The following is a 68,738-nucleotide window of genomic DNA, read 5'->3' on the forward strand; positions in this document are numbered from 1 at the left end:
TTGAGAACTTGCAAGCCAGACTCTTGTTAACACCCCTCCTCCCTCTTTCATAAAGGGATGGGTCTCCCGGGTCAGGACCCAAATGAGCCTTTGGCTTCAGCCTCTGGGGTGCCTGGGACTGTAAGCCCATATGACTCCATGTCTTCCCCTCTTAGAAGTCTGCTTTATTTGAAAAGAATAAAGTGTTGAAGTGTCCTATTTCTTTCAGTTAGACAATTCCCTACTTCCCAGGCTGCTTCTGCATGATTAGAGAAAAAAAAAAAACAGAATGTCAGATCGCTAATGCAAACTCAGAACAACAATAGTTTCTCTTGAGCCTGAAGGTTCAGATTAGAGAAACTGGAGGCTGGGTCAGAGTCCCTGGAGAGAGCAGTTGGTGAGCCATGTATGAGGCCAGATTCCAGAATCAGTTCAAATCCCAAGCAGCAGGGGTTGAGACAGCTGAGCCCAAGATGCTTTCAGCTGAGGCCACATCTAGGCTAGGGTAACCCCAGAACCCTGCTTTCCATTCCTCCAGCCTGAGCCCACCCAAGGGCCAGACAGATGCCATCTCCCAACAAGAGGAAGGCTGGCACTCCGTTGCTCTGTGTGCATGACATTTATATCCTAGGAAAACACCAATCAGAGAGCCCAGAACCTACAGCAGAAAACCATGGCAAGTCCTGCCCATGAAGGAACAGAGATGAGGCAAGAGAGATACAGGAGGATATTTAATTTACATAGCAGCCACGTGGGGCCCTGTCACGCTGGGCATTCGGGTACTTATAACCCCAGATGGCACCCCTACCCTTTTCCATCAGAGCTGGTCTCCACCAGCCCTTCGATAGGCCTCCCCACATTGTGCAGAGGATGCTCCAGTTGAAAGGAAAAGAAATCTGGAAAATAAGGCTGTCCCCAAATAGGGAAAGTCCCAACTCTGGAGTTGGTTGCCTATACGGTAGCTCAGGGGTCTTGTGAGACCAGTCCATGTCCTAGGCACAGTCCTTACTCGGTCGGGGGGCTCTAGAGGAAGCCCTCCCGGCGGAACTGTTCTTGGAGGAGGGCACGGTACTGGTCAAATCCTCCCTCAACCCGGGTCACACTGCCTTTCTCACACACCCACAGCTCCTGGCACACCAGCCGGATGAAGCGCTCGTCATGTGATACCAGAATCACGCCACCCTGAAAGACAGAACAGGAGACTCAGGGGAATGGCTCAAGCGGTGCTGAGGCCTAGGGAAGAACAGTCAGGCTAGAGCAGGCTCACCCTGAAGTTGTTGAGAGCATGGCCCAAAGCCTCAATTGTCTCCATGTCCAGGTGGTTTGTGGGCTCATCCAGAATGTAGAAGTTGGGGCTGGAAGGGAGAACACAGAAGTTACAAGATGGGAGACAATGAATTCCTATGGCACAAATATCAAAGAATCGTTTTGTAATGGGCAAGAAGCAAGAACCCAAGAAAATAAATCTCACCAAGGCATGGTCATCTGAGCAAAGGCTACCCGGCTCTTCTGGCCCCCAGATAAACTTGCAACAGGGCGCATGGCCAGTTCCCCAGAGATGCCATACCGGCCCAACTGGTGTCGATATTCCTCTTCGGGTCGCCCTGGAAAAGGCCCCCACATCAGACGGGCTCTTGGCCCAAAGCCTTTGCTACTCCCTACGTTCTTCCCAATGTCCATGCTCTTATACCCAGACTTAGGCAAGCTGCTTAGACTGACCGAAGACGGGCCTAGGTGCAAGGACAGCTAAAACGCTGTTGCTGCAAACCCTACCCTAACATACCAGGGAACTTTCGAGCTAGGAGTTCCACAGCGCTGACGTTCAGGTCTAGCTGTTCCACGTGGTGCTGGCTGAAATAGCCTATCTTCAGATTCCTGGAGGCAAAAAGAAAACAGAAGGCATCGCTGTGGAGTAGTACAGGCAGCTGAATGTGTAGAAAATGCGTACAGTTCACAGCAGGGCGGGGTGGGGAGTATGTGTGTGTGGGGGGGGTGTCCTTACCTGTGGGCATGCCTGATACCTCGAACAGGAGTCAGGTCCCCCATGAGCAGCTTCAGCATAGTAGATTTCCCAGCCCCGTTCTCTCCAACCTGAAAGAAGCATGAGCATGTTTAATGAGTGCACATGCGTGGGGCACAGAAGGAAGGAAGGAAGGAAGGAAGGAAGGAAGGAAGGAAGGAAGGAAGGAAGGAAGGAAGGAAGGAAGGAAGGAAGGAAGGAAGGAAGGAAGGAAGGAAGGAAGGAAGGAAGGAAGGAAGAGGGGCTCTGGGTAGTCCCAGCCTTGCAACCAAAACCTCCGAGGAACTACCACCACATGCAAAGCCACAAAGGGAACCGATACTTGAGTACTTGCAAGGGGCAAGAGTTACTTCTTCTGGTAACCAGAAGTGGTGTGTCCCCATGCATGGGTACATCTGGGTACAAATATGTGCATGTGGAGGCCCAAGGCAACGCAGGATGTCTTCCTCAAATTTTTCTGCAGCTCACAGTTGCACTAGCTGGCTAGCCACCCTGCTCTGGTGACTCCTAGTCTCTGACCCTTGCACACAGGGATTGAGCGCTGTCATGAGCACTCAACAGTAACATGAGTTCTGGGGACTTAATCCTGGCCCTCACTTTTGGCAGAAAGCACTTTCTACTTGCTGAGCTATTTCCCCAGCCTTTCTCTCCCTTCTGAGGAGAGAAGATTTCCTAAACCAAGCTATAGAACAGCATACTCTAAATCCTGACTTACGACCTACGGTCTTGCTTTAATGTCTCATGGCTGACATAAGCAGACCAAGAGCAGTAAACTACTGTTCTATATATTTATAGAATGCTGCGAGCCAGATTTCTCATCTCTGAGGTGGCCTGTGTGACTACAGAGGACAGCAGCAGTCTAAGTATAATTTAGAAGGAATTTTCTTCCTTCTAACGTCTCAGGATTGTCCAACCCACACCTGCTAAGACAAACAACTCCCGGGACACAGAACAGAGGAGCAACCGTACCACGCAGATGCGAGACTCAAGGTCAGCAGAGACAGACAGGTGACTGAAGATGACGTGTTTAGGGTCATAGTAGAAATCCACCTCATCTAGCTGCAAAATTGGTGGTGAGAACTTCTCGAAGCCATCAGGGAACCTGCAGGAGGTGCAAGTGTCAAGTGTGGAGACAGCCAGGAGGAGAGACTCCCCATCAGCTCCCCGGCTTAGAACTCACTTCATTACCACCTCTGACTCCTTGTCCACCGGCTTTAGCTCAGGTCTGAGGAGAGATGGAAAAATGATTATTTAACAAGATGTGAAAGTGGAAAAGAGAACACTGGGGGTGGGATTAATGGAAAAACCACAAGGAAACCTGACACACACACTCACACAGACGTGCAATCATCCTAACACACACACACTCACACGCAATTATCCTAACTGTAGGCATCGGTATAAAGGTCATGATGACTCAGGAGTAAAGAACCCCACTATGCAGAAACACGACAAGACTTAGGCTGCTTATAGCACAGAGAAAGCAAGACAACTGGGACGAAGCTTCTGCCCTGCTGGCTGGTCCTCGGCGCTGGGAGGTGGTAAGCAGGCTGCTGAGGGAGGACTGCCATCAACAGTCCTTAGTCATGGTTATGTGCTACATTACTGACTGGCCAAGTAAGGTGTGCCCACTGGCAAGACTACTATGGACTAACCAACTAACTGCTTTTCGATAGGAATTGAGGCCTGCTTCATACGAGCACCTCACATCTGTGCTGTAAACCAGATCAAAACCGGGGGCCAAGCAGGTCACAAGCTCTAGTGTGGCAGCTACAGCTATTTGTTACATCACGACGTGCCCATCAGATTGCCTTCTAAACGATGTCTATCCCCATAGGTTAGTCCGCTTCGGTCTGTAGCTGCAGAGACTCCCATCTGGTCAAGTGCCGAGGACAAGCAACTGGTGAGTGCTGAGCAACTGGTGAATTATGTCCACGGGACATAACATTCTCTCAAGGGCCCAGGGAACATGTCGGCTAACAAAACCCATTCTCTATCATTAACACACACTAATAAAAGCAGTAAAATTCAGCTTGGTGTTGAATGTGGTAACATACCCACAATATTACCATTTAGGGGCCTAGAGCCAACTTACATAAACATTCTGTGCCATGCAGAGAGACCTGACTCAACTAAATGACAAGAATTATCTAAACTTAAAAACAGAACTCAGTTCCTCTTACACAAGGAAATGCTTGGAGAAAACAAGACTTGCGAGTCCTTCAATTAGCTAATGCTACAAAGTATTCTTCTAGCTCACAATCTCTAAGAAAGAGAATCATCTTTTTTTGTAGCTTAAAAAATAAACAAACTTGGGGCTGGAGAGATGGCTCAGTGGCTAAGCTCATTGGCTATTCTTTCAGAGGACCTGGGTTCAGTTCCCAGGACCCAGCTCACAGCTGTCTGTAACTTCAGTTCCATGGGTCTGAAACCCTCACACAGACATCCATGCAGGCAAAATACATGCAGGCACATTAAAAAAAATTAAAATACATATACATATATAAGCTAGGTGCTTTTGATCTTAGTACTTGGAAGGCAGAAGCAGGCAGACCTCTCTGAGTTCAAGCCCCACAGGTTCTACATTGCAAGTTTCAGGCTAGCTAAGACTACATAAAGAGTGTATGCAGCTTCAAACAAAAAGCAAAATAAAAATTAAAAACATATACATTGAAAATATATACATATAAAAATTTGAAAATATTTATTTTCTTATATGTATGGGTATTTTACATGCATGTAAGTTTGTATGCCAAATGTATGCAATGCCCATGAGGTCAGAAGGTGTCAATTCTTTTGGAACTGGAATTACACACAGTTGTGAGCTGTCATGTGGGTGCTGAGAACCAAACCCATGTCCTCTGCAAGAGCAACATATATGTCTTTTACTGCTGAGACATCTCTTCTGCTCTAAAAAAATATTAATGACATGCCCACGGTGACACACACTTTTAATTGTAGCACTTGGGAGGCAGAGTAGATGTACGTCTGTGAGTTTGAGGCCAGCCAGGGCTCTATGGTGAGACCTTGCCTCAAAACAAAAAACAAACCCCAGAAAAAGTCTGGAGCCTATTCCTTCTTCTACTATGAGTCCTGGGGCGAACCATCATGTTTGCCGCGGGTACTGGCTGAATGGTTCCCCAATAAAAAAACAAAAACAACAACAACAACAAAAAACCACCCCAAATCCCATCTTTCAACAGCTTTTAAAAAACTTAAATCTGTGTTCTTCCTTTATGTTGTACATGTGAGGAAAGGTCTCACCAGCTTGCCTGAGCTGGTTTTGAATTTAGAAGTCCTTGGCTTTGGCCTGCCCCAGTTCTGAGATTACAGCTCTATGCCTCCAGCCCCCAGTGTGTCTTGGTAGCTTTTACCCTTAAGGTATAATAATAAATGTTTCCATGTCAGAGTTGTAAGCCTTATGAATTTACTCTCCCAGAATTTCTAGAACGACTCCTTCAAGATTAAACCCTCAATGACTAATTTTATTAGTCATGGAACTGCTTATCAAAACCATAGTGAGATGTTGCTTCCAAACTATTGGGGCGGCCAAGACTGTAAGAGTTAAAAACAAGTGCTGGCAAAGATAGAGGACAATGACAGCTCCCATACTGGAGGAGGCATATAAACGAATACCTCTGTTTTAGTACATAATCTGACGAGCCAAAAGTGGAAGTGATTCCAGCTTGTGGGAAGCAGATGTACCTGAAGTTTGAGGCTAGCCTGGGCTACAAAGTGAGAAACTGTCTCAAAACAAAAACAAAAAGAGTGGTCTGGACCTGCAACCACCCACAGATCCTTTCTGCATTGCATCCAACTATTCTACCCAACCAGACTTTCTAAGTGCTTTTCCACGGTCTAGCCTCACCTCCTCACCAAGAAAACTTCTCTTTGCAACGAAGAGAGACCATTACAGAAAACTACAACCAATCAAAGCCTAATGTTGTAGAACCCAGTCCCAATACATCCACAAAACACGCAAGAGACCCTTTTGGAAGAAGGGAAAGACTAAGAGCCAGAGGAGCAGGGAGTTTGCTCTGAGACTGTTTCCTAGCAATGTTAGAAGCACACCCATAAAGTCTCAACAATTTGACCCCCCAAACATGAGTTGAACAAGAATGACGTCAACAGACATGCCAAAGTGTGTGTGGATGTGTGTGTGTGTGTGGTGGGGTGGGGGTACAAGCCTAAACCCTACACAAAGACCTATAGGCAACCAAGGAACACTGACAGTAGAGGGAACAATCTTCCCCAGGGAAGTGCACACCAACTGGTATCTAGTACCAAATGGTCAGCCCTGAAAACGCAAGTAACATTATACAGATTGAACAAGTTATACTTGGGAATATATTCATGTACATATGCACATGTAACAGCAACTCATGAAAAAAAAAAGAGGCTATGAACTGGAAAAAGAGCAAGGAGGCATATAAGAGAGGGTTTGGAGGGAGGAATGGGAAGGGAGAAATGATTTGATTATAATCTCCACAAAAGAAAAAAAATTCATTAAAAAGATGCAAAAAAAAAAGAATTCTGATATGACTTGTAGTCGGATTTTTAGTAAGACTTGTAGTGTGCCCCATATAAAATAAATGTATACAGTTACTGAATTAAAAAAAAAATTGGTCTGGAAGGGCTCTAGGGATATAAAACAGTTGCTAAAATGCTTGCCTAGTGTGCACAGGTCTTAGTTCCAATTTCCAGCATGCACAAACTGGATAATCTCAGCACTTGGGAGATGGAGGTAGGAGGATGAGGAGTTCAAGGTCATCACTGGCTACAGAAGACTTTAAGGCCACTCGGCAGGCAGATCTTTTTGAGTTACAGGACAGTCAGAGCTACACAGAAACCCTGCCTCAAAAACAAACAAGTAAGTTTAAGACCAGTCTGAGCTACAAAACTGTCTCAAAACAAATAAACAAACCCAGTCTGGCAGATCCTTTAAAAGTTAAGCAGTAGAGGTAAAATCTCGTGGCAAATGCTTTAGTTCTAGCACCTGGGAGGTAAAGACAGAAGGGATCCCTGTGAATTTGGGGCCAGCTTGGTCTACAAAGCAGGTTCTAGGCCAGCCAGGGCTATACAGTGAAACCATTTTAACAACAGCAGCAGCAACAAAACCCTCTCAAAAGTTAAATTACCATGTAAAACAGCAAATCTATTCTTAGACAGGTACCTAAGCAAAAACAAATGTTTGCTTAGCAACTTGAACATAGGGGGTTGGAGGGATGGCTCAGTGGTTAAGGGCACCTACTGCTCTTGCAGAAGGCCCAGGTTTGGTTTCTAGTACCCACATAGTTGCTTAAAGTCATCTGTTAATTCCAATTCCAGGAGACTCGCCTCCAACTTCTGGCACTTGACCAGGCGTACACACACACACAGACTTTATATACATACATACATGTAGACAAAACACTCCCACACATAAAAAAAATCTTTAAAAGAAAAAAAATAAAAAAAACTCGAATACAATCATGTTCACAGCACGCCAGCTGTGGTGGCTTGCATCTGTAATCTCAGCACCCAGAAGACTGAGGCAGGAGAACTTTTGTAAACTGGCAGTCAGTCTTACAGACTCCCACACCCCCTAGAAAGTTTACAGTTGCATTCATTATTCCTAAAAACAAAATGGGAATAACCTAATGTCCATCACCTGACGCAACAAACGAAATGTATTCAAGTCATGAAATGGAGCATCATGCCACCACGAAAGGTGGTGAAGTGTTAACATTATGACATGATGACCCTAGGAAACATGGCTCTTAGGGAAATCAGACACAGGTGAGGCTTAGTCTGCACTAGTCTTAAACTTCAGTACGGGGAGAAAGAAAGGCTAGACAAAGCAGATATAAGACAGAGGCAGACAATACGTCTGAATTTGTGGCTGCCTAGCTGAGATTAGTGGTTGGAGTAGAGGTTGGCTGCTGGCTGGGGGGAGGCCTGGAATGGAAAGGCAAGGTCAGCTTACAAACTGAGGGGAGGAAATGAAGGAGTCGGTGTCTGGAAGAGGACTCTGTACTCACAGCTTCTCCAGCATCTTGAGTTTACTCTGCACTTGAGACGCTCTGTTGGCATTGTACCGAAAACGGTCTATGAAGACCTACAAGAAATGGGCACTCATCAGGCTCCCTCACTGCCACCGACTGATGCCGATGGGATGGGACTCAGTCCTGCCTCCCCCGCCCCTGCACACCTGGATGTGCTGGCGGTACTGCTGCTGGGCCTCATACTCGCGCTGCTGATTGAGGAGCCGCTCCTGCTTGCTTTTGATAAAGGTTTCAAAGTCCCCCCGGTAACCGTCTAGTCGTTGGCTGTGCAGGTGGATGATGTCTGTGGCAATGGCATTCAGGAAGTTGCGGTCATGAGAGACAACTAGGATTGTGGAGGGCCACGTCTGAGGAACAACAGGATGGGAGGCTGTTTGGAAGGGTAGCCGGCCCCCAGTGTCTTGGAGGCAAATTTTATCCAAACCTACCGTAAAGCCGTAGTTAGACTCACCTGCAGGTAATTCTCCAACCACAGGATGGCCCTTACATCCAGCATGTTTGTGGGTTCTGGAGAGGAAATAAGAAACACATACTTGGGAATGAAGGGTTGGAGAACTAGAAAAAAAGGAACGTCATCATCCTCGTCTAGTTCCAAAGTCGGAGCAGCTCATTCAGACTCACCATCTAACAACAGGAGATCTGGCCTAGGATAAAGAACACAAGGCATGAGGTTTTTATGGCAGGAGACTGACCAGCTCGCATGTTCAGGCTCACATCCTCAGGCTCAGGAGACTCACCTGGCAAACAGAGCCCGGGCTAAGGCCAATCTCATCCTCCAGCCACCTGAGAACTCCCTAATGACAACAGACTCACATTAGGGGTGGGTGTTCATCAGGACAAGCAGGGCCAGAGCCAGCAGCATTCAAAGCCAAGAATGGCCAAATTTACTCACCTGGTAGGCTGTTGTTGCATTTTAGGGGTGAACCCAAGTCCTGCGAGAATGACCGATGCTCTGGGAATGAAAATGAGAAGACTCCAATCGAAACAGTTCAAATCTCATTTCAGCAACTGAACAGGAAAGCAAGTGGGAATTGTAAATACCTGGCAGGCGCCTTATCGGCCTCAATCTCCTCCAGTTTGGAATAGACTTCTGCCAACTGTGCAGCTTCTGAGCCCTCTGCCCTGGGAAGGAAAAAGACCCAAAGAGCTTGTATAAAGACAGTCTAAGAGGTAGTCGTGCACCCTCTAAGTTGGAAGGCAGGCCACTGGGAGAGAGGGCTTTTCAGGTCCGTAAGCCAAACTCCAAGCTCTGCTGCTCACTTGGGAGGCCCCATGAATTATGGAGACACTCTGTAAAAGATAGTGTCTTAGTGTTCAGGTTTCTGTTGCTGTGGTAAAAGCAACATGGAGGGGCAATTTTAACTTACAACTCTCAGGGAAAGTCAGGGAAGGAACTCAAGGTAGGAGGTGGAGCAGAGCCATGGCGGAACACAGCTTTATGGGCTTGTTTCTCCTGGCTTGCTCAGTCTGCTTTCTTATTCAACCCAGGACCACCAGCCCAGGAGTGGCACCACCCACAACTGAGCTGGGTCCTCCCACAATCATTAGTTAAGAAAATGTACCATAGGCTTCACCACAGGCCAATCTGATGAGGGCATTTTCCACTGGAAGTGCCTCTTCCCTAGTAACTCTAGTTTGGGTCAAGTTAACACCAGTCAACCAGGACAGACAGCTATTGCTTGTACCCTCTAGCCTGAAGCCTTCACCTGCCAGCAGCAATCTTGACACTGAGCTCCCGTTCCTGCCGTAGCAGGTCTTCCCGTACGGTGTCACTTTCCAGAACACTCTGCAGGGCAGGGGTGTCATCTCCAGCAACTTCCTGTTCCACATGCAGCAGGGAAATATGGGCTGGAACCCTCAGGCTCCGAGTGGCCAGCATCTTTAGCAATGTCGTCTTCCCCAGACCATTGCGTCCCACCAGCCCATAGCGTCGGCCCCATGCCAAGTTCACATCTGCTCCAGTCAGCAGTACCCTGAAGGGGTGGCAGAAAAGAGGTGAAGAGTGATTCAGGAGCAGGTGCAAAGGAAAGTTAACACCCCATAGTTCCAAATACTCCTCTAATGACAAAGATCATGCCCCTGGTCATTCTCTCACCTATCCCCAAAGGACACATCGAAGTTCTCAATTCGCACATCATAGGACTTGTTCTTGCCAGATGATTCCATCCGACTCTCTTTTCTGCTGCCTGCCTGGCTAGCGGATGCCTCCTCCAAGACACTTACAAAAGGAGAAATGGACAGGTTTTAGGGCTCCTGACAGTCCTTGAATACCAGAACCCGTCCTGCTCCCTTCTGAGTACTTCTTCCTAAACTCACAGAGGGCTGCTGGTCTTCAGAGTTTCCTTCTCTGAACGCTTTTCCTGCTTTGCCTTCAGTCGAGCTTCAGCCTTCTCGAGTTTCTTCGCATTCACTGTCTGAGTGAATTCCAAACACAGCCAGCTCATACTAGGGTACAGGTTTGAAAGGGAACTCCAGGGACCACTTCAAACAAACCCTTACAGCTTACCCATGATGATATAGAACCAAAGACTCGCAGGAAGACACATCAGAAACCCCTCCCCCCCAAATAAATCCACTATTTAGACAGTCAACTCTCACGCCCACCATAGACACAGCCCCTTCCCCTTTCTGCTCCTCACCGAGGACTGTTCCCTCTTTAGCAGTCCTGGAAGTTTGGTGTCACAGTCTGTAAGTGAGAAGAAAGGCAGTCACCTTCTTCAGGGAAGGGAAATGAAGACTTGGGGTAACAAGAACCAAGAACAGTTTCTAAGAAAAATTATGCCAGGCAGTTGTGGCGCACATCTTTAATCCCAGCACCCGGGTGGCAGACAGACAGATCTCTGTGAGTTTGAGACCAGCCTGGTTTACAAAGCAAGTACCAGGACTCCAAAGTTACAGTGAAATCTTGTCTCAAAAAAAAACAAAAAACAAAAACAAAGCTGCCCTTTCCTGTTTCTAGTTGGGCGATGGTGGTGCATGCCTTTATCCCAGCACTGGGGAGACAGAGGGAGGCGGATCTCTGTAAATTCAAGGCCAGCCTGGTCTACAAGAGCTAGTTCCAGGACAGGCTCCAAAGCCACAGAGAAACCCTGTAATCAAAACCAAAAACCAAAAACAACAACAAAACAAACAAACAGGATAGTATTATGACACTGGAATAGATGATTATTCGCCTTGAAATAAAGAAGAAAAAGATCTCATATTTAAAGACAGAGGCTGATGTACTCTTACAAGACCATGCTGTTGGTTAAAGTACAAAATTGGCAAAACGAAGTATGTTTAGCTCAGGGCTCTATGCCTCCTACTATAGGCAATAGCTTGGAGAACCTTCCAACCCTTCATCACAAGTTTCTTTTTTTTTTTTTTCTTGTATGTTTGTTTTTGTTTTTATTTTTTGAGGCAGGGTTTCTGTGTTGCCCTGGCTGTCTAGGAACTTGCTCTGTAGACCAGATTGGTCTCGAACTCATGCCTGCCTCTGCCTCTGTAATGCTCGGAGCACCACTGCCCGGCTCATCACATGCTCTTAGGTTCACAAAATACCACAAGCTCCTTCAAGCTGTGTAGTAGAAGAGATGGAGGGAGTCCCGAGATGCAAGGAGCAGGTGGATAGGGGTGGAGGCATAAGGCAGCTAGTTCAATCTCCCCTCCATCTCACCGTAGTTTTCCATTATCTTTGACAACTGGATGGGGGCGTCCAGTAGCACCTGGCTGTTTCCCTGGTTCTGTGGCTCAGCCCTGCGTGGGTAGGGATAAAAAGCAGTCAGTTCGGAGAAAAGATTTACAGCCTTCAGACCTTCCCCCACGTTTGTACTCCATTCGCCTCCCTCTGCCCATCAACTCCTTTCCCTTGGCACCTACAGGCGTAGAGTGTTGTACATGCGCTGACAGACAGCCCTGATGCCCGCGTCATCCTTGCTGTCCCCGGACACTTCTTGCAATAGTTCGCCGACAGCTTCCACCAGGTCGTCCACAGACTCGAAGTCCGCGCTGCCGCTGTGCAAGACGCCTGGCCCAGGTACCGCATAACAAGAAAGTCATCGGGTGTCTTTATTGCGAGCAGTCTCAGTGTTTAATCAGCCAACTCGGGGCTCCAGACCCCACCGGCCCTCAAGATAAGAGGTCACGCAGAGGAGAGACTAGACAGCAGTCTGCTGCACTGTCCACCCTCAGTCTTCCCTCACGACCTCCACTTCAGCCTCCCCCGGCAGTTAATTCCGTTTCGCTCACCGGTCACGTAGTCGAAGACCTGCCCGTCAATTTCTGGGAACTCGCTCCGCAGGATGTCGGCACAAGTCGCCATATTCATTCGGGATCCCGTCTGCGCAGTCGTGATGAGACCTAGGCCTAGGACCGCCTCCTTGCCCTCCCCCCTCCCCGAAATCGCACCCCCCCTTCCTTCCAAGGCGCAAGCGCAATAATGACGTAAGAAAGCAGAAGCCTGCGTGGAGCCCAGGGGGCGTGGCTAGCGGGACTGCACGCAAGCGCCGAGATGTCCCCAGGCACAGCGGCCTCTGCGCCTGCGCAATTCCTGCTTCACGACTATATTCATCACCTGTGCGGTTTTCGCTGCCTTCTGGAAAACAGAGATGGAATCGAGGGGTGTGGCGGAGTCGCGTGACGTTTATCAGCACGAGCACAGTGGGTGCTGGGAGGGGAGCCTCGCCTAGAGACAGGCAGCCGTAGAAATGAACTGCTTTGCTAGCTTGGAGCCTTCCCTGCAGGCGCGAGCCGCTGCACGCCCACCCAGGCCTTTAGGCCTCGGCGTTCTGCTGACTCACGGCAGCTCAGTGCAGTCTATCGGTTTCGTTTCGTCCAGTTAGTTGGCCAGCTTGGTGATGCCCACCCAGCCTTCCACTCTCCCCTGCCTGCTCTGTGCTCAGTTCACACTCCATAGGTGTTCAACCAAGTCATTGAGAATTAGGCTATTCTGTTCTTCCACCACTCCAAGGCACCACCACCCACCGCCAGAAAACCCGACCAACAAGAAGCCCTTTATACATTGTTTAATCTGGGTCTACAGACAAAGCAGATTTTCTTACATCCTGAATCTGGGTATGTGTAAAAGTACCACCCATCGATTTGCTCAGGTAGATTTTGTTTCTAGATAACACTATGAAAATTCTTTCTAATACGCTCAAATTACACCCGTATTCTTTTTCTGAGACAGTCTTTCCAGATAACCCAAGCTAACCTTGTCTGTCACGCAAGTACTGGAATTAAAAGCATATGCCACCACACTGGACTGCTCTTTCATCCACCTTAAACATTACTGCAATGGGGAGCCAGTCTTGGTGTTTAAAGTTTAAAAAGCCTATAGTAGCATGCCTGAGTTGGTAGAGTGCTTGTTTAGCATGCCTGAAGCTCTGTGTTTGGTCCCTAGTACCTCATAAAACTGGACGCGGTGGCCTACGTTTGTAACACTAACATTCAGGAGGCAGTGACAGTATCAAGAATTCAAGGTTGCTGGGTAGTGGTGGTGCACACCTTTAATCCCCGCATTTAGGAGGCAGCAACTAGGATCTCTCTGAGTTCAAGACCAGCCTAATCTACAGAGGGAGTTCCAACACAGCCAGGACTAACTACACAGAGAAACACTGTCACAGAAGGAAAAGAAAGAAAAAAGGTCACCCACAACCACAAAACCAGCATTGAGCCTCTAAATCTAATCTAATAACCATTTTACCGTAAATACAGATTAGGGGTTGGAGAAATGATTCAGTAAATCTATCTATGCAAGCATTAAGGACCTGAATTTAATCCAAATAAAAAGTCATCTGTCAGGAATAAGTGCTTATGGTCTATTTCCAGTATAAGGGATACTTAGTGCTCATCAATGAGTCACATGTAAGCACGAGGTACAACGTCCCTGCTTTCCCTAGAGGCTATTACCTGCTACCTGGCAGGTTTACCTTAGGACTGAGAAGTTGGTGAGCTACGTAACTGAGCCCATGTATCAGGGAAGTGCAGAGGGATCTTCTGCACAAGTTGGGTGGGGACAATGCTAGAAAGATAATGGAAAGGACTGTAACTCTCTGGAATATCAGCCTATGAGAGGAAAAAAAAGAGGGCAGGATTTTTGTTCGATGCCAAATCAGAGGGTCAGCCAGCCATGTTTGCCTCTTCTCTAGGCTGATGACAGATTCTGCAAGGTCAAAAAAATAAAGTGCTTTGCTTTAAGTCTCTAGTACCCTTATTATGAAGTGAGGGCCACTGTTTTTCACACAAAGTAACCACCCTGGGCAGCCAAAGACAAGACCATTGCTGGAGCTTACTAGCTTATCAGCTGAGCCAAATCAAGAGTTCCAGGGTTGGTGAAATATTCTGACAATTAAGATGGAAGGCAATTGAGCACGCTCACCCCTGACCTCTGGCCTCCACATGTGCGCACACACACAGACACCACACTAAAACCCAGAGCTGGGAGAGATGGCTCAGAAGTGAAGAGCATTTGCTTTTTCAAAGGATTGGGGTTTGTTTCCTAGAACCCACACAACTGCTCACAACGCTCTGTAACCGATCTCAGAGGATCCAATGCCCTCTTCTGGTATTGGAGAGTACTGCATGCATGTGGTGCAGGCAAAATACTCATTAACATGAATAACCAAACATAATTAGGGGCTAGAGAAATGGCTCAGGAGTTAAGAGCACACACTGCTCTTATAGAGGACCTAAGTTTAGTTCTTAGCTTCCACATCTGGAAACTTATAAACTGCCTACAACTCCAGCTGCAGGGGATCTGATACCAGAACTGGATCCCAATGCAATTGTAGAAAATTTTATAGGATACCTCAGTTAAGTTACCCCCCCCCCCAAAAAAAAGGTTACACACTAGAGTTGGCCATGAGTTGATTACTGTTGAAGCTGGGTGACAAGTTGTGGTTTGTTATTATTATATTAATTTCTGCTTATGCTTGAAATTTAGTATATCTATCTATCTATCTATCTATCTATCTATCTATCTATCTATCTATCTATATCCCATTTAAAAAAGCTGAAATCTGGCAAACCTACTCTTTCTCGGTCCTAACACAGCACAGTCCCATTGGGAACTCTGGAGGGATGAAGATTTTCATCAGAGAAGTTTGACAAAATGCATAAGGAAAATAAATCTTTCCTCTGGTGGTTCATACAGCAAGACTGGAACCTAGCTTAAAAGAAAAATGGATGGGGCTGGAGAGTTGGCTCAGAGGTTAAGAGCATTGCTTGCTCTTCCAAAGGTCCCGAGTTCAATTCCCAGCAACCACATGGTGGCTCACAACCATCTGTAATGGGGTCTGGTGCCTTCTTCTGGCCTGCAGGCATACACACAGAATATTGTATACATAATAAATAAATATTTATAAAAAAAAAAAGAAATGGATGAAGTTCAAACATTAGCTTCTCAGGATAGTTGCAAGAACAAACACAAATTTTCCTTGATATGTGCTAATTAGAAAAACTGCACATCGACAGCACTGCACTGGGAGGTGGAGGCAGAGGCTCTGAATTTAGTCAGCTGGGCTTGCACAATGAAATCCACCTCAAAGCAAAGCCTGGAGTGGAGACACGTGTCTGTAATACCGGCGCTTGGGAGGCAGAGGCAAGGGCTCAACAAAAATTCAAGGCCAGTCTGGTCTATATAGTAAATTCTAGGTCAGCCAGGGCTACAGGTGGCAAGACCCAAACAAAGCCTGGCATGATAGTACACACTTTAATCCCAGAACTCAGGAGGCAGAGGCAGGCAGATCTCTGTGAGTTTGAGGTCAGCCTGGTCTATACACAGAGTTCTAGGACAGCCAGGGCTTCATAGAGTTACAGTCCCACCCCAATAGCCCCATTAACACTTAGCCAACAACTCCACTCTACAGTTTATTGGGTTTAGAACTGGACCAAGTCACACGTATACAAAACAAAGCATACTATTCCAAAGCAGAGTAGGGATTAAGGGCTGGGGATCTGTTACTGGCCTTTGGGGGAGTTCTGAGGGGAGGGGTAGTCAACCTTCCCACTGCAGAGGTGTGGCCACAGGGTAGAAAGGAGAGGGAGCCACTTGGCTTTGGTCACAAAACTCAGGGCCTGGCACTAAGCCAGGACAGACAGATGGAAGAGAAGCCTCAGAAACCACCCTGCCCAGGAAGCCAGGGACTGTCAGCAGTCCCACTGTGGCGGGTTCAGACCTATACTCAGGGGCTGCTGTAAAGGAAAGGCAGCAAAGCAAGAGGGAGGAAAGACACTGACGAGTGGTCACTGGGGATACTTGGACCTGTGGAAAGGGTGGGTGGGGAGGTGGGCCACCTGCCACTAGGCAGCTAGCAGCGGGTTTCATAAATGCCACTTCGGCCAATGTATCGCACCCATTTGATGACATCATGGTCACTGTAGTTCAGCTTCGGTTCGAATACCTTCAGGTAGCGCACCTTGAGGCCAGAAGGCGCGAATGGCACCTAGGCAGAGGACACCTCCAGTTAGGAACATGGCCTTCCTATCACATCAGCTCTACTCTGGCAAGTTCCATGGTTCACCCCCCTCATCTACCACAAGGTTTTGTGAATGGCTGGGGTCCAGAAGTAACAGAAGAATGTTGGGGTGGCGAGCCCACTGGAGGTTACCAAGTAGAGTTACTAGGGATCATCTCAGGTCTGAAGAAGGCCCAGCTGTGATGATAACCATTCCTTTAAATGTCAGGAGGTAACCAGAGAACTACCTTTGAACATACTTATTCTTGTCAACACTATGGACTGCATAAATCAAGTGGAGAAAATGCTATGTCTGATTCATACAAACAAAATCAGCTTGTTGTCTTAACAGTCTTTCAAATAGTCTGTTTCTCAACAACTGTTTTGAGACAAGTCAAGAGAAGTCAAAGCCTTCTGTCAGATTAAATTTCAACTTCTACTAAGAGGCTTAAAGAGAATGGGTATACCAACTCAAGACAATTCCCAGCCAAGACCCAGTTCCCTCATCCCTAAGGAGCAGAGACTGATCTCAACCATTACTGACTTTCCCAGCACACACAGCCATGGCACTAGGCCTCCCCTCTGCTATACCTCAAAGTTCATAGAGATGGGGGGTCGAGCCCATTTCTTCTTATCATTGGTGGGCAGAAGCTCAATCTCCGCACTGATCTGTGATTCCTTCATGCCTGCCATGCGCTTGATCCTAGGAACACAGGGATAATGGGCAGGAGGAGCCTGTGGTAATTTGGAGACTTTTCAAAGCAGGGATTGCTTGTTTTAAGCATGGAGAGGGAGAGGGAATAAGGGCACACGAGCTTATGGGAGGTTCCAGGACAAACATGAGAGATCGGGACCCCGAGAACTGTTACATCTTAAGCACTTGGGGCTTCAATTTCTTCTTAGGTGGATGGGTAAACTCTCCCTTACCCAGACTGTATGCTTCAGACACAAGACAAGGGCCAGTGGGAAACACTTTTGAAAAAGAGACATATATACAAGCTCAAGAGCAGGCGTGCACACACACTTTCTCTCTCGGCTAACAATATAAGCACGGGTTCCCAGGAAGCAGGCACACTTCTCTCACCCCATAACCCACACAGGAAGACAGAAGGTTAGACTTAACGAGAAGGTACACTATGGCATCTTGAGCCTGGCTGTGGCCTCCTCAAGACTCACTTCCATACAATGGCGTTCTCGCTGGCCTTGTACTTGGCCTTCCCCTTCATGCAGATCACCTGCACCCCGCTTGTGTTCAGTGGGGTTGGGATCCTCACCTAGGAGTGACACACTTGTCAGTGAGCTCTATGAAGGACTAATATCATCTATCTCTACTCCCTGAGTCAAGTTTTCCTTCTCCAAGTCCCCCTCCCTCACCTCAATCTTCTGGGCTAGAAGTGAGGGCTTGAAGTTGGACTTGATGACCACCTTGACCTCCAGTTTGGTGCGTCCCACTTCCCGCACCAATGGGATCACCCGGAAAGGAAGGATGATGTCCTTGGTAGTACGGTATCTTTGGAGGGGAGAAGAGATTCAGATAGCGCAGGGCTGGTCCCACTCTCTTCCTTCCACCCCTCCCAGGTGCATCCCTGCCTCCTCACTCCCCAGTGGCACCTCATGAGTTCAAACTCTCCATCAGGCGGGATGAAGCTGATGCTTCGTTCAGAGTCAAACTTGCTGAGTCGCACACACTGGTGGAAGGTGCAGTCATCAATGGCAATTGATTGTTTACCACTGCAAACAGGAGCGGAACTCTCACAGGTACAGTATGTGCCAGACTAAGAGACCAAAGCAGGCTAGCCACTCTGGTTATGGGACGCTATCATCAGCTTTCTCACTTGGGAATCCGGGCCCTGCATTTCGAGGTGAGGGAGAGCCTTCAGGTTCCTTATCACCCGAGAACCCTGCTGCTGGGGACCAAATAAAGGAGCTGGCTCTTTGAGGACAATGACAGTACCATCATTGAATACTCTTGGAAAGAGATTTAGCAATTCCAGAAGAAATGCAGTTCAAAAGGAAATCTGAGTCACTAGGCCTCACTGAATTCTCAAAGGCCCACCATCTTTGTTTCCCTTGAGCCCCCAGAGTCCGGTACCTCTTGCCTGTTTCATCAGCTGTGCCTTTGCCCTGCTTTTCAATGACAATCTTGTCATTCATTCCAAACTTGCATTCAGGCATGCCACTCAGATAACTCTTCATCACCACCCGGCCTGACACATGGGCACTTAGCACCTGCCCTGAGGACAGACAGACAAACAGGGCAGCAGCTGAGCCAAGCAGCAAGGCCAGGCTCTGCCCTGCCCCCATTAGCTTTTTTCATGAGATGGCACTTACCTTGTGGGGACATAAGCAGGTTTACGCTCTCCAGAACATCTAGGAAGAGTTCATTTCGGCGATACTTGATGCCTTCCCGCCGCCAGCCGATCTGCCCAGTCACCTGGCTGGTGATCTGGGATTGCTCTTCTTTTGTCTATATGATGGAAAGGTGGCAGATGACCTCACTCCTTTCCCCACTCCAACCTCACCACTCTCCTTTCTGTTCACTACTCTGTAACCCACCTCCCTCACAACCTTTACAAGGCAGGGCTGGAGAACAGAGCCAAGTTAGGATGGTAGACATGAAGAACAGCCTACCTGATGCTTGAGGCCGCAGGTCCAGCAAAGTTACAACAGGGAGCAGCACAGGAAGCAAAAAAAAAAAAAAAAAAAAAAAGGAGAAAGCTATGAGGCTTAAGTTCCAGAGGAGAGCCCCGTGCTCTTCTGAGGAACACAAGGCCTCCACGAGGCCACAGCCCTTGCCCTTGGTGTAGAAGAAACCAACTGAACTGTATTCCTGGTAATGGAGAGGCTAAGTTGGCAGTTTCTGGAATAGGAGAGCTACCCAGGACAAAGCAGGCCTGCAGGAGGCTGAGGCCAGCACTTCCTGTCTAGGACAGGCTCATGAGTCAGCTAGGATAAAGCTGGGGACCAGTGGGAAGGAATGGAGTTTGAGGTGCACCCTCCCTGTGTTTTGTACAATTCAAGTACCTGACTCTTGATGCCCTGCTGAGTGATGAAGGTTTTCAGTGCACCTGTCTCTGAGTTCTGTGGGTAGCCAAAGTCCAGAATCTCTGCAAAAAGAAGGAAATTGTAGCTGGCAGTGGTGGTACACTCTGGAAGCACAAGACAGGTGGATCTCAGAGTTCAAGCTAGCCTGGTCTACAGAACCACTTCCAGGACAGTCAGGACTAAACAAAGAAAACAAAACAAAAAACAAAACAAGGCAGGGAGGTGGTGCTGCATGTCTGTAATCCTAGCACTTGGGAAGCAGAGGTAGACTGATCTCTGTGAATTCGAGGCCAGTCTAAGCTACAAGAGCTAGTTGCAGGACAGGCTCCAAAGCTACAGAGAAACCCTGTCTTGAAAAAACAAAAACAAAACAAACAAACAAAAAAAACCAAAACAAACAAAAACAAAAATAAGGGAATTACTAGCCTTTAGAGAAAAACAAAGGCTCCTTCCTTTATCCCAGTCCTTCCTCTGGCTTGGGTAGACCTGGCTAGCCCAGGTCTTGATGCCTCTGTGTAACAATCTACAGTAAGGTCTTTCAGCTTAGAGCACTCAGCTTATGATTTGCTGTTCATAATAAAACTTTTTTTTATGTAAAAAAACATAGAAGAGTCACATGGTCAGTGGGTAAGAGGCTAAAAAAATCATGAGTCCTCATTTTCTCCAGAAAACAGATGTTGTTAAACGGGAAGCAGTGACACACGCTAAGAGAGGAAAGCCGACAGCCAAAGGGACCTCTAGGACTTCCTCTTCTCCAGGCTCTGCAGCAGTGTGAGATGAGAGCTGGGAAGACGGCTGTGAGCTAGGCTCAAACTGCAAAGGTGAGGCTAATACAGGCTCAGCCGCCCAACTCATCATGCTCCCAGCCCAACGAAGACCAAAACTTCCACAGCACACCTGCTGGCCTATTTTTGTATTCTACTTCAAAGCAGCCTTCAGGCCTGGATGTGGACTGGCTGTGTCAAAGCCAGAGCTCATCATCTAAGAAACCAGAGACTCAGAAACAAAGTTCAGAGCATGCGGGAGTCTCCAGATCCCTCCCCAGTTAGGTTAATCCCCACCAAGGCCATCAGTCCCCAGATGCCTCACCATCCAGCAGCTCGTATATGAGCACAAAATTGTTCTTGATGTTTTCCTCACTGATCTTGCCAAAGTAAGCAGCCATTACATCACACATCTTATAGAGGAATTCGAAGACCATGGCAGCATTGACATTCTGCTTGGTGACTGCTGCCAGCCAGATGTTGGACCGCTTAACATGGAAGAAGCTGGTGCGAGCGATGTTTGTGACAGGGCTGCGCACCTGCTGCCGTGCATGGATCACGTTGACCCGAAAGGCATCCACTGCATTCCTCCTGAGGGGAAAGGAAGCAAGGAGTCTGCTCAGCATCTAGGCAGACCTCATGAGAGTCACCTACAGACGCTGCAGCTCCACCCTCCATACCACTGAAATGACATATATTCCCAAGTCAAGGCTTAAATTACTAGGGCTCCCTTCTTATAGGCTCATGGAAAGAAGGCTATGAGAAGTAGGGAAGTCAAATGATAATAACGGCAGGGTAGGTGGAGCGTTAATAAAGTGACTCCCAGGCCTGGCTTAGACTTCCCGGATATACCTCAGCTGCCACCTCTCTAGCTTTCCAGGAAGTTCCAGGTCCTGAAGAGAAAGAAATCTCTATGGGGCCCACCAGTGGGGAAGACCAACTCCTCTGGAAGTTGGAGAAAGTTAGTATGACCTCAGGGAGGACTAAGATCCGACTCCAGAAGTTAAGGGAATGAAAAAAAGATGAAGGAAAACAATCATGTGGAGCAGGACCCCCTACCCGCCTGTACCTGAGTGGCAGCATGACTGGCTGCTTACCTACTGCTACATCAGCCAATGAGATGGGATGAGAGAAATGACGCCAGCAAGAGGAGGAGAGTGACAGCAAGGAGAGAGAGGGTTAGACGACACACAACATACCAAGAGCGCGAGGGGGGGGGCGCACATACCATGAGGGAGATGCAGACAAACAGCCAACAGGTAGAGAGCACACCAAGGCATGCAGGGAGTCATGTGGCCTAGCTGTAGCATCAACCAGGACCATCAGAGGTGGAAGGAACAAGAAGGGGTGGACCAGCCAGGCTCACTCAGGCTAGGCATTGCCACAAAGTCTAGCTCAGCTTCACCACCCAACAATGGATACAGCCACAGAGGCCACACCAAGCTAGCCCATCAGCCAGGGAGACAGGAAGATAGGAGAACTACAACAGATCTATTCCGTGACTATTTAGCTCAAGCTGTCTGGGAAAGAAAATCAAGGTAGGAAGTAGCAGAGGAGCCTAGGTTCAGGTTAGAGCAGTGGAGGATCTCTTAGTCAGCAAAGAGCCATAGTGTGAGATAGAGCGAGAAGCAAGGCTATAGTGAGCTCTTTGTAAGGCCTGCGGGACTTAGGACATGGAGCCATTCAGGTCCACCCAGGCGAACTACAAAGGCAGCATGACCCCTAGAGTGCCTCAAGCCTGTTCACATCCAGGAAGGGCCCAGAAGAAAACAGCTGAGTCAACAGACCAGAGAGGATTTTACGGGGGTCTAGCGAAGGCTCTCAATATGAGGAGCATTGTGAAAGCAAGCGTTAGATGGATTAGTACCCACCCTGCTGCTAACTACACCCACTGGAGATAGCACTCCCTCCTGAAAGGAGGACAACCTGACTGGGAGAAAGCAAACAGACCTCAGAGATACAGGAAAAGGAAGGGCAGGAATTCCTAAGCCTAGGAGCTGGGGGTGTCATTCCGAGGGCCTGAGCCTAGCTGCTAGGCCAGTACCTAATGGGAACCAGGCTATATTGCATGCTCAGGCTGAGGCCACAGGGAGATGCGGGCACAGCATGCTCAGCCAAGAACTTACCCGATGTCATCTCTGTAGACCCGGGAGATGAGCACCTCCCCCTTGTGATTATAGATGAATAACCCTCCAATCATGGTGGCAGCTCAGTCTCTGGGACCCATTGCTCTGAGAACAGACCTAGGAAGGAACAGTGGGATTAGGATAAAGGAAATCTTCAGAATCCTTGCCCAAGTCCCCAGTGGGACTGTACAGCGTGGCTTTTTTCCTGACTCAGTCCTTCAGCAAGTGACTCTGCAGCTCTCCCAGGGAAGCCCCTCCCCCTCAGCTAGGCTCCAGTTCCTGTTTATTCCACACTGGTTAGGAGAAAGAAATTTCAGAGTGTGGGGCCCAGGATTGAGGCCGTTTTCACCCAGCCTCTTCTGAGAGGCCGAGCCAGAGAATAACCCCCACTCCTTCTCCAGTGCTGAGCTCAGCGAGGATTCTTCTCAACCTCCCACTGTGCAGACTCTCATTCAGGCTCCTGCCAGTGAGTCACTGGCCTGCCTGCTGATGCAGGAACGGCTAGGAATTACTCTAGTTGGCTTGGGCCTGAGACCGCCACCAGGCACAACCTTTAGAGCAAGCACTACCCCTTCCAAGAAGGCAGCAGAGCATGAACCTCTAGAAATCTACACATTCCAGGAAAGGGTGTGCAGGATCAGGATGAGGATGGGGGGGAGGGGGGGAGGGGAGAAAGCAGGCCCTCGGGCCTAACACTGACACAGGAATGTGGCTGAAGCAAGGCTCCTCTTTCCCAGGCAGCGAGATAAGCAGGCAAGGGGGCAGAGGTCCCAGTGCCGGCAAACCACACTCAATGATCCAAGTTGATTACAGTCCTTTTAAAAAAGACTTAATTTTTACTTTCATGTGTGTACATGCCAGTGTGGATGCTGTGTGTGTGTGGATGCAGTGGTGAGCCACCTCATCTGGGTGCTTGGATCTGAATCAGGTCTTCTGGAAGAGCCCCTGTGACACTTATTTCTGGTCACCGTCTTTCAAAATTTCAAAATGCAATAAAAATGAGGTCTGTGTGTAGCATTAATTTTGCCATCTACCTTGTGACTCCGGATCTGCCGGTACCTCACTTCAAGCCTGATATGTATAAGCAATGGGCAGGGATAATAGAATGCCTCAATTGTTTAAATTATTTGGGTCAAAACTAGTTTAGACTGTTTGAGAAAAGGGGTTAATCTGGTTCTAGATTTTCTGGATTAGCCCAGGTATTAATTTCACAGGGGTTAGTTTAACAGACTTCCTGAAACTAGAAAATAAGCCCAAGACCAATGACAAGTCTCTTAAGGCAGTGGACTCATTGGCATCTCACAGTTCCAGAGAAGCTGAGAGGAAAAAAAAAATGCAAAATGGAGCCTGAGCAAAGGACCAAGTCCACAGGTATCAAGCAGTAGGTAGTTCAGGGCACTTGAACCGCGGGTGGGGGTGGGGGTTGGTGTGTGTGTGTCCTGGACAGAAATGGAATATTTGGTTAAGGGAACAGTTAGCTGTAGTTGCTAGCAATATACTAGGGTGACCCCACAGCAGCAAATATGGCTGTGGGGGGTCCCTGGAGAAGTTCTTCAACGGCAAAGGTCACAGGAGCTTTTGAGGAGCAAAAATCGGCGGAGAAAGAATGACAGTAGAAAAAAGGAAAGCCGAGAGACAGGGCCTACTCTGCGGCTCGTGAGGCATGAGAAGGTGGTGGGGTTTTCTCAGCCTAGGGAGGAGATATCCAGGCCGGGAAGACAGCACGCCGGCATGCGGGGGCTGTCACAAGTCTGAGGGGAAGGAGCCATGGGGATAAATAGGAGGAAGGACTATCGCAAGGTTCGAGACCTGTCACTGTCCAAGGGAGTGGCACAAGGAGATGTCACTGTCCTGGGGGGATGGGGGGGGGAGATGGGAAGCCTCCGGGTTGAGCGGTTGTCAGGATTCTAGGGATGGGGGCGCCGCGCGGCGTCCCGGCTCTAGGATTCGGGCCCCTGTCTCTCCTCAGAGACGCCCGGCGGCGGGTCACTGGAGGGCGTCGCTCCCCGCCCTTGCTGCAATCGCGCCCGAGGCACCCCCGCCCGGGCGTCCGCTCCCTCCCGGGTCTGAAGGCTGAGGCCACTCCCCGGGTGCGGGCAGTTTTCCACCCAGCGCGGTGCAGGGCACGGCGGGCGGCCACGGTGCCCTCACCGGCCCGCTAAGGACTCATAAGTCCAGCTTCCCAGCTCACCTGGAGTCAGCAGCCCCCACACGGCCGGCCTGGCCACTCTCGGATCCCAAGATGTCCGCCCGCCCCCTGCTCGCTTGTCCGCTGCCTCGGCTTTCACTGCAGTGCTCCCGCCCCGCCCCGCCTCGATCTCAGCTGCGCCTGCGCGCTTGCCTCCAGGGCGACTACAAGTCCCATCAGCCCCCGCAGCTTTCAAGCAGCTAAATCAGAGCGCCCTAGGTTTAGCAAAACTACAACTACCGACTGCCTTCGAGGAGCCGTCGCGGGCCTTATGCGTCTTGCTTGCGACACGCGTCGTGGTACACTCCACCCATTCATTTGCTTCACCGAGTATCACGGGGAGTGTAGTCTCTTCCATCTTTTCTGTTCCTAGTTAGATTGTTTCGGTAGGCTTCGAAAGATCAAAGGCTGTTTGTTGAAACCAGCTGTAAATTTTGAGTTACTGAAGTCTTTTATTGTCTCCAGATTCCGAAGACTGGCTGTCTTCACCTTACAAACACAGCTTGGCATAGGCCTGTTACAGTGCTGAATTTACTGCTCTTTAACACCATGATTGATTTTCCCAAGGTGTATGTATCTATTGCAGTCACGACTGAACCCTTTCCCGGGGATAATTATCCAAAGACAAAGGGTGGGGAGGAAGACTAATTCTCAGCAAAACTAGTTAACGTTTTTCTCTGAAACCCGTGACTGTGATGCTGTCCTTTAATTGCAGCGCTCGGGAGGCATAGGCAGGAGTTTTAGGCCAGCCTGGTCTACATAGGGAGTTTCAGGACAGCCAGGGCTACATAAGATCATATCCACCCCAATTTAGTTGTGCATGGAACTAAGAAATTCCATCTCCCATGACGTCCAAACTGAGAGAATGAGGTGGAGCCAACCCCGGACACAAACAGCCAAATCAAGAAAATTTGGTTCTTCTCTCAGTAGGCAGAGATGTCTTATTGCCTGAGCAGGCCCATGACTGCTAAGGCGGGAAAGAAGGAGGGTGGAGGGTCAGGCAAATCTGGTTGCTAACCTTACTATTGCTAGAAACCTCCTACCAGAGGCCAGGGCAGAGCAGGATGAAGACCTGACATTTCTCAAAAGATTGGCACTTTAGAACATTATTCAGTGATCAAAACTGATACTTCTAATCCTTGAAGCACCACTGATGGTTTCATGTATCTCTGCAAAAGCTTTGTCTTCCCATCTTACCCTAAATGTTTGCCAGTTTAGAATAAATTTGTAATGATGATAATAATAATAGCTACCATTTATTGAGCACCTACTCTATTGTGTGCCAGGCACTGTGCTAGGCACTTTTCGTACAATATCTAATTTAAATCCTCACAACAACCCTGTGAGGTAGGTACTATCGTCATTTTACATACAGGAGGACTGAGGCTGCAGAGAGGTTAAATAACTATTACACAACCGAAAATGGTAGAGCTGGAATTCAAGCCCAAACCAACCTGACTCCAAATCCCATGCTCTGTAAATTAAAAAGGAGGAAAGGAACTGGAGAAAGAGTGTCAGAGTGGAAGGGTGTGATATGCTGACTAATGCCATGTAGGAAGAAGGAATGAAGCCCATAAATGACTCTGGCTGGTGGGCCTCAGTAGACTGTGATAAAGGTCACAGGACAGGAACTCAAGAGAAATAATACTTGGCGAGGGACATATGGACATGCCTATGGAGATGCCCCGTGAGTAATAAAGAGATCTGAAGAGTGGGGGAAGCTGGGGCTGGGAATACATATTTAGAAATGGCCAGCATATCAACAGCAATTGGAAAGAGAATAAATGAGACAGTTTCGGAAAGAAAGAGAAGTGAGCCAAAGATGGGATCATGGAAACACTGGCACCCAATGCAGGAGCACCGTGGAGGGGTTCTCAAGAGAACAGGACATGGCAGTCAGAGGGGACTGAAGACAGGTGAAACCAAGTTATGCTTCTAACATAGCCCTTTGTTCATTAAAATCCTCGGAAATATTTGTTAAATGAATGTCAAAATATCCCTACCTCAGTTTGCCCCCAAACATAGGCTAAGGACATCCTGATGGAGGGAGGCATTTTTGGGGGACTGAACCCCAGGGCTTGCTAGGCAAGTACTCTACTACAGAGCTACATCCCCAGCTCTGACACCTTTGCCCTGAAAATACGAGTCTGGGTAAGTCAACAGAGTTTTAAAGAGAAAATTGTGACAAGGTGGAAAACAATTTTAAAAATAACTGGAACTGTCTGGAAGTCCCAGTAGTCCTCTTGTATAACTTCAACTGGCCTGTGTTTCCTGGCTCTGCTTTCAGATACCATGGTGAAGATGAGACAGGGCAGGCTGTAAGGGATTCAGGGGCAGGAGGGAAGTAGAGACGACCTGTTTGTTACCTGTTGAGCCCTAGCTTTTGGGCTTTATCCAAGTACCAAGTTCTCAGGAACATGTGCGGGAGGCTTGAGAGGGCAGTTAGGGACCAGCCCCACTATCTAGGAGATGACTTGGAGAAAGGGTCCAGCCCTCTGGGCAGGGACCAGCCCTGAGGCTTATGTAAACTTGCATAAGCACACCTGTGTGTGTGTGTGTGTGTGTGTGTGTGTGTGTGTGTGTGTGTCTGTGAGAGGGGGTGGGGAGAAAATTTCTCTACTTCCCTCTGGAAAGAACAGAGGTGTTATTCTGGGTGAAGCTGAGGTCCTTCCCAGAAGCCTAGTGACCTTGCAGTGTGGGTGTGAGGGATGGACATCCTTGGGGATGCTGAAGCAGAGTTCCTGGTCTCCTTGGAGGCTGGGCCTCCCTTTCCTGGGGGCTCACAGAAAGTCAAACAGCCCGAAATTCTTAGCTGCTCCAGGCCCAGGGAAATTTGAAGGAAGAAAAAGAAGAAAAAATGTTTCAGGCCCAGAAATTTGATGAGCCTGTTGGTTAGTAGGGTTAGATCCGAGGGAACTAGCACACAGGGAAGGCATGGATGGGGGTCCAGGCCCAGCAGAGATAGTCCCTGGAAGCCACCAGTGGCCCTGGCACCTGAGGGGGGCTCTCAGGGCTTCTGATAGGGGCTGGGTTCAAGCAGGGGCAGCTGGCATGGACGCCTCCTAGAGGTGGCTGCAGCTGGAGGGTGAAGGGCTGAAGCAGTGGGCAGGGCAGGAAGGGAAAGACCATTTTCTTTCGGTGTCAGTATGGTGGGGTAAAATCAAGATCTCTGAACACATGCTTGAGGAGATGGGGAAAGGGTTCTGGGGAGGGGGCAGGGAGCAAAGGTGGCCATAAGGGTGTTGACACCACTGGGCTCAGCTCCTATGTGAGAGGAGCATCGGGAAGAAAGACCAGCAGTGCAGAGCCAGGGACATGAAAAGTCCTGGGAAGCCCGAACTGGGTGGAATGGGTGCTGGTTAGTGGGCAGAGGCACCAGCTGGGCCAGAGGCAGGTTAAGGGCTGTAGCATGGGATGAGTAGAGACCCCTCATCCTTGCTGCTACCAGCAAACAGTAGCAGTTAGTTCCATTTATTTCCCTTTTAGGTACCAAAGTAAAAAAAGACCGACTGATGGAGAAAGGGATGCAGCCGGCTCAGGGGGGGTGGGAGCAGAGAGGGGCCCTGATCACATCACATCCACAAAGAACTCACTGGGGTTTCCCATTGCCATGCGGAAGGACTGTCTGCTGGCTGTCAGTTCCGGGGGCACCGAGGCCAGGTCACGGCCTGGAGGCGCTCCTGGGGGCCCCATGGCTGCAGGCGGCGGGGTCATCATAAGCATCGGGGGACCGTAAAGAGGAGGCACTCCGGGCGGGCCATAGCTGGGGTGCGTGTGGTGGCTGCGCAGGCTGCTGGTCAGCGAGTGGTGGCTGCGGTGGCTATGCTCACTGGCCGCTGGGCCTGAGCGCTCGCTTGGTGCCCGCTCCCGCGGCCCTCTCAGGCTGCTGCGTGTAGTGTGGTCTGATTCACTGCCACTACCACCTGATTTGGAGTCCCCAGCTTTCGGGTCCTTCTCCTTGCGCCGGTCGCTGCCACTTCGGTTGGAGCCACTGCTTCGACTGCCTGTAGGGAACAAATAGGGCCAGGATGGAGGCACAGAGGTGGCCAGGGTTCCCTGAAGCTTCCTTCTGGCTGGTTCTCTGACTTACCTTCACTGTGCTGACTGCTGGCGCTGCCCCCGCCGTAGCTGTAGCCTAGTTCTGGGAAGCCTGGGTGTGGATTGTAGGGATGCGGAGGTGGTGGGTACTGGTAAGGGAAAGCCATAGGCCAAGGAGCAGCCCCTGGGTGTGGCAAAGGAGCTAGTGTGTCCTGGTCAGAGGCGCCGCTGGAGCCATCATGGTCGTGAAGTGACAGGTTGGCCATATCTGTGGGAAGAGGACTCGGTAAACTGGTCTGTTTTGTGTCCCATGCACACAATCAGGAGGTCTCCAACCAAAGATGAACTGCAAGCAACAGTGTTAAATTTATGGACAGACTGAGAGGCCTGCAAATCTCCTTGGCCACTCCTAATAGCTCTACAGCCAACCCCCACATCGAATACACAATGCCGTTAAGTTCCAGAAAGGCTGAGGCAAGAGACTCGATATGAATTCAAGCCCAATCTAGGTTACATGGTAAGTTTGAAGCCAGCCTAGGCTCCATTATCAGACTGTCTCAAACAACTGAAAAATAAGAACTCCAAAATGAAACAAAAACAAAGCAGAAATAAAACAAACAAAAACGACCCAATCCACCCATACACTCTCATCTCTTTTGCCGTTTTCTCTTGGGTTGAGAGGGAAGTAGAGTCAGGGAATGTGGAAGGCTGAAGTACTAGAAGCCCCCAGGTATGGTAGCACTGTGATTCATGAAGCACACTACACATGGGGCTGGAACAATGGCTCAGCGGTTAAGAGCACTGGCTGCTTTTCCAGAGGACCCAGGTTCAATTCCCAGCACCCACATGGCAGCTCACAACTGTCTGTAACTTGCTCTCTGGGGAACCCAGCACCCTCTTGCAGGCAAAACACCAATGCACATAAAATAAAAACAAAACACAAAATAACACTACCCAGAAACTCACAAAGGGGTAATCGTCACTTCTCTGGGCGCAGAAACAAAAGTCCAGAGAGATTAAATGAGCAGCCTGAGTTAACCTAAGCTGCAGACAGAAAGGAAGCAGAGAGATGCTCATACATTTGCCTTCTCAGATGAATTAGGAGGGGGGAGTCTGGGGAAATTGGAAAACTAAGGTGAATGTTTTCTCCCAAGACAAATAATAACTTATTATTATTAAAAGTCCAGGACGAGGCTGGAAAGAAGGCTCAGCAGTGAAGAGCACTGGCTACTCCGGCAGATCTGGGCTCAGATGGCAGTCACAACCATCAGTAACCACAGTTCCAGGGATCCAGTGACTTCTTCTGGCCTTCTTGGGCATTGCATGCATATGGTACACAGACACACGTGCAGGCCAAGGATTCATACACAAAAAATAAACACAATTCTTAAAAATAAAAGTTCAGAATGAAGTGGGTATGGTAGCCCACTCCTTTAATCCCAACACTCAGGAGGCAGAGGGGGCAGATCTATGAGACTTCAAGACTAGCTTGGTCTACACAGTAATTTCCAGGATGGCCAGAGAGCTATGTAGTAAGGTCCTGTCTCAAAAGCGGAGGAGGGGTCCAGAATGGGCTGGGTGGGATATGTGCACCTGTGTCATTCCAGCAGGATTGGGAGGTCAAGCAACCCAATATACAATAGGTGGAGGGGTAAATTAAAAGAGAAAGAGGAGTTGGCAGAATCCTAAATGAATACATTGTCTTTTAAGCGCCTCCTTTGTAGAAGCTCTTGCCTTGATCACATTTTCCTGGTCCTGTTGTGGAGAGTGGGGATGGCATAGGAGGGGCCAGAAAAAACTCCCATCCTGCTTACAGCCGGAGCTGGCACAGGTGCACTAACACCACTATTTCCTAACTTTCTTCCATCCTTGAACTTGTGCACTTCCTAAAGGTAAGCGTCCTCACAAGAGCTAGAACTTCTCTGAAGGGAGTTTATAAAGGGCTACCAGGACTGATTACCCTGCTAGGTCATACTCTGCTCACGGCACATCAATTCTAAGAAAGCTATAATTGCCCCATAGAGGCCATCTATACCATTAGATCTTCTTCCAAGGCCCAAGGTGATCCAGCCAGCTTTGCAGGAAGAAGGCAGGGTATGGGGCTCTGGAACTGTTTATGGAGCCTGCCAGCCAAGCCACTAACTTGTGCAGAGGCCAGAGGCAGCATGCAGGCAAAGAAGGAAAGCAGTGGCCTGTGCTGGCTCAAATACAAACAGCTGCTGATGTCTGCAGCCTGTAGGCTGCTGTCCTGGGGACCAAGAGTATACTTCAGGGTGAGCACAAAGTTCCTCTTTGAGCCTACAACATTCCCAGCTCAGCAGACTGTGACCCCTCTGCGAAGCAAAAGCCTTTTCTGCTACGCACATCCTGAGCTGAACCTTGGGTGGCCTAGGTGAAGGACCCAGTTGGGCCCAGCAAGAAAATATCTTTTGAGCAAAACCGCCTTAGCTGTCTTGGAAGCTTTGTATGTTCCCAGAAGCCTGGGGCCCTGTACTGATGTCTGCTAACAATATTAATAATAAGCAGTGTCTATGAATTTCAGATAATGGAATGTGAAAATCAAAAGTGCACCTTATAATCAATTAAATATATGAACAGTAGGCAGCTTTTCCGGAGTACCTCTTGTGGGTCACACACTGTTCCTGTTCTAAGCAGTTTACATACTTTATGCTGTGTTCAAGACCGCCCTATGGCCTAGGTTCTGCTTCCTCCACCTCTGATTTAGGAGTTGGAGCACCTACTGATGTTCACAGGAAGGGGTGACATTTGACCCAGAACTGCCACAGTCCAAAGTCCACCATGACTCTGTAAGAGCTGCTGAGGGCCAGGAATCCTACCCTCTGTGAAGGGACAGTGTTTTGTAATATCGGCAACTCTAGTCCCAGAAGCAGTCTGAGTTAGCCGTTGGGTGCCAGCCAGCATCACAAGTATGAAGGAAAGCTTTTTTGGGCAGAGGTGTCTGCTGGTGCTGGGGCTGTGGCTTAGCTGCTGGCGCGAACAAAGGTGTCTGTCTGAGGTCATCTAGAGGCTACCGAAAAGGAAGGGTCTCCACAGGCTACTTGGCTTAACTATTCTCAAAGGCCCTCTCAGGATCAAATTTAAATGCCTTAGTGCAGGTTGCAAAGTTGTCTGCAACCTGACTGACAATTTCTCCAGCTTCATTCCATGGTATGGTTCACCCCTGGGTTCTTAGAAAGACAGGGCTCCCTGGCCAATCCATATCCTGACCCGGTAGTATCTGTTGGTGCATGGTCAAGGGCAGGCTGAACAATGGTTTTGGAGCATCACGTACCTTGAGTATGTGTTATGTACCCAGAGCAGTGGGAACTACAACTGCAAGACCTGGATCCAAAGCCTAGCTACTTCGTTTCTAATTCTGTGCCCTGGGGTAGACTATTTACACCAGTAAATCAATCTCCTCACTTGATAACATGGACAGTACCCGTGCCCCTCCCCCACCGGGAGGTGAAGACTATGGGATGGAAAGACTACACTTCTGAAACTACTGGTTCCATGTCAAGACAGAACAGCACTTAGAGAATCTGAGGTTCAACAGAGAGATGGAAGACCAATGAAGGGCTAGGCTGGGCTGCTGATATCACAGACCCCAGCTCTGTTAAGTCTACCTAGATTTCCTGGAGTCAGCTACTATATCATACCCTTTACTGCCATCACGACACACCCTAACACCATCACATCACACCCTCACTCCATCACACCCTCACTCCATCACACCCTCGCTCCATCACACCACACCCTCACTCCATCACACCACACCCTCACTCCATCACACCACACCCTCACTCCCATGATATCACACCCTATCACACCCTTACTCCTATCCAGGAGACAAGAAGGTGGGGGATTCTGGGTATGGTGGTGGCATGCACTTATAATCTAACACTCAGGAGGCTGAGGCAGGATTTCTGCAAGTTTGCAGTCAAGCTGGTTACACAGCAGGTAACAGGTCAGTATAATCTATAGAGCAAGGCCCTGTCTCTAAAAACGGCAAGAAGCAAAGGTGATGGGGAGGCACGTACTGCCACAGAGGTCACCAAAGATGTAGTAGCACTGCTCGGAGAATGTGATTTTGTTGACGGTATGGCGGATGAAACCGGCTTTCAGCAGGTTGCTGGCATACTTGCGGGCCTCCCGCCGGTCTGTGAATCCTTCCACGTTGTGGTACAGCCAGTCCACCACGTCTGAGCCTGGGGATAAGGCAGCCAGTTGATTTGGGTTCCTCTGGCTTCACAGCAGCTGTGAGGCTGGGGCAATTAATAGCTCAAAGGAGTAGCCCAAGGGTCGTCCCAACCCCCACCCCTGCCCTGCTCCACGACTCCCTACCCTTCCCTTCATCTAGCTGTAAGGTTCTCTCACCAATGAAAGCATTGGGAATGGTAATCTTGAGCCACATGCGGTCTCGAACCTCCAACCCTGATTCAGGGGAGGCCATGGCTTTTACGATGGCTGCCATGTCACTGTGGATTGAGAGGTGGAAGTCATCTAGGCCTAGGGGGAGAGGTGGAGTAGTGAGGCAAAGAGTCACCGTGGAGTTAGGAAGACAAGAGCGGCGTTCCGCTCCCCCACTCAGAATAATTCAATGACTTCATGAAGGCACTTAGCACAGTGCAGATGTACATTTATGACAATAGAAATGAGTGCTTACTTCATGCCACACAGTAATGACGTTCTACTGAGACCCTCTTGTTAAACACCACAGGAACCTGGTGAAGTATATACTGGTAGTCCCACTGTACGAGAGTAAACTGAGGCTCTGTGGGCGCTCACCGTGCGTGAGGAAGCACATAGTGTCCAGTGCAGTTCTAAGTGCCCACTGGGGAGGGCTGCAGTGTGAGGTCTGGACTGAGGAGACTCTCACAGGCCCTGTAGTGCACAAGCGGCTCACTCCAGTCCTCATACCTTGTCTGCAGGGCCCTGAGGACAGGCTTGAGTACTCACGTTCTGTGTCGGGGATGGAGCTGGTGATAGAGGAGCTGGTGGAAGTGATGGTGCTCAGGGAGGGGCTCATGCCATAGGCAGGGAAGGTGCCTGTCATGGCTGCCGTGTGAGAGACCCAGGCTGCAGGGTCAATGGGCCGGATGGGCTCACCTGCAAGGAGGAGAAGGAGTCGCAGGCTGCCCACCCCACCCCCCCCAAGAGAGGCGGGACAGAGTTGACATATGCCAGCACCAACTTTGGGCTGAATCCCTGGTCTACTTACTCCGGGGTAATGTGAAGCAGCCACGTGGACTTGGGTCCCAGCACTTGGCTACAGTCAGAGTGATGGGCCTGAAAACAAGGTTGTCCTAGTAAAGGCAGGAGGTTTGAAGGCCAGACCAAGCCTCCCTCCAGAAATGCCTTCCCCATCTTCTCCAGAATCCCATCCCGTTCATACCCTGGTTTGTGTACGATCTCCCGAAGTACTCGGACTGCATCGTCATTGCTCATGTTCTCAAAGTTGATCTCATTTACCTGAGAAAGAGGGCAGGGAGTGAGATAACAGGGGAACTGCGCTGAGGGTCTTCCTCCAGACAGCGGGGACGTCTCACTATGCTACTACCCAGGGTGGACACTGATACCTGTAACAGCATGTCTCCTGGCTCAATGCGCCCATCGGCCGCCACAGCTCCACCTTTCATGATGGAGCCAATGTAGATGCCTCCATCACCTCGCTCGTTGCTTTGGCCCACAATGGAGATGCCCAAGAAGTTATACTTTTCTGCAGGGAATAATTTAATACCTTGAGCCAGGCAGGGCCCCTACCCATTAGTACAGGGCAGAGAGAGGTCCTGACTGATATATTGACCATGTAAATATTACTGTACAGTGTGTACTTAAACATGCTTTCAATTTTCCTACTGGTTACAAGGCAGGGACTCCGGACTTACTTTTACAGATCAGCAAAACCCATGTGTCCTTCCTAAGCCAGTAGGTGGCAGGAGTTAAACTCAGACTCAAGCTCTTTCTGTCATATTTACGGCCTTTAAACTTTTTTTTATTACATTTTTATCTATTTATTTTGCACTCATTTGTATTTGTGAGTGTGTGCGCAGGTCAGAGGACAACTTGTGGGAGTCAGTTTTCCCCTTCTACCATGTGGGTTCTGGGGACTGGACTCTAGCTCAGCAGCAGGCCCACCTGCTGAGCCACCAGGCACCAGCTGTTGTCTAAAGAGTCAGAAGCCAGGGAGCAAGCAAGGATGCAATGGCAAGATGAGCAGGGACAGGGCTGGCTCTCAGAAATCACCTCCCCCAGGAAACCTCTCATGGTACCACAGTTCTCTGGTTATCTGCTGAAGCCCTGACAACGAAATACTAAAATGATTACATAGCATGCCAGTATTTATAAAAGACGGCAACACGAAAACAGGGAACATATATAGTCCTTCCTGTTTTGGATATGGAACCCAGGACCTTGTGCTCTGCCACTGAGATCCCACCCCAAGTCCCAGAAAATGTGTGCTGTATTTCCCAGAAACCCCTTACGCCGTCCCAGCAGAGGCACTGGACCGTGTTCAGCAGACTCACCCATGTTGAGAGTGACCGTGATGATATTGAGGGACATGGTGGAGTCTGTGATACTGCTGAAGGACGAGGACTGGAAGAGACAGTGGCTGTGAGCAGCAGGCAGGGCGGGTGTTCCTCCTCAGCCCACCACCCTTACCCCTAAGATTCCAATCACCGAACCAAACAAAAGGGCTTCGAGGAAGAAAGAGCTGTGGTCCTGCCTGGGAAGGACTCATAATCTGCCCTGCTCATCCTGAACACGGAAGAGCCCATACCCGCTCAATCCGGGAGACCTTCTGCTTCCGCCGCCGCCGCTTGTGTCTCCTCATCAGACGCGAGGCACTGCTCTGTTCTGTGGAGCTGCTGAACCTGTGGGGCCCAAAGTCGTTCCCCACCAGGCTGGCCCATCCTGGCCCCAACACAATGCCCACATCCCTCCCAGAGGTGAAGCATCAGCAGGATTCCGGCCTCCTCATGGGTCACTTGCCCTCCTCACTCCCATCCCAGTACCTATGAAAGGCAAGCCCCACCTGCTGGTGGAGTCATCCTCATCAGAGTCAAAGAAGCTGGTAGTCTCCAGCTCACTGCTCATAAGGGTGGATGAACTGTCATAGCCGCCCGGCTCCCGCCGCCGCTCCCCCTTTGCAGTTCCATTGAGCCGGGCTGCTGCAAGGGAGGTAGGGAGCTGAGTCTATGCAAGGCCCAATGGAGGGAAGAAGGGATATGTGGCGGGCAGGACAGGGGCCAGGCATATCCAAAGCTCAGGAAATAGGATAAAGGGGCAGGGAGCTAGCTGGAATCTGCGGGGAAGGGCTGGAAGTGAGGGATACAAACCGTGTTCTGGGCCATCCCTCCGTCGGGGCCGCTCCCGTTGGGCAGACACCAAGGAGTCGGTCTCCGTGTCATTGTCCAGGTTCTCCTGGCTGCCTCCACTGGCATGAGGGCTAAAGGGGAGGGAGGACTTGTTGGAGAAGAGAAAAGGCTGGGAGCTCCCTTACCCAACCCTGGGTTGAGCTGAGGTGCTCCTTCCCCTTGGGTCATTCCTTCCTTAAAGTCACACTTACTGAAAGGATGGGGGTCGAGAATCCCCAATGCCTCCTGTGCGCTCCATTGAAGGTGGCAGCTCTGCCGGGCTGTCAGCACAGAAGGGGGCTGGCTCTGGGTGAGAGCCCTCAGCGGATACCAGCTGCCAAGAAGGAAATGAGTGGTCACAAGGGTGCCAAGGCAAGGCAAGACGCTGCTGCTAGCACGCCATCAAAGGCTGGAGGGAGGGAGCCGAGAAGACAGGTCCATGGCAAGGGCCACGTGCACAAGGGGGAAGGGCTGGCAGGCATGGGTGACTGCAGCAGAGTCGGGGCACAGCACAAACGACAGAGGATGCCAGCTGGCAGCGGGTGTCTGCACGGACACAGGAGACCTCTGAGTCTCCACCATGTGTTCCTGTTCCTCCCTCCACTATTCTCGCAATTTTATTAAAGGCTGAAGACTCTAGATTAAGAGATTATTAGAAAACTAAAGGTAGATTCAGATACAAAGGCATAAAATCCCTAAATGCAATCTCAGCTAAGCCTTTCCTCCCTCCAGCCAGCACGGGGGATACAGCTAGAGGCCGACCGCTCCTTACCCAGGACACCACACGGCCATTGAAGCAGGGTAGCTTGGCATTGTCATCCGAGATCTCCTCCTTCACCACTCTGCAGGGAAAGGGGGATGTCAGAGAGACTTTCTAATGTGGGAATGGAGGGTGCCCATAATCTGAGCTGTCCTTTACCCCAAGTGGGAGATCAAGCCATCAATACAAGGCTGTTCAGCTGTGAGGAGGGACTAGGGACATATCCTTAGCACCTCCAGGAAGTAGAACAGAAAAGAAGCTGTGGGGAGGATCAGAAGTCAGGAACACACACTATGCTCTGGGCCAACTGTCTTGCTAGAGCATCAACTCAGCCCTCAGGTGACTGGCAATTCTAATGGCCCCTCACCACACCTCAGCACCTCCAGAGCGCTTGTCCTAGTCCCAGCATGACCTTCAGCTGGGAAAAGGCACACTTCTTAAGGTTCTTCTCTTCTCAGCTAGGAATCCTGACTTAGTTCTGAGAGCTGTGGGCAAGGAGCTTAGGGAGTAGAAAGAGGAGAGAAGGCATTCATAAACATCCATGTGGCACATGTCTGGGAGGCTGAGGCAGGAGGATTATGAGGTGAGCCGCAGCAACAGAATGGGATTCTGTCACAGAAAAACAATGAATAAGGACGTAAGGAGGCTGAAGATGGAGCTCGTCCATCTCGCACGGTTGTGCATGCCTGCAATCCAGAATTAGAGAGGTGGAGGCAAGAGGACCAGTTTAAGGCCGTCTTTAGCTTTACAGTGAGTTTGAGGCCAGCTTGGGATACATGAGGACCCTCACCCTCACTCCTGCTCTGAAGAAAGGAAGAAAACTATCAGTGACAATTGGCTTTATCGAGTATGCATTTCAGGCCCAGCAGTATGCTAAGCACTGTCTCATCCACACTCACAAGGATGCTATAGGGAAGAAAAGTGGGAAACTGAGCCTAGGTTCAACCAGCCACCTAAACACACTAGTAACAAGTAGGAAGCTGGTGTTTGAATCCGTTTGTGTGACTCCACATTTCTAGGTATTATATCTTCTATTGCTATACTCAGAACATATAATTTTACTAAAATAAAAGCTGGGGGTGGTGGCACACACACCTAATCCCAGCATTTGGGAGTAAGAGGCAGATGGCTCTCTGAGTTCGAGGCCAGCCTGGTCTACAAAGAGAGTTCCAGGACAGCCAGGGATATATAAAGAGACCCTGTCTCAAAAAAAAATTATATATAAATATATAATTTTACTCCAGCCTCATTAGGTAGACAATATAATTCTCATTTCATGAATAAAGAAACTGACATTTGGTAACTTATTTATGGTTACAGTACTAAGAGACGTTAGAGCTGAAATTGAACCCCAGGTTGTTTCTGATTTCAATTCTCTCTTCAACTCTGTCGCATTTTTCCCAGTTTGATGACAGATGTAATGGGTCTATGGGGAGTGGGGGGAAGTAATGTGGGGCGCAAGAGACCATAGAATGTGGCCACGGTATGCAGCTTGGCCTTGGGAATGCGAGAGGGCCGGAAGTTAGATACCAACTCTGGTGTGGGGCCAGAGATGGACATAGAAACTGTTGTGGACCATCACACTGTCACTCACCCCAGGGGTACAGAGTGAGGCAAATGTGACCACAGGTTAGAGGAGGACACATGCTTAGGGGTCTGGGACTAAAACGGAGGAAGCTGTGAGGTTTAGACCCTGGGACAGCGGTTTCCTTGTGGTACATTCTTGAGTTTACAATGAAGCTCCCAGGCCAAGGCTTCCGGCCTTCCATCCAGCTCCCTATTATTGCTAACCCCACAGCGACCCTAAGAAAGCAGCCCAGACCAGTCAGCCAGTAGGACCATTGGGTTCCCCAGGCTTGCATGGTAACCTGGGCTCAAGAGCAAAGAGGGCACACGTGACACACAGCATGGATTTTGGGTCCTTGTGGTGGGAAAGTTCGGCTGAGTCCCCCATCACTCCATCCTCCAGATGTTTCTTCTCTTTCTGGGGTCACCACCGGGTCTTCAAGCCTCTGCTGACTCACAATGAGCAGCTGGACTTCAGCTTGGGAGGAACCTTCGACGGGACCCTTGTGGTAGAGCTGGGTAGTCAGGACTCCACAGCAGTGTCTCTCCCTGACTCAGATTAGATAAACACTGGGCTCAGACACCCATCCTGCCACCTAGTAGGTCTCCCAGCTTAGAGACATCGGTCAGCTTCTCCAAGCCTTCGTCTCATCCTGGTAAGCGAGACTCTTAGAATATAATACAGACTAGTTACTGACTCTGTAGTTTTAGTAAGATTCACACTCTCTCATCCCATGAAATCTTTTCTTTTCAAGATTTTTAGTATTTTTTAGTGTGTGTGTGTGTGTGTGTGTGTACAGGTGTACAGGCGTATGGAGGTCAGAGGACAACTTGTGGAAGTTGGATTTTTCCTTCCATCATGTGGGTCCTGGGGCTAGAACCCAGGCCATCGGTCTTCACAAGGCAAGGGCCTTTCCTGCCTCTCCCAGGGAACCTAAGAGAGCAAGTCTACCCCGAGCTGGACAAATATTTTTGGAGACCAGATGGGAGTTGGGACTCCTAAGGCCTCACAGTCTGAACCTCTAAGGATAAGGTGTAGCAGGCTTCCTCCTCCTGACATGCTTTCTCTCTTGTCGGCAGGGTCACTGGCCTAGGCTAGCAGGAGCGCTCTGTTCCTTTCCCAGTTTGCCAAGGGTTATTTTTTTGAAGAGGAAAATATATAAAATGGTCATTTATATAGTATTCCTCACTATTATGTCTACCTCCTTCTCTCCCTCCCTCTCTCTTTCTACACACACACACACACACACACACACACACACACACACACACAGTGGTGTGATCAGGACCTTAGCTTTTGGAGTGAGACCCCCGTACAATCAACCTGTCATTTACTAGCTCTGCCACACAGGGGCTTCTTGCAGTCTCATTTCCTCATTTGCACAGGGGGATATTTGTGCCTATTTCGTAGGCTGGTAGGAGTCAGGGATGAAAGATGCACAAAGAATCAAATCACTGTCCGACTGTAAGTAGCATATGATGAGCTTGTAAAATAAAAAATGAAATAAACTGTGAGCAGGGTCCTCTACTATTAGTCCTCTGTGATAGGAGAGCCCTACAGGGTCTTTCGCTCATTTACCCTTGGTATGTGTGTTGGGGGGAGGTAAATCAACCAATTAATCATATCCACTTCACTCTTAGCATTGTTCTCAACACTGCTAGAACAGCCACCTTATAATTTTGCAAAAGGTGCTTCAAGGACCACAGATGGATATAAGATGGCTTCAGGTAGCACATGATAAATATTGCTTAGTTCAATAGTTTAATATTTATTTGTAATGTGGTTTAGAAATAAATAAAATGGGTAATCAGGCCTGTAGTTAATACCACTGTATTAGTTTAGTCAGCTAAGGAAAAAAAAAGAGTGGACAGACAGTTGATTTAAAGAAAAATATTCCGTGAGCAGTTAGCAGATGCAATGGGGGCCTTTTATAATTGTAGTTAGTTCTGCTCACACAACCTTGGGAAGGCAGGAAGCAGCCCACGGTGGTCTGCTTGGGAGGCAGAGGCGAGTGGGGGTGGAGATACAGGGCTATTCTAATCTCTCCAGGCATCTGGCCCAGCATACCCTGAAATATTATCCCAGTTCCTTCAGGCTCTGTTCTCCTTATTTCACTCGAGTCAGGCTGAGACACCCACCCAGTATCTCCCAACTCTCCCAGATAGATCCTGAAAAGATCTTTCAACCAGGTTTGCCTACTCTAGACTTAAGACAACCATCACCACACTGGAGTCCTCATCCCCGGGCAAGAATGAAATCAGGAACAGTCCCATCTGCTCTCCACTGGACAAAACACTGCTACACACAGTATTTCAAGAGCTCATCAAACTCTGAGTTCCAGGAAGAAGATGGCAAATAAGGCAGACAGGAGACAGAAGGTGCTTGCCTCCTGGGGCCTGGAGGGCGGGCCTTGTGAGAGAAGCCAGACTAATGAACACTGGGGAGAAGAATGCTTCCCCTCACCCAGCTCTAGGGCCTCAGCCGCAAGCACAGAGCAGCCTCAGGCAAGTGCATCAGAGGGACCTTCAGGCCTGCATGGCCCAGAAGAGGGATAGTGTGTGTGTGTGTGTGTGTGTGTGTGTGTGTGTGTGTGTGTCTTCTCCATGACCTCCAGGCCCACTGTCCACTTAATGTGGGCAAGCCTCAAGCCCTGAGAGGGGTGTGAGTGTGTGTATGTGTGTCCCCTCTCAGGCCAGCTGCTACAAAACCCTCAGGCTCCAACATTCCAACTTCCCTTAAAGGGGCAGTCCCTGCTTCTAAACTGCAGCTGGGTAGGGAGGGGAAGACAAGAGAACACCAAGAGGCCCTCCTTGGCCTTCCCATCCAGGCTCTGAAGCCCCATGCAACATCTCCTCTGGGATCACCATCTGGCGAGAAAAAGGCCCCAGCACCTGGTTAGTGAGGACTCCTCCTCCTCCGGGTCAGGCAACACCCATCGACCGAGGAGAGAGGGGAGAACGCTCGCTCAATAAACATCAGGTCCAGCATCCAGCCTGGCAGACCCTCCCCCTGCCCCCACCAACTCCTTCTCCAGTTCAAAGTCCCACCGGCTACAGCCTTAGATACAGCACACTCCAAATAAGGCTCTGAGTTGCAGAGCTCCAAGGATGGGGAAGGCAGGCTAGGTGTCAATATACCCCAACTCTATGCTTAAAAGGTGGCACCTGGAAGGAGGGCTGAGGACTTTGGAGTGGAGTGGAAGGGATGTACGTCTTACGGGGGCCGCTGATCCGAGGGGAGTGTCGAGGCTTGAATGGTAGGAACCGATTGTTTAGGGTCCCACTGGACTGGGAGGGCAAGGCCTCCAAGAGGCGATCGGGAGTCCCTCAAAATCAAGTGGGTCCCAAGTGACCGAGTCACTCCCCTGCTGCAAGCGGGGCTAGAAACCAGTGCAGCGAGGGAAGTCCGAACTGGCTGCGTTGGCCCCCAGCACGGGGCGGCAGGGGCTCCCCGGAGGCGGGGCGGGGGCCATCCTCACCCAAAATCGTCGTCCATAGACTTGAAGAAGAACTTATAGCTGGGCCTCTGCAGAACGCCCTTAAAGTCCGCCAAGGTGACGCGCTCGGCGGGCAGGGGCAGCTTGACCAGGTACGGCGTCTCCTGCCCGTCCAGGTGGTAGATGATCTTGGTCTCGCCCATGGCTCCGGCCTCGGCCCCGCGGCGCGCGGCCTGCTCGGGCAGCGGGGCCGGGCCTCTCTCTCCCGCGGCGCTCGGCGCGGCCCGCTGCTCAGCCCCGCTCAGCCGCCGGCCGGGGCGCCAGCTCCCTTGTTCTCCGGCCGCTCCCGGGTCCCAGCGCCGCCCGCCGCCGCTTCCGCTCCCCACTCCCGGCGCTCGGCTGGCGACCGCGACTCTTCCGGTGGCCTCGGCCCTCCCGACTCTGGGCAGAGCCCAGCGCGGCCCCGCCCCGCCCAGACGCCTAGCCGCGCTGGCTGCACTGTCGACTGCCCGCCCACCCGCCGGGCGGCGCTCGGTTCTGGGCGCTCCGGGTTCAGGCCGCAGCAGATGGAGTCTCAATCCGGTGGGCCCAAGGGAACAGTCTGCTGGCTCCCATGCAGCCGGGAGGGGTGGAACACAGGTGCCACCTTCTGCGGAAGAGGATGGATTTGAAGACCTAACTGGATCCCCAGAGGAGGGTGGTTTCGATGTAGATCTTTGGGCTCTACTGCCAACATCATTGCTGTCACAGGACCAAACTGAGCTCCTTGTGGGCTGAGCAAGTTCAAGTTCTTATCCTTATAACTTCAGCGCCCATGCACAAGTAGTTTGAGAAATGGATTGGGCAGGTGTGGTGGTGCACGCCTTCAATCCCAGAACTCAGGAGAGGCAGGTGGATCTCTGAATTCGAGGCCAGATTCGTTTACAGACCCAGTTCTAGGACAGCCAAAGCTACACAAAGAAACCCTGTCTCTAAAATTCCATCCCACCCTGCCCCCGACAAAAAAAAAGAAAAAAAAAAAGAAGAAAATAAGAAATAAAAGCAAAAGTGCAAATAGCCAGGCTTGGTGCATACACCTTTAGTCAGATCTCTGAGTTCTAGGCTAGCCTAGTCTATGGAGCAAGTTCCAGGACAGCCAGGGATACACAGAGAAACCCAGTCTCGAAATATAGCATCCCCCCCCCTATGAAAAAAAATAGAGAAAAAGGGGCGCAAACATGCATGTGCATGACTGGGACAGTAGGTGTCAAACCAGAACTAGGTTCAGCCAGTCTGTGGTTCAGCTTCTCTGTGGTATACATTTGTAACAATGTATACCAGAGTGGCTTAGAAACTTCAGAGTTCTGGGATTACCATGTGCTATCATGTCTGCATTTTGGCTCCTATTTTTATTACCTGAAATGTCAGGACCTCCTCTGCTGAGAAACCCCTTCATATCACCTTTCAAGCGCCCTCCACATGATACACAAGGCCCTTCACAATCTAATGTCAATCTTCCTCTATAGTCTTTCTCATTATATCATAACCAAACGTTTGGTTATGGGCAAAAGAACATAATCAATAGCAGTTATATAACATGTTTTAAATTCCTATCCTTCACTTAATCTTTTTCTCTAAGAAATGAGTATTCATAACTAAGCAATATTAAAACTTGTTTTCAATATTTATTGTTCTGGAACATTACTTTAGGCAAGATGTTATATTTGTTTATGTTGCATTTAAGGATGTAAGGATGTTTTACATTTGTTTAACCATGTAAAGATGTTACATTTGTTTATGCTGCTTTTAACAATGTAAAGATGTGTTGCTTTGCCTGCCAAAGGCTTCTGATTGATCTAATAAAAAGCTAAGTGGCTAATAGCTTGGTAGTACAGGGACAGGTGGTGCTAGCAGGCAAAGAATAAGGAGAATGAGGGAGAGGGAGACACCCAGGGCCAGTCAGGCAGGCAGCTGACAGTCAGACAGACATGAAGCAGGACATACAGAATAAGAGTAAGGTAAAAAGCCCTGAGGCAAAATGTAGATGAATAGAAACAGGTTAAACTAAGAAAAGCTTGTGGAACAAGCATAAGATAAAGCCCAGCATTCATAACTAATAAGTCTCTGTGTCATCATTTTGGGGCTGGCAGTCTGAAAAAGCATGCTACAATGTATTTATTTAAAATTTCAAGACAGGGTTTCTCTGTGTAGCATTGGCTGTTGTGGGAACTCTGTAGACCAGACTGGCCTCAAACTCAGAGACTGTCCTGCCTCTGCCTCTTGGAGTGCTGGAATTAAAGTTACACACCACCACTGCCTGGCAGGATTTATATATATATATATGTGTGTGTGTGTGTGTGTGTGTGTGTATGTACACACATTATAGGTATCTGAGTTGGTCAGAAGAGGGTGTCAATCTCTTGGAGTTAGAATTACAGGAAGCTGTGAGCCACCCATCGATGAGGTAGATGCTGGGAATTGAACTCAGGTCCTCTGTAAGTGCAGCAAGCCTCTTAACAGTTGAGTCATTTCTCCAGCCCCAGTATTAAAAATAAAAGCTCAGGATGGCTTTGAACTTTCTACTCTTCTGCCTATGCTTCTGGAGTGGCTGGGGTTACAGGCATGTTACATGCCTATTTCTTGATTTACACATTCTAGACATCGCCTGTTGACATCCCACCTTTTACTTCTTAAAACTGAAATCATACATGCTAACTAGATAATACTTACATCCCACCTTTTACTTCTTAAAACTGAAATCATACTTGCTAACTAGATAATACTTAATACTTAACAGTGTTTTAACTATCAGTGAACGTATACTTCTAAGTCTTGTGTATTCCTTGTTTCTTTGCTACATGGTTTGTATACAACCCAGGAGTTTCTCAGGACATTTTGTCCATCCAGTCCAATCTATTAGGTAATCCAGGCTTGCTTGTCTCTGCAACTTTCCCTTCTTTCGCTCTGGTGAACATTGCTTGCTGACGCCATCTGTCAGCTGTCACCTGGCGACTTTTCAATAGCCCCAGAATTCCCTGTACGTCTCCTCCAATCTGGTTGTTTCTTGGATACTTTATTCCTGTTTTAGTCAAGCTTATTGCATCCTTTGACAAGTCTCTTTGAAAGGAAGGATGAAAAATATAATTTTGGTTTTTTTTTCTTCTAAGGCCAGGTGTCTTTGGCTGGGAATGCATGCAGCTCAGACTAGCCTTAAACTGGAAGTCCTGCCTAGGATCACAGGCTTGTGCCCCCACCTCATTTTAGGGTACTGTGAATGTAGGCGAGATTTCTACCCCTAAAGCCCAGACTGTTTTTTTTTTAATTTTATTTATTATTTATTTATTATGTATACAATATTCTGTCTGTATGTCTGAAGGCCAGAAGAGGGCGCCAGACCTCTTTACAGATGGTTGTGAGCTACCATGTGGTTGCTGGGAATTGAACTCCAGACCTTTGGAAGAGCAGGCAATGCTCTTAACCACTGAGCCAACTCTCCAGCCCCGCCCAGACTGTTTTTAAGCTGTCTGTCTCACATATGACTGAGGACTGGCACAGTGGCTCAGTGCACAGGCCATCTAGACAGTCTGAGTTTGATCCCCTGCATCCACACGGTGGAAGGACTAAGTCCTGAAAACCTGACTTCCATAGACACATTAGCATGTGTGTGCTCCCCAACACCTCCACACATGCAAAATAATTAAAAACAAAACAAAGAGCTGAAAATAATTTCCCTTCAGATTTTTTTTATTTATTATGTATACAATATTCTGTGTGTATGTCTGCAGGCCAGAAGAGGGCGCCAGACATCATTACAGATGGTTGTGAGCCACCATGTGGTTGCTGGGAATTGAACTCAGGACCTTTGGAAGAGCAGGCAATGCTCTTAACCACTGAGCCATCTCTCCAGCTCCTTCCCTTCAGATTTTTGAAGGCATTTGTTTTCTCCTTTCATTAATAAGGGGTTGATTTGGTATCATTTCAAGACTTGGCTTCTTTCTAGAAGGCTTTGGGGCATTCTTTTTATTTCTGTGCCTGTGTTGCCCAGGCCGGTTTTTTATTCCTGGGCTCAAACCATTCTGGCTCAGTGTCTGATAAGCTGGGAGTAGAGGTATGTATTGGCTTTGCTTCATGGATATCTTTTCTCATGCACTGTGCCAGCATTTGGAATACCTAGAAATCAACATCTGAATGGATACTATACTAACCTTTTTTCTTGCTCTCTGAATTCTTATTACAGCCACTTTAAGCTGTTTCTGTCATCACTGCAGTTGCGCAAGTATGTGGCAGCCAGCAACCTTCAGGAGCCATTTCTCACCTTCCATTATGGGGATTGAACTTTTCCCTGAACTCAGGTCAGCAGGCTTGTGTGGCAAGTGCTTTTACCTGCTCAGTCATCTTGCCACCCCTCAGAAGTTCTAAGAACTCTTTTATTCTTCAGTTCTCCCCCTGTGAGTTTTCTTTATGGACGCGGTATTTTCCCTGAGTTTTCATAATCCTAATTATAGCTTTCTGCCCTTAATATTTTTGGAATATCCTACTTTAGTAGAGCTTCTTTGTATCTCTTAGTGCTTTGTTTCTGCTTCTCATGCTGGAGGGTTCTTCAAATGTTTGAGCCTTGGCTTTTACTGCATGCAGGGCACAAAAATGCAGGTTGGAGCTCTATGTGCAAGGGGCACTATTAAGTCTCACTGCAGAATGGTAAAGCAGAGGAAGTCTTTCTTTGGGAAGGTCAAGGAAAGTGTCAACATTCAAAGGCCAATTTTTCCTCCCTGTAGTTGTTTTCGTCTAGGGGGGTTCAAGTAAATGTGTGGATGCAAGGTTCCAGCACTCACATAGTTTTCCCTTCACTCCTTAGACGACTTAATACCCCATCCCAACCACATTTCTGATGGAGTCGAGTCTGACATCTTGAAATCCCATGGGACTTATTGTGCTGGGAGCCCAGACTCTGGTCTGGAAACCTGTGACTTTTTGTCTGAGAGAAGGCGTGGCAGCCTGGACTGACCTCAAACTGGCTTATGACTGAGGATGATCACTAGTTCCTGACCTCCCTTCTCCTACCTTCACCTCCCAAGTGCTCCATTACCACAGTAACGTCTACACAGATCTTGAGACAACAGTCATGCCCCTGCCTGGTTTCATGACCTTCTTAGCATTTTTCTTTGGTGACTTCTCCCTACCATTGCTCGCAGACTTAATTATTTCTTGCAGAGAAGAAGCAGTCCCCTGGTCGGTCTGTAAGTGGCGATGGTATGTGTGCAGGGGTTTCCGTGAGCTCCTTGTTCCGTGCCTCTAACCCTTTACCTTCCCCTAAGACTCTAGACCAGCAGTTCTCAACCTGTGGGTAGAGAACCACTTTGGGTGGAATCAAACAACCTTTGTCGCCTAAAATCATCAGAAAACACAGATATTTACATTACAATTTGCAACACTAGGAAAATTTACAACTATGAAGTAGCAACCAATACAATTTTATGTCTGAGGGTCACCCTGTAAGCAACTGTATTAAAGGGTCGCGGTACAGAAGTTTGAGAACCACTATGCTAGACCTTACACTGGCTTGTTAATAACTCTACACCAGCAAGAAGAATCATCTACTCTAGACCACCTTTTATTATCCCATGAAGTTTTAATCTTTAGATTTATGTGAATGAGTGCTTTGCTCACATGTACGTCTATGTACCGTGTGCATCCTGAACTGGAGTTATGCTCAGTGGGTGCTGGGAGTTAAACCTGGGTCCTGAGGACAAGAGTTCTTATCCACTGAAGCATCTCTCTAGCCCTCATATCTAATTCTCCCGTTCTCCCCCTTCCTACCTCTCCCCCAGGGCTCAGAGGTCTCTGCTTTGGAGGCGCTCTGGCTTTACTTCCTTCCTGAGCCGACTTTAACCAACGCAGTTTGGTGAAGTCTCCTCTGTTACCCCAATAGAAAAATCCCTTCTTAAAGTTCTGTCAATTCTGATCTGTGCACTATCTGAACAGATAAAGATGTCTTTTTGTTTGTTTGTTTTTGAGACAGCGTTTCTGTGTAGGTTTTGAGCCTTCGTGGCTCTGTAGACCAGGCTGACCTTGAATTCAGAGAGATCCACCTGCCTCTGCCTCCCGAGTGCTGACCACCACCACCTAGCCAAGATCAAGATGTCTTATAGCTTCTTAACTGTCCCACAGGTACAGGCCATCATCTCTGTATGCTCTCTCCAGACACTGGATCCTGAACCATAGCCCAGGCGAGCCTGGGACTCTTGAACGGCTGGCTTCCACTTTCCAAGTGCTGACAAGCGTTGCTACTATGCCAAGATCTTTTTGTTCTTCCTTTTCAAAAATGCCTCTTCACCCGTAAGTAGAGTTCAATAGCCCTGTTTAGCTTATTCCTTTCCACTCAACTGAAACAAAGGCGCCTATTTTGCCTATGATGCCAAGTGTGTGACATTTACTATAGGTTAATGTCAAGAGAAACTTAATGACTCACCCTATATGAAGGCAACAAAGACCTCACAACAGGAGAGTGCTGAGTTACAGGAGCTGCATAACACAATGACAAACTCCAGTTCTAAGGTCAGAGGCCTCTCTGAGCTGCAGGCAGCTCATCAGAAAATGACAAGAGCTACTTCACAGGGTGGATGGCAAAGGTCAAGTGAAACAGCACATGAATAGTTAGAATTCCTGCCACACATTAAACTCAGCATAAGCAAAAGCATACTTTACAGGAACTTCTATGTTCTTAGCATGTCCACTCTGGCTTTAGGTTTCATTTGCTTCTGGGACAGTTTGCACTTCACTGAAGCAGACAGAATTCTGGATAATAAGGTTAAAGTATGTAGTTATGTCCTGCAAGGTTCAAAACCATCTTAGGTGGGTTTCCTTACTTTCCCACTGACCCCAGGGTTTCTCCGCAGAACAGCTCTGCTGGCCTTGAACCTCTGCCTCCATGGTGCTGGGATTAATGGCCTGTGCTCCTACATCCAGTGGATTTCCTTATCTTTTAAGATGAACGTGGCCCAGTATCTCTGACAGAACCAGTACTGGGTCCACTGGAAAGGGCTAGTGGCAGATGGCTTCACATATGCCTGGCACCATCACCTTCAGGTGGAGCTTGTCCACACCAGGAAAGGCTATGGAAATAGGCTCTGTCACAACACTCCAGACCAGCCGGGTCTATGGAGCTTGGGAAGGAAGCTCAGCCATCCACTTCCTGTGAGCCAGGGGAGTGGAATTAGTCAGGTAGCATAGCACCACCTTGTGGCCACCACAACCTTTCTCCCCGCCCTCCAGGTGTTGGCTAACAGCAGCTAAGTCAGATCATATACGTTCTCTCCTGGCTGATCAGGCAGAGTTGGTGAGAAGTCCAATACACCCCTCTTTTTAATATTAACAAATACAAGTAACAGAGAGGGCCAGCTGCTCTTTACTGTTCCCTGAGGGAAAGATGGAGAACAAAGCGCTTGGTCTGGTCTACCTCCAACTGCAGGGTCTGTCTAGATTTTTCCCTAGAGTTTTGTTTCAGTCTAACCTCCCGTTCCCAACTTCAGTCAGGATGGGACGCACATGGTTGCCAGCAGTAGGAATACTGTAGTTGCAACTTCTGCTCCATCAAGTCTGTCTGGAGTGGCCATTCACACTTCCGTAGCTAGTTTTCTTGTTCTGCCCTATCTGTTAGGAGGGCAACCAATAAATAACACAGCACAGGAGCCGGCAGTCCCCATCAATCATCTTCAGATGACTCCTCTTCTGCCTCTTTCAGCCACTGGATGAACCTCTGCAGCTGCAAGGAAGCAGAAGGGAGAGCTGTTAGGGGATACATGTATGCCCCTGAGCTTGGTATTGGATAAACAGCTCTGACCACAAAGTCCCTAGAGTTTAAGGTGGAGGACTAGAGCATCCAAGGAGCATAACATACCTGTCCATTCTTGCGCAACTGCTGGCCTTTGTCAGTTATGTCTCTTTGACTGAACCAGTTCAAGATTGTTTCCTCAGCCAAGATCTCCAGCTGATAAAAAGCCATCAGAACCTACATAAAGTCAAAGGGGGACTCTTAGGGTCTCTTGGACCTAGCAAGGATATAATAACAATAAAGGCTCCTCCAGCTCTAAGCTTCCTTGCACAAACCAAGAAGCCTCTTCAAAACGGACAAGAGAGTGGCAGAGTGGTATTGTAATGCCAACACAGGGGTGGAGGGGGTAGGGTGAGGGTAGAGAGGCAGGAGGATCAAGAATCCAAACTCAACTGCACCACAAGTTTAAGGCCAGTTTGAGGAAAACAAACACATACAAACCAAGTCAAACCACCATCATTACCCCCCAAAGGCAAGAGTGAACCACTCTTTTTGATACTGAGACAGGCAGGACTTGTGGACCTCCTGCTGAATGGTGGTCAGTCTCAATGGCTGCCTCACCAGCACCAGCCTGGCTCTGCGCTGCATTACTCTAGCAGTAAGCATGCCAGTGTGGTGAACAAGCTTCAAGCTAGGCAAAAGTTAACCTTAGTTTTGTGTTTCTGGGGGGTTCATGAAGGCGTGCGTCAATGCACATGCAGGACACGGAAGTGTGAGATGGTGTTCACCTTGGCCATGGAAGTGACAAGAGCTTCATGCTCCAAGAAGAAGTCCTCAATGGCTGCCAGTGCTTCCAAATGGTCAGCTGCTCGCTTTATGTAGTTCTTAAAAACAGGGCTCCAGGCTTTGAGCAGCTATGGGGAAAGGAGGGGAAGGCGGAAATGGAACTGTGATATGCTGCAGGAATTCCTTAGCATGCTCCTGAAGCTCAACAGCAAAGGCCATCAATACTGAAGACACGGAAGGACAAGAGGGAGGTGATGCAGGCAGTATGAAATCACGTAAGAGGTATTCAGGAACTGTTCCGACAAAAGGTTGGGAAGGATGAGATTTCTCAGGGAAGGGAAAAGTGGGTCAGAGAGATGCTACTGACTGACTGAAAATCCCTAACCCCAGCCAGGATTAATCTTGTTCTGGATCAAATCATTGTGGGCTCAGTAACAGCAGGTCTATTCTCCATGTTGTTCTAGACTTTGTTTAGCCTTTAGATGGACTTTTGCTGTGTTACTCTGGCTAGGCTCCACTGATTCTTTTGCCTTAACTCCCTTGAAGAGTTAAACTACAGATATATTCCATAATACCTGATTTCCAGTACTATTTCTGAATGTCCCTTTGGGGGCCTGGAATGCCCTCAATCCTGGAGTCTTAAAGACCATTCAGTATTAAATATTACTGGACCCAGGACCCACTACTGCCGCTCTAAAAACCAACCACTTTCCAAAGGCAAGTTGAATGAACACAGAAACTCCATAGCAAGCCCACTGACTCCTAATTTCCTTTTAAGACAGCACTGCAAAGATGTTTGGCTGCCTCCACTCAACCCCTTGCACCTGGCCTCAGTCTTTGCTTACAGGAAGCAGCATGGCACAGTAGCGGTTTGGGTCAAACAGGGAGTCCATTTGCTGCAGGGGGAACTCCAGGACTACATGACTCAGGACCTGCATCACTTCCTTCAGGCTAATGTTGTAGGCATACCTGTGGGGAGACACACGTGTTATGGTTACTGGTGATGGAACACCTGACAGAACCTGGACTCATGCTAGCAGACGAGTCTCTGGACACGAGGAAGGACACATCCCAGGTGTGGGCGGCACCAGCTTTCACTCGCTGCTTTGCTGCAGATGCCATGTGACCCGCTGCTTCCAGATCCTGCCAGAACTATATCCTCAAACTGTAAGCCCAAGCAAACCACTCCTTCCCTAAGTTGCTTTCTCCGGGCATTTTGTTGCAGCAGAAACAGTTACCACAGCATGGCTCCAGGGTTCACAGCCGCTCAGCTCTAAGACAGAAGGTTGTGGCAGTACCCTGGAGGAGAGGAAACCTGCTGAGGCAGGCTGGATGCTAGTGCTCTCCATGCTCCAAACGCTCCTAGCCTTCTCCTATCCAGTCTCCTACTCTGGAAGAAACAACGTGGAGAGAACATCTTTGTTCCTGGAGAAGCCCGGAGAGGAAACAGGACGGAGTTACTCTTACTTGAGAGAGTTGATCTCCAGGACTAGATTGTCACAGGAAATATTCTCCTCTTTGCCTCGCTGCAGTGTTCCCAGGACCTCATTCTGGAAGACTGAAAGGAAAGAGAGTCACCTTTCCAAAGGCTTTAAGTCAGCTAGTGTGACCACAGCAGACACAAGCCGTTGGCTGCTGAGACAGCAAAGAATAAACTCCCCACTTTGTACGCACCTTTGACGTCATCCAGTTGAGGGGACCCAGCCCGGCTGTCCAGTTCCTCAGAGTCCATACTTCGCTCACTCTCAGTCTCACTTTCCTCTTCCATATTGATGGTGAGTCCTAAAAACAAAGAAGAGGAGCCACAGATACAGTTCAGCTGGGGGAACCTGGAATCAACAAAACCAGGTGTGCTATGTAACATCAGCATTGAGGAAATGGAGGGTCAGGAAGCTCAAGGGCTTTCTCAGCTGCCTGGGTTACAGAGAGCCTAGCCTTTGAAAAGGGGATGGGTAGAGGAGGGGAAGCGGTTATATAGCTCAGCATTTAAAGACACACACTGTCAATTCTCAGGAACCACATGGTGGAAGGAGAGAACCAATTCCAGTAAGTGGTCCTTTCATCTCTACTCTCCTGACATGGCACATGCATACATAAAACACGCATGTACACATGCATGCACACACACAAAGTTAAAAAAGTAAGACCAGACCGAAACGCTGACAGACAGTATACATTGTGTCCTGTCAGTATGAATTTAGGCCCCAATAAAAATCAGATACCAAGGCATTCAAAGTTCTTAAAACTACTCAGATTAAGTAGAAGGCAGGCAGGTGTAAGGTCTAGCTCACCCCACAGACTCTGCCCTAGTTCCTCCTCTTCCGTTGTGTTCACATCTGCAGCTTTCCAGAGGTATCCCTGGCCTTCAAAGCCTACTTCTGCTGGATTGTAACCTGGAAAAGGCATTGATCTTTTGAGAAGGCCGGCAGCAGCATCGATTTCTCTGGAAAGAAACAGACTTCTCCATGGGGCGGAGATGCACAGACGCCCCACACCTGCTGAGTCTCACACCTTTCAGCTTCACTTTCTCCTTTTCCTGATTAGCCCCAGAATCATCACTAAACTGGCCATCATCTTCATCTTCCTCTGCATCCGGAGGGTGCAAAGAGATCACCGAGCCCTCAGGCAGCATGATATCTGGGCCCACAACCACCTAAGAGAGAAAAAGAAGGACCAAGTGGCACAGACTTACTATACTTTGACAATCAGAATAATGGTTTTTGGTTTTATACTAAGCTAAGTAGAAGGTCAAAGAAACTTGGGTCCTCACTTGGGTCCTTACTGATAGGGGAATATGGTCCGCCTGACTTGGCACAATCTCCGTTCAATTCAGGGACTGTGCATACTCTGGAACAGGTCTTACCTGGGAAGTAAGGACACAGTGTGGCTTCAGAGTAACTCGTTCCTTGACTTCAGCTTTGTCACAGAGCAGAGACTGGTGTATTTGTGATCCAGCAGCCACTCGAACTCCCTGCCACAGGTAGGCCTGGTTCAGCACCACATTATCACCTGGCTCAGAATGAGGAGGACTCCTGGTCACTCAGGGCTCCACCTCCAAAACAGAGTCCTTCATGGAGGACAGGCTTATTGACACCAGCCCCAGCTCCCACCTAATTCTGATATTCACCTGCCAACGTCAGAAGCATCCAGTCCTTTCCCAGGTCAGTCTTGAGAGCAAACTGACCATCCTCTACCAAGTTTACAATAATTTTACACTGTACACACGGCTTAACCTAAGAACCTTCAGGATTTCTCAGAATGAACTATAAACCTTATTACAGTAAAGTCCACGTCTGCAAGGAGAATCAAATTACTCCATCTCTCTGTGTATTACAGAATTTGGATCCTACTATTGGATTCAAAAGGCTAGCATTATTCTGGTCTCATATTCTTCAAACAAAGTGAGTTGTCAAGAGGAAAGCCACATTGTGGGAGAGCAAAAAGAACACCGTGAGCCCAACCAGAATACTCAGCATTGTCTCCCATTAGATGGTACCCGGGAAAGACAACCTCTGAGGGTTAGAGAACTAGCAAACTGTAATGGTTAAACAGAGGTTATTAGTACACGTTCACTTGGTTCCAAATGTGAACACAGGAGAGGACATTCCAGAATGAAGTCATCTTAAGAACCACACTAGAGCTGGGTGGTGGTAGCATAAGCCTTTAATCCCAGCACCTGGGGCAGAGGCTGGCCTGGTTTACAGAATTCCAGGATGACCCTGCCCCCGCTCAAAGTCACATAAGAAATCTTATTCTCTCCTATGTGCCCTTTTCTTTTTTCTTTGTTGTTGTTGTTGTTTGTTTTTGAGATGGGTCTCAGTGTGTTGTTGCCCAAGCTGGCCTCAAAGCCCTGACTCAAGTTATCCTGCTGGAGTATATGAGATTATACACAACTTCCTTCCTTCTGCCCTCCTGCCTTCTTAAATACAGGTTTCAATATATAGTTCCAGGCTGGCCTCAAACTTTTAATCCTCCTGCCTCCATCTCCCAGGTGTTGGGATTGTAAATGTGAGGTGGCTCATGACTTTAATCCCAACACTTGGGAAATGGAAGCAGGTGGGTCCCTAAAAACTCAAGGTCAGCTGTCTAGAAAAATGAAAAAAAGGTGTGTGCCGCTGGGCGGTAGTGTCTCATGCATGCCTTTAATCCCAGCATTTGAGAAGCAGAGAAGGTGGATTTCCGTGAGTTCAATGCCATCCTGGTCTACAGAGTGAGTTCCAGGATGGCCATAATAGTTACACAGAGAGCCGGGCGATGGTGGCGCACGCCTTTAATCCTAGCACTCGGGAGGCAAAGGCAGGCGGATCTCTGTGAGTTCGAGACCAGCCTGGTCTACAGAGCTAGTGCCAGGACAGGCTCCAAAGCCACAGAGAAACCCTGTCTCGAAAAACCAAAAAAAAAAAAAAAAAAAAAAAAGTTACACAGAGAAATTGTTTCGAAAAAATCCAAAAAGCCAAACCAAACCAAACCAACCCAAAATGTGTGCCAACAAGCACAAGGACTCACCTTCTTTTTCCCCCCACCCCACCCTCGAGATATATTAATTTAATTTTGCCTACATGTATGTATGTGTACCACATGTGCATTAGGTGCCTGAGGAGGTCAGAAGAGGTCACTGGATTCCCACAAACTGCTGTTACGGATGGTTGCGAACCACCGTAGGAGTACTGGGAACCAAACCTGAGCAACAAGTGCTCTTAACCAGGGAGTCACCGCCCCAGACTCCCTCCTTTCTTAGATAGTCACTCTGGTTCCTTATTCACAGGACTACCCCTTGGTATCCTCCCTAGCTTTAGAGACACGCTCCAGCCCCGTATCTGTGGGCCTGCTGCTGGAGTCCCCACCTGTGCTCACCAATGTGGCAGTTAGGGCCAATGACACTGTTGGTGATGGAGCAGTTGCTGCCGATGACAGTGCCAGCTCCCAGAAGCACATTCTCCTCCAGGACACTGCCGTGGCCCAGGCTGACTTGAGGCCCTCGGTAGATGTTGTGTCGGGAATGAGTGTAGCTCTGTGTGGTGCTGTCAGTGAAGTTCACTTCTGGAGTGAGAGGGTAGACCCATCGGCGGATGACGTCAGCACAAACGGCTGAGTACATGTGTAGGTTGGAGACTCGGGCACCATACTCCCTAGTTGTCACATGCAAGTGGATCTGGTTCCCGAGGACCTAAAGGAAGAGAAAGGGAGATCACCCAGTCAAGCAAGACAGGAAGACAGTCCCAAAGCAGAACCCTTGACGCCTTCTCCGTGCCTCGCTGCCTCTCAGCGACGGCCCAAGTGTCTCCTGGCTTTCTAGCCCCCATCCTCCCTCTGAAGGTTTAATGGGACAAAAGGGAACCAAAGGTCAGCAGAGCAAGAGAACCCCTTCCTCGAGAGGTTTCGGACGCTGTTTCTCACCTCCTCATTCACTAACAGGCCTCGCACAAAATCGTCTCGAGTTTGATAGTCAAAGTTGTCTGTGAAGAGTTGAGCTACCTGTGGGGGGAACAGGGAGTGCTAAGGTTAAATACTTTACCAGGAAACAAAGATTAAGTCCCAGAGGTCTGCCAACCCATAATAATGGGCTATGGAAAAAAACCCTGGACTCGGTTCCCAATATACTGGGAATGAGGTAACAGCACCTCTTTACAACAGGCAAGAAAAGAGGGAGAAGCTACAACCTATTGCCCTAGAGCTCTACTCTCTGCACAGCCCTTGCTCTGGAGAGCTCACCTGAGGAGAGCAGATGCTGATGTGACAGTCCAGTAAGTCATAGCGAATCTCCACTCCGTCTCCACTGCCCTGGAACAGGTTCTGCAGGAGAGGCCACAGATGCTCTAACTTCCTCCTTCGAGACTCTCAGCCCCTCCTCCCCACAGTCCCCCGGATACTCACTCACCAAGGGAAACGAAAACCGCCGCAGGCCTTGGGTCTTCTGGAAATGCAGGATTCGGTTGGTGGCACTGTCCACAGCCACCACCACATTGTCCTCGTGGCAGCGTGTCGGGTGGCTGGGCGATGACTCTTTGAAGATCATCGTCATCACGGACACATTCTTTTCTAGCTTGCGTCTCAACCTATAGAGAACGTGAGGCAGAGTGGTCTTAGGGCTCCGCTGGTCCCTAAGTCTTGTCCCTGCCATCTTCCCCACCCTGACCTGTGTTCCTCTAGGGCTTTGGTAATGTTGATATTTGAGACGACATCTCCATATATCAGAAGGAAGTCAGAGCGCACCAAGGCCTTTGCATCTACATCACGGAGGACATCTCCTAGTGATCGGTACAGGTCTGATATAATTATTCGGACAACGTTGGGGGATGTAGGATGGCACCACTTGGATTTCCTACAGCAAGGGTGGGGAGAGGATGGCAAATTAAGCAAATGATCACCGACCTGATTTTCGACCTCCCTTTAGCATTCAAAGGTCTCTGTGGCTTCTCTGGGTTCCTGCCAGCGTCCTAGGCTTCAAAGAGACTTATAAACTATAATGAATGGTCTCAGCACCCAGTGTCATTAGTTTTATGTGCTAGAGAAATATGGCTACTTCCTTTCTATACCGCGACTCCCATCTTCCCATCTTCAAATATGAGTTTGAATTCAAAACTTTGCTGAAATCTAGGGTATGAAAGTATTCTGGAAACACATTTTTTAATGTCATTTTTCTTGTTCTGAAGTCCATAACAAATTTAAACACTGTATCACGAAAAACCTGCTAATGTATTAGTCTTTCTTTTCCAAACTCATAAATTACCAGACTCACTCTCCCAATTTTCCTCTTTTTTTTTTGGTTTTTCAAGACAGGGCTTCTCTGTAGCTTTGGAACCTGCCTTGTAACTTGCTCCGTAGACCAAGCTGGCCTTAAACTCACAGAGATATGCCTGCCTCCAGAGGGCTGGCATTAAAGGCATGCATTATCACCACCAGGCAAAGAGCTTGCTCTTGTCCTTGGGGTCAGAACAGACAGTATTTGCAAATTTGTTGGAAAGATAAAGATGCTCTTCTAGTAACAGACACTGGAACCAACAAATAAAAAGCAAAACTCACAGGACCAAACTTTGTAAGACTCAGAAATCACCTCAGCCATTACACAATGGAACCCCAGAGCAGAGCGTGCCCAGCAGCCTGCCTCAGGAAAAGGAACGGAAACACTAAACCTTACATCAGACCTGAACAGTTTTTTCCTGGCACGTCTTAACTTTGTCATAACCGTCCTGAGAAAAAGAAAATCTGGGAAGGTGAAACGTGGAAAGGAAAAGGTGTGGGGCCTTACGATAAGTGTTCCTTGATCTGAGAAGCCTTCCAGCAGCAAAAGACAAAGGTTTCCTGCACACCGGTGGCGGTCAGGAATTCCAGAGTGTAGTCGATTAGCGCCACATTGGCCAGGGGCAAGAGGACCTATGGGGCAGGATATGAAAAAGTCTGAGGTCTTAATCTGAGTAAACTTTGGGTACCCCACTGCAACAATGCTCCTTCTAGCAGCGTTTCCAGACACTACAGTTTATCTCTCAATTCTAAAGTACCAGGTTCCTGCTTGTGCTATTCATGGGATGCTCTAAGGTTTAGTCTAAGGTACTGGGATTTGGGTTTACTAGGCATGGCTATCAGACACAGACATGTTATAGGGAGACCAGTGCTAGTGAAGGATCAATGTTGACCCTAAATCATAGCTCCAGAACCCTAAGCAGTAAGGCAATTCTGAGGGTGAAGGCAACCGGTTCGGTCGTCGTTCTAGCAGATGGAAGGAAAGAAAAGCACGCACCAGCCCGAGATCCAGTCTTTTTCTTTTTGGTATAGTACTATCGCCATTTCCGAAGCTATTTCTTTAACTGCCCATCTCTCTGGCAAGGTTAAGGGCAGCGGAGAGCCCTCTTGTGCTAGCAAATCCCCCTTAGGAAGGCTCCGTTAAGCTCAGTTCCCACATGCAGCCCTCTCCGTTTCTCTCCTAAAGCTAGGTGGACAGCCCTGCGAGAACCCACCTTTGGAAGCCACTCCTGGTCAAACAGTCAATCCCTCCACCTTACCCCAACCAGATAAATCCGACTTTAGGGTAACTTTCAGAGCACCCTTCACTAACAGCCTCAGTGGCAACCTCGTGCAGCCCCGCCACCCTCCAGGCCAGCGGGCTGCTCGCGTGTCGGGCGCTCACCCGAGGCTGGTCCTTGGAGATGGGGAAGAAGCGGCGGTTGAAGCTATCCGCCACTAGAACGGCCTGGAGGGGCGGCGGCGGCTCCTCCTCCGTACCCTGGGTTCCTCCTCCGCCCTGGCCGCCGCCGCCGCGCTTGTTCGCTCGGGCGGCCGCAGTCCCAGGTGGCGTCGCAGTGGCTGCCATCTTCTTCCCTGGCAGCTGGGACTTCCGCGGAGAAGCTTACACCGCACGCAGTAGGGGACAAAAAAGGCTAGCAGTCAAAAACGCGAAGGTGTGCCTGCAAGGGGAGAGGAAGAGGAAGGAGTGCGCATGCGTCTACCCAGGAAGGCCCTCCCCCACCCCCGCCAGGCCTGCGCGGGGCGTGGCTAACCACCCTGGATCTCCTGGCCCCTTTGGGTGATGCGTGCGCTGCAGAGGGGAGGGTCCGCGGACGTCAGCCTCGGTCCACGAGTGCTTCTGTCGGGTGGACTGGCTAAGGTGCATTCGCGCAGAGGGGGTTTGTGGTGGCCGGGAAGGAGCCTTGCAGCTTCCCCGATCAGAGCACGTTAAAATTTGTAGGCTGTCTGGAAAGATCGCTTGTCTGTTAAGAGCACTTGTTGCTCTTACAGAGGATCCGAACAACCTTCCCCAACAGCAGCCCCAGGGTATCTGACACTCCTCGGATCTCCGAGAGCGCTGAGTGCAGGCGCTATACATACAAACTGGCCAAAACATACTCGTAAACCTAAAAATGAAGTGTAGCTCTCCCTTGCATTCTATAATCTAAGGGGATCTGGCGTCTTTGGGTGGGAATCTGCACAAATACGGAACGTGGAGGCGAGCTCCCCTCCCCCAGTGCTGGAAATACAACCTAGAGCCAAAAGCAGCAGGCATTTCTTAAACTCTTAAGTCAGGCCAAGGAAGCACGCCCGGCTAGTAACTGGAAAAACTAGTGCTGGAGCTCATTTGACTTCATAATTCCACAAGCGTTCGGCTTTTTTCATGGGGATAACAATGATTGCTTAACATAGATGAGGCTGGATCCAAGAATACCAGGAAGTTGGATAGGAACGGGGCGTAGTAGGAAGCTTTCCAGGCTGGACGCTGAAGCGGAGCAGCAGGTTTTAGGGAAAGAAGCTGTGGCCGCAGTTTATAAATCAAGTTTAAGGCGGAGGAAGCAATGACACGCAGCCCGGGTGTAATCCTGTCAAGCCAGGGTTTATAGTAAGTCACTGCGCCCATTCAGTACCGGAACCCTTGCTGATCCCACTGCCTATAGGTTTCGGTTGTTTCCACTGTTGCTTCCTCCGCCTCCCGGATGTTTTCTCCCAGAGAGTTGTTATCCCGTGTTTCTAGTGTGTCGCTACACTTAGAATCTTCATGGAACCCCGATGCCTGACGTGTCTTTACTCGCCCAGTTAATGATGATCCTGAGGATGAAAACGTTAGCATAGAGAGGGAAAAGCAGGGCAACTTAGTAAAAAAGTTCAGATAAATCAATGTCTTACAGGGCACATAAGGGCATATTCTTCTAACACCGATTGAAACGGGAGGATCCCAAGTGGGAAGCCAGCATGGGCTCTGGAGTGAAGCCTCGCAACAACCGAATAAACAAATTGGCAAACTCGACCAAAATAAGATACGTATAAATGTACGTTCTGGAGGACTGTTCTTCTACATGCAGAAGAGAAAGAAAAATGTGTACTTGTGGGAAAGCCTCTATTCATGTGTATACACACACACACACACACACACTAACCCACCACACACGGCTCGGAGAAATGCTAGACAGTAGTTTGTGAAGTCAGGAAAACACTGACCCCTGGAGGGCAGTAAGATGCAATGCTCCTTCTTTACCAATTCCCGGAGCGTCTATGAAGAAGGTTTTTTGTTTTTTTTTTTTTTTTTTTCTTTTTGAAACAGGGTCTCACTATATAGCCCTGGCTGCTCTGGTACTCACTATACAGACTACAGACCAGGCTGGCCTCGAACTCACAGAGACCTACCTGACTCTGCCTCCAGAGCCTTGGGATTAAAGACCATCATGCCCGGCCTATGAAGTCATTTTTTTTACCTGAAGGTTCCAGGACTACAGAGTAGGAACTAGCCACATCCATGATGTATATGACAGGCAGAGGTCCCGTGGTAAAGAATTTTTTTTTTCTATTCTGGGATGGAGACTCAAAGAGAAGTTGAGCTCTTGGAGAGATTAAGTTTCCAGAGACAGCCTTGCCCAGAGAAAGAAAGAATAACCGAGTAAGTCAGTCTGGGTGTCCAGCCCAGAGCTGCAGGAGTAGTTTCGGGCATGGTGTGAAGCTGTACCTGGTTGCTAGTTACTCAGCCTCCCACAAGGAATGTGTGTGCTCCAGAGGGAAAGGCTGTAATACGAAGGAAGGCAGTAGGCTGCCCTTGCTTGTTCAATAGTGCCCCAGCTTTGTCTTTAAACATCCCGCATCCTGGATTGAGGAAATCCAGAGTCCCTGGTACACTGGAGTGTTTGGTAACCATGTGGGTGGCCACTAGGCATCGGTAATTTGGTGTGGGAACTCCGGCCTACAGACATAATTAGCAGAAATAGCAGCACTTCCCGATGCCTGCCCAAGATGTGGGCTGCAGGAAAGCGACACAATGATGCCTTCTGGGAAATGTCAGGGACAGAATGAAAGATCTTAAAATAGCCAGAGAGAAAGTATGTTACCAATGGGAAAAAAAAAAAAAACTTAGATTGTCCTCATGGAAGCAAAGGTGAAAGCCAGAAGGTAATGGAATGGTTATCCTGGGTGGAGACCTAACATTCCTTTTGGGTCAGTTCATTAACCTGGCCAAAGGACCTCTGCTGTGAAATAATTCTTTTGTACAACAGGCTGTGGTGCTGGTGGTGGCGCTCGCCTTTAACCCCAGCACTCGGGAGACAAAGACAGGTGGATCTCTGTGAGTTCGAGGCCAACCTGGTCTACAAAGTGAGTTTCAGGACAGTCAGGGCTATTACACAGCCTGTTAAAACTCAGGCACTGGCTCACAATTTTCCTTAATTCCAGATGGAGGAGCTTTGACTCCTTTAGCCTCTGGGCACTTGAACTTACATGCACATACCTACCAACCTACCTACACACACACACACACACAAACACACTCAGGACATAACTCAATAGCTGCAGGAAGCCCCCAAAGCTTACCAGATTCTCTAGGTGTTCTGCTCCCTAAGCACTTACCAGATTCTCTAGGTGTTCTGCTCCCTAAGCTTAGGGTGAGGACAGCTGGGAACTCTCAGATCAACCTGAAGAAGCTGTCTAGAGGAGTCAGATAAGCTGAGCTGCCTAGAGGAAACTCACACAAGCTGGGCTGCCTATAAAGAGGCATTCTCCAACCTGTTGAATTCCTGACGGTTGTGCAGTGAGTTCCACATGCTTCCCTCCAATTGGAAGGTTTTATCTTGGAGTAAACTGCTACATAACACAACTTATTTATTAATGTGTTCATCTATTGAATGTATGTGCACACATGTGGAAACCAGAGGACAACTTGAGGAGTCAGTTCTCTCCTTCCACCATGCCAGTCCAGGGATCAATCAGGGCATCAGGCTTGGCATAAAACACCTTTTTGTAGGTTTTTGTTGATGCAGCTGTGACACAACAGTGGGGCCAGGAATACCAGTGTATTTGAGAGGCAGAAGCAGGCAGATCTCGGCGAGTCTGAGGCCATGCTGGTCTGCACAGTGAGTTCCAGGCCAGATGGCGTTACACGGGTGGGAGGAAGGAGCTGCAATAAACACCAGTGTGTAGAAAAACCTATTCCATGAAACTATAGCAGAGAAGTTCCCAAGTGTAGAGAAATAGATGTTCAAACACAAGAGACATTAGAACCCTAAGCAGATGAGACCAGAGAAAGCAACACACCATGCTCAAGATGTTAAGAACACAAAGCCAAGAAACAATACACAACACTGTAAGGGAAAATGCCAACTCATAAGAGCAGAAACATCAGAGTAACAGAATTGCTTGTCAGAAACCGTCAAAGCCAGGAAAACACAGAAGGCTATACTTCCAGCCCCGACAGCAGCTAACTGCCAATCAAGAGCGGTATATCCAGTAAAGCTACCTTTGGATTTTTACAGAGAAATAAGGATATTTCAAATCAAGTACAGGCTAAGGCAGCTTGTGACCATCAAGCCAACTTTGTAGAAGATATTTAAAGGAGTATTGTGTTACAGGACTAAGAAAGACAATCTTAATGATTAGAGCACAGGAAAGATCAAATTTTATAAGAGGAATGGCTGAAGAATCCATTGTTCCCAACACAGTGAACCATTAAATTCCTTATAGTGGTGAGAAAGCAAAGAACAAAGAATAAGTAAATGAACCAGAAAACCAATAAAATTATAGGAATTTGCTGTGGTGGTTTGGATGAGAGTGGAACCCCATTGGCTCATATGTTTGAATTCTTGGTTCCCAGTTGGGAGAACTGTTTGGGAAGGATTAGGAGGTATGGGCTTGTTAGAAGAGGTGTGTCACTGCGGGCAAGCTTTGACGTTTCAAAAAGTTATGCCCTTTCCATTAGCTTTCTCTGCCAGGTACCTATGCTCTAGCACCATGGCTGCCTGCTCCCCACTGTGGTATTGGTCATGGGCTCACCCTCTGAAACTGGAAGCCCCAGTAAACTCTTTAATACATTGCCTTGGTCATGGTGTTTTGTCACTGAAAAATTAGTAATAACCTTAAATGTGAATGACCTCAACTCACCAATAAAGAGAAATAGACTAGCTAACTGGATTTTAAAAATTAGACACAACTTTCTGAAGTCTCTAAGAAAGTACCAGTAAAGAGACAGAGTGTCAAAAGATGGAATACAATCTATTAAGTGAGCAGAAACTGAAAATAAGATGGTGTAGCTATTCCTATATCTAATAAAGTAGCTTTCAAACCAAAATTAGAAGAGATTTTTTTTAAAAAGCTGATGCATAGTAATAAAAGGAACAGTGCATCAAAGAGATGTAATAGTTATAAATATGTTTGCATTACATATTGGGGCTTCTGGTTTTATATAAAAAAAAACTATTGAACATAAGAAGTCAAAACCCTGATACAATAATCGTCCATTAATTCAATACCTGGCTGTGGTTTCTGGATAGGTAATCCACACAAAAAAATCACAAAGAGGCTGAGGCTGAGATGGAGCTCAACTAGTGGAATGCTTACCCAGCATGCTCAATGCTGTAAATTCTATCTCCAGCATTGTACAAAATGTTGCACACCTGTAAACCTAGCAATCAAAGTGTTGGTAGGAGGATCAGAAGTTCAAGGTCATGTTCAGATACATTGTAAAACAAGTCCAGGGTACCTGAGTTCCCTGGGTCCACTCCCAAGGCTGCCACCACACCTGCTCAGTTTGCGCCTGCTCAGGGTTCTGCTGTTGCTACTGCTGCTGAACACCTACTCTTCGTGCCCTCTGCCCTCGGCTGCTCAGGAACAGCTGCAGGTGTCCTCCACCCAGCCTGTGCCACACTGAGACAGTCCACTGCACCATGCCTGGGCAGCACCCCCTATGGCCCCCCACCCCCAGCTGGCTGCTGTCCCAGACAGGGTTTCTCTGTAGCTTTGGAGCCTGTCCTGGAACTAGCTCTTGTAGATCAGGCTGGTCTCAAACTCACAGAGATCCGCCTGCCTCTGCCTCCTGAGTGCTGGGATTAAAGGCGTGCGCCAACACAGCTCAGCTGGTTTGTGGGTGTTAAAATCTTGGGAGGCCCAAGAAAGCTTGGGTGCTGAGCACATCCTGGGGTACTGGTTGTTTCACTGCTGTCCAGGTTCTGTGGAACTGTCCGGTGTCCCTTGGACCTGGTGAGGTGCTGGCTGGGGAGAGGACAAGGTTAAGCATGGGGGAAAAATTTTCCTTAGGTCCTGGTAATTGAAAGGGAGGGTGTCAGGACCACAGGAAGGTGGGGAGGTCTTGGGGTCTGGTAATTGAGGGAGGGGCACATCTGACCTGTTCGAGGCAAATCCTCTAAGTCGACTCCCTAGAACTTACAAGAATTCTTTAAGTTTGTGAAAACATAAGTTTTAGACACATTAGCATTTCCACTGTTTGTCATCTGTACTGACATTTGTTTTGTAGAAACGACAGTATACTCAAGTCAGAAATGAGGGTGACAAGTGTTTTTTGCACAATGAAAATTATCTTTTAAGTCTATAGTTAGATAACGATCAAAAAGAATTTAAAATATTGATTTTACAGTTATGATACTTGTGGTACTCTGCCAGATAATAGCTTATCGGAATTTTATTGATTAATGTTAAGACTATGGATGGACCCTTGGAGTCCATAATAACAGTAGCATAATGAAAGAGAAATATGGAACATGTTTTATTCTTTTAAACTTCTTGAATCACTTGTCTTTGTCATTACTTAAGATTTTTGTCCTCAGACCTTCATAACTTGCATTTACCTACCTTAAGCCACTTTCTTGTACTCTGAAACATTCTTACCTCAGACCTGTATAACTCACAGGTGCACACCTTAATAACTTGTATTTACACCTTAAAACACCTTCTTAGACCCTAAAACACCCTTGGATCCTGACATCTTGAGCTTTGCGTTTTCACATACGTGACCCTTAAAGCACCTGCTCCCTTCCCATTATTATGACAACAGTTTAACATTTAGGAGAAATCTGTTTCATGAGTTTATTTCTTTCTCCGAGCCTGGTAATGAGGTCAATTGTGTCTAGACTTAATATTGGCTCTAGGAGAGTGAGGCCTGTGACCTGAAATTTACACAGAGAACTGAAAGGCAGTTGACAAAGCTACCCATTGTCAAACTGCACCAGAGATCTTGAGAAGGAAAACTTTTACTGAGTTATTGATTAAAAAATGGCAGAGACTTATTTGATTGGCTGCCTAGAAAACCACTTTGGGGTTCTCCGTGATCATCGAGGGCAGGTTTTAGGGCAACATCCATCTTTCGGCTGGCAGGGCAGGGCCTGACAGGCTTCAGAAGACCCTATGGATTGGGAGTTTGTAGGAAGACCAGCCTACTTTGCCCTGGGCAATATGAGGCAGTCTATTCCTCAGTGTCCTGTTGTCCACGGTCTGAAGAGGTTTGCAGCAGTTGAGGTGAAAGCGGGTTTGGTTAGTGGCTAGCACTGCCACTTCTGAAGCAAGTTAGGGGCCTAAGTTCGTCTGTTTTCACCCGTCTTCTCTAGAGGAGGTAGAAGTTGCTGCCAGGAGCCAACCTGTCTCTCTGTTATGAAAACCCTTTTTAATTTAACATTTAAATGCCATATTCGTCGGATCTCTGAGTATCTGAGGGTTGTCCATTGAGTATGTGTGAGTTATGACTGCAGTATAGGATCTGCCTGGAGAGCTGCTTCCAAGCTGAAAGGTTGTGAAGGAATGCTTTGGCCAGAGTCCTCCTGCTTGACTATAACTGGCTTTAACTTAACAAGTTAGATATATGTTTCAGAATGTTAGATTTTGTTAATCTGAAATAGATCTTTATATGCTTAAATTTAAAAGTACATACAATTGGCCGGGTGGTGGTGGCGCACGCCTTTAATCCCAGCACTCGGGAGGCAGAGGCAGGCGGGTCTCTGTGAGTTCGAGGCCAGCCTGGTCTACAAGAGCTAGTTCCAGGACAGGAACCAAAAGCTACGGAGAAACCCTGTCTTGAAAAATCAAAAAAAAAAAAAAAGTACATACAATTTAAAGTATTTGAGACTTAATGATTCCTTAGTCTAGAAGGAGATACAATGAACAGAGTTCACTAGGATTGCTTAAAATACTTTTTTAACAGTAAGTGTTATGGTAAAAATAAAATGGTGCTGTTCCCTGAGTGGCTGCAGTGGGCAGCAGGCCACAAGGAGCTGCGGTGGTAAATCGCTGTGGTTCCCCGAGTGGCCCTCAGGCCACGAGGGCCAGAGAGCCCCAGGCAGGGAGCCTCTTGGAGGGTAAGAGTGACAGACCTATTAAGCATGCCGTGCAGAGAAAGTGGGTATTTTTTTTTAGTGGATTATGGAGATGAAAAGGAAGGGGGGGGGAGGGAAAAGAGCAAAGAGAGAGAGGGAGAGAGAGAAAGAGAAACAGAGAGAGAGAGAGAGAGGGAGAGAGAAAGAGAAGCAGAGAAATAGAGAGGAGGGGGAGGGAAGAAGGGAGAGAGGCAGAAGCTGCCTCTTTGGGAGAGAGACAGAAAGGAAAAACTTGAAGGCTGGAAGCAGGAGTAAGATCTGCTTGCCACAATGGATGGGGGGGAGGGAAAGGGTGGGGCTTATCTCTTAAAGGGGACAGACCATTACAGTAAGTACATATACAAATACACACAATTGAATTTAAGTTACATATACATACACACATACAGGGTTAAAGTTAGCTGACATTCACACACAAAGTTAAGTCAAAAGTCACATGCATGCACACACACTTATATTAAATAGGAGTTGACTAAAATAAGAAGGAAGGGAAAACACATGTGTATTGAGCAGAGAGCTAACAGGCAACAGGAAAGCGGGTAGGGTCCCTGAGTGAAGTGGATGCTCTGGCATGCTCTACCAAAAAGCATGTCACTGCACACTGCACACACAACAGAGTCAGTAAGAGGAATTCTGCTGACAGAAGTTAGAATGTTAGAGTTTGGGATATAGTCTGTCACCTGTTTCCCACGGGGGAGGCAGAAATATGCTGTCTCAGGGAATAGATAAGGAAGCAGTCTTAAGAACCTGCTGCCCCATCCCTGTCTCATCTGCCACCCCCTTTAATCTCCCTGCCTCTTTACAATAAGAAAAAGATGGGAATGTTACAATTCAGGCATTATGCTGGCCTGCCCTGTCATCTGGCAGGATGTACTCAGGCAGTACCCTGGCCATCCCAGGGTCCTAGTCTGTACACAGGTGCAAAAGGTCCCTTTAAGAGACAAGTTCCACCTATTCCCTCTCTTTCCCTTTCTGTCATTTTCTCTAAGGAGGCAGCTTTCTGTCTCACTCCCCTCTCTGTCTTCCTTCCTCTCCCCAGCTACCCTGTTTCTCTCTCCCCTCCATTTACCTTTTAACTCAGCAAACTCCACACTCAAGCTCTGTCTGCATGGTGTATTTGTCTCCTGCCTGCATTCCTCATCCATCATAGGACTGGTCATGGTCCCAACTCACGCCGTAAATTATAACAGGTAGAATACAATCCTGAGAAAGACCTACTAATGAAACTAAGAAAAATATTCATGCAAAGACAGAGAATTTTAGAGCAAAACCTACTGCACCACAGCATGATGAAACTGAAGAGAAATGGCCCAAGGTTACTAGAAAACCATCATTAATTTATCAAGTTACCATACAAAAATGACCACCAGATGATAGGCACCCCCAAGGCTATGCAGAAGTTAACAGGAATCCTGTAGAGATGTTAGATTTGAGGAGATTTAAGGAAGCAGTCATTTCATATGGTATGCAGTTACCTTATGTGAAACAGATGTTAAATTCATGGATAACTCAGAACAGAAACATCCCCAAGACTGGGAAGATTTAGCTACAGCAACATTAGAAGCTGATCCTCAGTTGCAATGAAGAACATGGTAGAAAGAGGAAGCAAGGGCCATAGAACAAGGAAATAGGGCTAGAGTTACCGATATTTCCCAAGACCAGTTTCTCAGTGAGGGCCATGATGCTGATTTGCAAAGACAGTTGGGATTTGATGATCATACCTTGGCCCTATGTTGTTAAGCAACTTCAAATGCTTGGGACAAGGTTGAAGAGTAAGGAGAGAGGACCGAGTCATTTACTAGCATTATACAAGGCCCAAAAGAAGTCTTTATTGATTTTTTTTGCAATATTGACTTCAGCTATAAAAATAGGATAATATCAGATCCAGAAGTTATACAAATATTAATTAAATCTTTGACTGATACAAATGCTAATTTAGAACATAAAAGGGTAATTAGGCCTTTAAAGGCAAGATCAGCACCCACTGATGAATGTATTAGAAATACAACTAATATTAGATCTCATATTTATGATGCAACTTTGATAGAAATAATTTCTAAAAGTTTTAAGAAAAATCAAAATGTTCGATGTTTTATTTATGATAAGTAAGGTCATCTGAAAAGGGATTGAAGGAGCAATTTTTTTTATGTAGATATAATCCAAATAGAAGACCCCAGCATTCTGGAATACGTAAAAGGTATGGCAAAGGTTGGCATTGGACTAATGAATGCAGATCAACAAGGGACAGGTAAGGTAGCCCTTTGCCAGTGATCTCTTTCAGGCCACAATATCAAATTTGGTTCAATTATTCCCTGTTGGCATAGGAGAAACTCATCCAGACAGCAATTAAAATACTTAATGCCTTTTGTTAAAAATCAGAC

At 48.3% G+C, this 68,738-nt stretch overlaps 4 protein-coding genes across 6 annotated transcripts; all 4 read right to left on the minus strand.

Annotated features, from left to right (window-relative positions):
* Positions 1 to 697: 697 nt before the first annotated feature.
* On the minus strand, positions 698 to 12,429 carry Abcf3 (ATP binding cassette subfamily F member 3). Of its 2 annotated transcripts, XM_050146296.1 has the most exons (21): positions 12,271 to 12,429; positions 11,902 to 12,049; positions 11,699 to 11,778; positions 10,683 to 10,729; positions 10,360 to 10,457; positions 10,139 to 10,261; positions 9,750 to 10,016; positions 9,085 to 9,165; positions 8,936 to 8,995; positions 8,781 to 8,837; positions 8,665 to 8,687; positions 8,495 to 8,550; positions 8,190 to 8,390; positions 8,020 to 8,096; positions 3,180 to 3,224; positions 2,969 to 3,101; positions 1,982 to 2,070; positions 1,763 to 1,854; positions 1,451 to 1,583; positions 1,247 to 1,334; positions 698 to 1,161 (listed from the first exon to the last, which is right to left on the minus strand). In XM_050146296.1, the coding sequence occupies exons 1-21, from the start codon at positions 12,347 to 12,349 to the stop codon at positions 1,003 to 1,005; spliced, it is 2,136 nt and encodes a 711-aa protein (XP_050002253.1). In that variant the 5' UTR covers positions 12,350 to 12,429; the 3' UTR covers positions 698 to 1,002. The 2 variants fall into 2 exon arrangements, with proteins under 2 accessions (XP_050002253.1, XP_050002254.1); XM_050146297.1 differs by lacking the exons at positions 10,139 to 10,261; positions 10,360 to 10,457; positions 10,683 to 10,729; ... (1 more) ...; positions 11,902 to 12,049; positions 12,271 to 12,429 and having other exon boundaries at positions 9,085 to 9,190; positions 9,750 to 9,849.
* Positions 12,430 to 15,878: 3,449 nt separating this feature from the next.
* Ap2m1 (adaptor related protein complex 2 subunit mu 1) lies at positions 15,879 to 24,724 on the minus strand. The gene is made up of 11 exons (XM_050146298.1): positions 24,605 to 24,724; positions 22,414 to 22,530; positions 20,613 to 20,878; positions 19,503 to 19,585; positions 18,810 to 18,945; positions 18,571 to 18,712; positions 18,090 to 18,209; positions 17,853 to 17,988; positions 17,655 to 17,752; positions 17,070 to 17,181; positions 15,879 to 16,466 (listed from the first exon to the last, which is right to left on the minus strand). The coding sequence occupies exons 2-11, from the start codon at positions 22,485 to 22,487 to the stop codon at positions 16,332 to 16,334; spliced, it is 1,302 nt and encodes a 433-aa protein (XP_050002255.1). The 5' UTR covers positions 22,488 to 22,530; positions 24,605 to 24,724; the 3' UTR covers positions 15,879 to 16,331.
* A 1,114-nt stretch (positions 24,725 to 25,838) lies between these two features.
* On the minus strand, positions 25,839 to 42,174 carry Dvl3 (dishevelled segment polarity protein 3). 2 transcript variants are annotated; one of them, XM_050146354.1, is made up of 16 exons: positions 41,803 to 42,174; positions 36,770 to 36,839; positions 36,210 to 36,331; positions 35,980 to 36,089; positions 35,676 to 35,808; positions 35,421 to 35,514; positions 35,167 to 35,236; positions 34,219 to 34,358; positions 34,035 to 34,111; positions 33,861 to 33,928; positions 33,599 to 33,748; positions 33,017 to 33,148; positions 32,680 to 32,847; positions 28,692 to 28,907; positions 28,195 to 28,605; positions 25,839 to 27,413 (listed from the first exon to the last, which is right to left on the minus strand). In XM_050146354.1, the coding sequence occupies exons 1-16, from the start codon at positions 41,961 to 41,963 to the stop codon at positions 27,382 to 27,384; spliced, it is 2,154 nt and encodes a 717-aa protein (XP_050002311.1). In that variant the 5' UTR covers positions 41,964 to 42,174; the 3' UTR covers positions 25,839 to 27,381. The 2 variants fall into 2 exon arrangements, with proteins under 2 accessions (XP_050002311.1, XP_050002310.1); XM_050146353.1 differs by having other exon boundaries at positions 35,676 to 35,811; positions 41,803 to 42,173.
* Positions 42,175 to 45,462: 3,288 nt separating this feature from the next.
* Positions 45,463 to 58,685, minus strand: Eif2b5 (eukaryotic translation initiation factor 2B subunit epsilon). The gene is made up of 16 exons (XM_050146427.1): positions 58,422 to 58,685; positions 57,546 to 57,670; positions 56,433 to 56,618; positions 56,175 to 56,352; positions 56,009 to 56,089; positions 55,694 to 55,771; positions 55,151 to 55,463; positions 53,160 to 53,305; positions 52,808 to 52,949; positions 52,588 to 52,689; positions 51,971 to 52,078; positions 51,764 to 51,854; positions 51,142 to 51,265; positions 50,299 to 50,424; positions 49,637 to 49,747; positions 45,463 to 49,501 (listed from the first exon to the last, which is right to left on the minus strand). Exons 1-16 carry the CDS (start codon positions 58,602 to 58,604, stop codon positions 49,442 to 49,444), a joined length of 2,154 nt encoding a protein of 717 aa, XP_050002384.1. The 5' UTR covers positions 58,605 to 58,685; the 3' UTR covers positions 45,463 to 49,441.
* Positions 58,686 to 68,738: the final 10,053 nt, after the last annotated feature.

Source organism: Alexandromys fortis, unplaced genomic scaffold (assembly GCF_014885135.2).
Source record: "Alexandromys fortis isolate MF-2015 unplaced genomic scaffold, M_Fortis_MF-2015_v1.1 scaffold_56, whole genome shotgun sequence".
Classification (NCBI taxonomy): domain Eukaryota; kingdom Metazoa; phylum Chordata; class Mammalia; order Rodentia; family Cricetidae; genus Alexandromys; species Alexandromys fortis.

Coding starts and splice junctions, on each gene's coding strand:
- Dvl3 (XM_050146353.1), bottom strand. CDS start 41,963: ATGGGCGAGACCAAGATCATCTACCACCTGGACGGGCAGGAGACGCCG. Junction 36,332..36,769: donor ATGGCCGTGTGGTGTCCTGG/GTAAGGAGCGGT, acceptor CCTTCTTGGCAG/CTGGTATCCGCTGAGGGCTC. Junction 32,848..33,016: donor CATTCCCAATGCTTTCATTG/GTGAGAGAACCT, acceptor CCTTATCCCCAG/GCTCAGACGTGGTGGACTGG.
- Eif2b5 (XM_050146427.1), bottom strand. CDS start 58,604: ATGGCAGCCACTGCGACGCCACCTGGGACTGCGGCCGCCCGAGCGAAC. Junction 56,090..56,174: donor GGCGGTTTTCGTTTCCCTTG/GTGAGTGAGTAT, acceptor CCTCTCCTGCAG/AACCTGTTCCAGGGCAGTGG. Junction 49,502..49,636: donor AGTTGCGCAAGAATGGACAG/GTATGTTATGCT, acceptor GCTTCCTTGCAG/CTGCAGAGGTTCATCCAGTG.
- Abcf3 (XM_050146296.1), bottom strand. CDS start 12,349: ATGAATATGGCGACTTGTGCCGACATCCTGCGGAGCGAGTTCCCAGAA. Junction 3,225..8,019: donor CTCAAGATGCTGGAGAAGCT/GTGAGTACAGAG, acceptor ATCTCTCCTCAG/ACCTGAGCTAAAGCCGGTGG. Junction 1,584..1,762: donor CCTAGCTCGAAAGTTCCCTG/GTATGTTAGGGT, acceptor GGCCTTTTCCAG/GGCGACCCGAAGAGGAATAT.
- Ap2m1 (XM_050146298.1), bottom strand. CDS start 22,487: ATGATTGGAGGGTTATTCATCTATAATCACAAGGGGGAGGTGCTCATC. Junction 20,879..22,413: donor GTCTACAGAGATGACATCGG/GTAAGTTCTTGG, acceptor CTTTCCCCTCAG/GAGGAATGCAGTGGATGCCT. Junction 17,989..18,089: donor GGAGAGTTTGAACTCATGAG/GTGCCACTGGGG, acceptor TCCCCTCCAAAG/ATACCGTACTACCAAGGACA.